The sequence below is a fragment of the Pieris rapae genome, chromosome 1, assembly GCF_905147795.1.
Source record: "Pieris rapae chromosome 1, ilPieRapa1.1, whole genome shotgun sequence".
Classification (NCBI taxonomy): domain Eukaryota; kingdom Metazoa; phylum Arthropoda; class Insecta; order Lepidoptera; family Pieridae; genus Pieris; species Pieris rapae.
In genome coordinates this window covers 3970579-4025293 of record NC_059509.1, presented here as the reverse complement: position 1 = coordinate 4025293, position 54715 = coordinate 3970579, and the positions used below count along the sequence as shown (strand labels likewise).

The 54715-nt window shown below is 32.2% G+C and overlaps 10 protein-coding genes across 20 annotated transcripts; 3 read left to right on the top strand and 7 right to left on the bottom strand.

The window, feature by feature from the left end:
* The first annotated feature begins 1400 nt into the window (after positions 1 to 1400).
* Positions 1401 to 14431, top strand: LOC110994915 (adenylate cyclase type 2). 4 transcript variants are annotated; one of them, XM_022261837.2, is made up of 20 exons: positions 1401 to 1531; positions 2442 to 2624; positions 3349 to 3495; positions 4739 to 4904; positions 5969 to 6165; positions 7275 to 7424; positions 7767 to 7885; positions 8406 to 8550; positions 9089 to 9225; positions 9369 to 9518; positions 9967 to 10111; positions 10184 to 10261; positions 10611 to 10738; positions 11380 to 11550; positions 11867 to 12176; positions 12231 to 12612; positions 12690 to 12868; positions 12938 to 13205; positions 13383 to 13507; positions 13868 to 14431. In XM_022261837.2, exons 1-20 carry the CDS (start codon positions 1529 to 1531, stop codon positions 14297 to 14299), a joined length of 3615 nt encoding a protein of 1204 aa, XP_022117529.2. In that variant the 5' UTR covers positions 1401 to 1528; the 3' UTR covers positions 14300 to 14431. The 4 variants fall into 4 exon arrangements, with proteins under 4 accessions (XP_022117529.2, XP_022117530.2, XP_022117528.2 ...); XM_022261838.2 differs by having other exon boundaries at positions 5969 to 6171; positions 12249 to 12612; XM_022261836.2 differs by having other exon boundaries at positions 5969 to 6171.
* Positions 14432 to 14533: 102 nt separating this feature from the next.
* LOC110994916 (general odorant-binding protein 56d) lies at positions 14534 to 15448 on the bottom strand. The gene is made up of 2 exons (XM_022261839.2): positions 15319 to 15448; positions 14534 to 15084 (listed from the first exon to the last, which is right to left on the bottom strand). Exons 1-2 carry the CDS (start codon positions 15373 to 15375, stop codon positions 14725 to 14727), a joined length of 417 nt encoding a protein of 138 aa, XP_022117531.2. The 5' UTR covers positions 15376 to 15448; the 3' UTR covers positions 14534 to 14724.
* Positions 15449 to 15621: 173 nt separating this feature from the next.
* LOC110994876 lies at positions 15622 to 20691 on the top strand. Of its 4 annotated transcripts, none has more exons than XM_045628348.1 (5): positions 15622 to 15712; positions 18937 to 19172; positions 19655 to 19805; positions 20168 to 20230; positions 20361 to 20691. In XM_045628348.1, the coding sequence occupies exons 2-5, from the start codon at positions 18960 to 18962 to the stop codon at positions 20453 to 20455; spliced, it is 522 nt and encodes a 173-aa protein (XP_045484304.1). In that variant the 5' UTR covers positions 15622 to 15712; positions 18937 to 18959; the 3' UTR covers positions 20456 to 20691. The 4 variants fall into 4 exon arrangements, with proteins under 4 accessions (XP_045484304.1, XP_022117462.2, XP_022117461.2 ...); XM_022261770.2 differs by lacking the exon at positions 15622 to 15712 and adding an exon at positions 18518 to 18636; XM_022261769.2 differs by lacking the exon at positions 15622 to 15712 and adding an exon at positions 18523 to 18656 and having other exon boundaries at positions 20361 to 20689.
* A 688-nt stretch (positions 20692 to 21379) lies between these two features.
* On the bottom strand, positions 21380 to 30079 carry LOC110994861 (N-alpha-acetyltransferase 35, NatC auxiliary subunit). Of its 3 annotated transcripts, XM_022261750.2 has the most exons (15): positions 29898 to 30079; positions 29769 to 29815; positions 29306 to 29388; positions 28951 to 29102; positions 28544 to 28767; positions 28117 to 28294; positions 27555 to 27744; positions 26990 to 27171; positions 25684 to 25893; positions 24441 to 24581; positions 23887 to 24050; positions 23286 to 23472; positions 22765 to 22922; positions 21797 to 21890; positions 21380 to 21577 (listed from the first exon to the last, which is right to left on the bottom strand). In XM_022261750.2, exons 2-15 carry the CDS (start codon positions 29801 to 29803, stop codon positions 21437 to 21439), a joined length of 2139 nt encoding a protein of 712 aa, XP_022117442.2. In that variant the 5' UTR covers positions 29804 to 29815; positions 29898 to 30079; the 3' UTR covers positions 21380 to 21436. The 3 variants fall into 3 exon arrangements, with proteins under 3 accessions (XP_022117442.2, XP_022117443.2, XP_022117441.2); XM_022261751.2 differs by lacking the exon at positions 29769 to 29815; XM_022261749.2 differs by lacking the exon at positions 29898 to 30079 and having other exon boundaries at positions 29769 to 29891.
* A 385-nt stretch (positions 30080 to 30464) lies between these two features.
* Positions 30465 to 33761, bottom strand: LOC110994862. 3 transcript variants are annotated; one of them, XM_045628483.1, is made up of 6 exons: positions 33424 to 33761; positions 33242 to 33354; positions 32630 to 32777; positions 32146 to 32238; positions 31393 to 31550; positions 30465 to 30671 (listed from the first exon to the last, which is right to left on the bottom strand). In XM_045628483.1, the coding sequence occupies exons 1-6, from the start codon at positions 33476 to 33478 to the stop codon at positions 30465 to 30467; spliced, it is 774 nt and encodes a 257-aa protein (XP_045484439.1). In that variant the 5' UTR covers positions 33479 to 33761. The 3 variants fall into 3 exon arrangements, with proteins under 3 accessions (XP_045484439.1, XP_022117444.2, XP_022117445.2); XM_022261752.2 differs by having other exon boundaries at positions 33242 to 33348; XM_022261753.2 differs by having other exon boundaries at positions 33242 to 33345.
* A 77-nt stretch (positions 33762 to 33838) lies between these two features.
* On the bottom strand, positions 33839 to 36837 carry LOC110994793. The gene is made up of 7 exons (XM_022261644.2): positions 36620 to 36837; positions 36007 to 36519; positions 35607 to 35775; positions 35249 to 35484; positions 34497 to 34826; positions 34254 to 34422; positions 33839 to 34076 (listed from the first exon to the last, which is right to left on the bottom strand). The coding sequence occupies exons 1-7, from the start codon at positions 36684 to 36686 to the stop codon at positions 33908 to 33910; spliced, it is 1653 nt and encodes a 550-aa protein (XP_022117336.2). The 5' UTR covers positions 36687 to 36837; the 3' UTR covers positions 33839 to 33907.
* A 585-nt stretch (positions 36838 to 37422) lies between these two features.
* On the bottom strand, positions 37423 to 40417 carry LOC110994924 (eisosome protein SEG2). The gene is made up of 6 exons (XM_022261855.2): positions 40241 to 40417; positions 39876 to 39966; positions 39435 to 39590; positions 39265 to 39354; positions 38841 to 39188; positions 37423 to 38705 (listed from the first exon to the last, which is right to left on the bottom strand). The coding sequence occupies exons 2-6, from the start codon at positions 39946 to 39948 to the stop codon at positions 37552 to 37554; spliced, it is 1821 nt and encodes a 606-aa protein (XP_022117547.2). The 5' UTR covers positions 39949 to 39966; positions 40241 to 40417; the 3' UTR covers positions 37423 to 37551.
* Positions 40418 to 42145: 1728 nt separating this feature from the next.
* Positions 42146 to 45314, top strand: LOC110994825. The gene is made up of 5 exons (XM_022261693.2): positions 42146 to 42339; positions 43144 to 43290; positions 44009 to 44101; positions 44511 to 44733; positions 44918 to 45314. Exons 1-5 carry the CDS (start codon positions 42276 to 42278, stop codon positions 45132 to 45134), a joined length of 744 nt encoding a protein of 247 aa, XP_022117385.1. The 5' UTR covers positions 42146 to 42275; the 3' UTR covers positions 45135 to 45314.
* Positions 45306 to 48164, bottom strand: LOC110994824 (pancreatic triacylglycerol lipase). Its single transcript, XM_022261692.2, has 6 exons — positions 48011 to 48164; positions 47671 to 47794; positions 47157 to 47305; positions 46638 to 46886; positions 45488 to 45818; positions 45306 to 45417 (listed from the first exon to the last, which is right to left on the bottom strand). The coding sequence occupies exons 1-6, from the start codon at positions 48060 to 48062 to the stop codon at positions 45360 to 45362; spliced, it is 963 nt and encodes a 320-aa protein (XP_022117384.2). The 5' UTR covers positions 48063 to 48164; the 3' UTR covers positions 45306 to 45359.
* A 1215-nt stretch (positions 48165 to 49379) lies between these two features.
* On the bottom strand, positions 49380 to 54179 carry LOC110994835 (pancreatic triacylglycerol lipase). Its single transcript, XM_022261709.2, has 6 exons — positions 54054 to 54179; positions 52644 to 52695; positions 52248 to 52396; positions 50810 to 51052; positions 50052 to 50400; positions 49380 to 49483 (listed from the first exon to the last, which is right to left on the bottom strand). The coding sequence occupies exons 1-6, from the start codon at positions 54175 to 54177 to the stop codon at positions 49426 to 49428; spliced, it is 975 nt and encodes a 324-aa protein (XP_022117401.2). The 5' UTR covers positions 54178 to 54179; the 3' UTR covers positions 49380 to 49425.
* Between the last annotated feature and the right edge of the window lie 536 nt (positions 54180 to 54715).

Genomic DNA, 54715 nt, shown 5'->3' with positions numbered 1-54715 from the left:
AGCGTCTATTTGGGTCCGATGTTCTGAATAAATAATAAAAGTAGAACATTTTAGCACATAACGATGACAACACAATCAGATAGTTTGTACAACTTGTATGGTTACAGTAAATAGCCATGAACAAACTGTGAAAAATATTACCTGCGGACTACGTTACATGTTAACTCACATAACAATAAAGCCTTTGTTTTCAGCTATTAGGCTAAAGTCTTTTTTAGTATAATGAACCCCTTTCCATGACATCTGCCACTTGCTAATTGAACCTTAAACATTTTCGCTGTTTATTTAGATTTACAGGCAATTGGCCAGCTTGACTTTTTAACGCAGTAACAAATAATTTGATATCTATTAGTACTCAGCCAATCAATGAGAATTACTCACTTATTTGCTAAGCTAATTTAATAGTTACTTTAATTGCACACTACCAAAACCCTCTACTACTATTGTGAGTCAGTCGAATTTATTAACTGATAAATTATAAAGCAAATAATCTCATTTAGTTATTATTATTATCATAATTGCATAGAAATATAATTTCTTAACACTACACTCTCGATTATAAATAACATGTACATACATAAAATTACTAAGATATGTCTATTTTATTACCACAGAGACTACCGCTTTTATATTTTGAATTAAGTTACCTATTTTTACCCAACCTATAACATGAAATCCTTGTTTATTAATTGACACCTTTTACAAAACGAGGCCACTGGTAAATATCTATTCAAACATCTTTAAACGTTACTTAGATCCAGTCGTGACTTTACAGTAAGTTTTTTTTCATGTTAAAATTATCAAAATGTATTTTGTACGTATGTACTTAGTAATATAACAAGTATAGTAATTTAATATTCAATCCACAAAATTTCAATTAAAATAATACATTGCAATTAAATACATCTAATTAATTTTTTTATCTGGAAAATTGTTCCAGCCAAGGCTGAACATTTCTGAACGCTAAGGTTTTCTTAATTTTAAAAGCACGGTGTTTACTCAAATAATCGAAATTATGGTTCGCCGGCATTCTCTTAAGCATTTTAATATAACTTCAGGATTAAATTCTTTTGTTATAAAGTGGGATGAGAAATAATGAAACTATTCCTTGGTTTCGAGTAGACATTTTAATTTCTTAATTATCCTTGTAGTGATCCTAATAGTATCCTCATTTTTGTATTCAGTAATAACGTGATTATATTTATTAAATTGAAATATGCGGTAGGACTAAGCTTACTTAATAAACTGGTTATAAATATATGAAACAAAAATGTTTAAAAGTAAATAAGGCTCTGATTGTTGTAAATATAAAAACAATCCCGAAAATCTAATTTAATATTTTCCCCTACTGATTGTAATGAAAGGTGATACATTATCGTAATCTATTAATTCCTTAGTCAGACAAGTGGCGCTTATCAAATTATTATCAGAAGCGGTATTCGGTCCCTAGTACCAAGCTTCTTGACCAGTTACTGCTGAGTGGTAGAAACGTGTTGTTTTCTTCGATGTTGTGTCGATAGAGTAAGTCATGGTAAGTTGGAGTTTTAATTTATACATACGCCTATCTATGTAGAAGCAATCATTTGGTTATTAATTATTGAATTTACTTTATATATAATAATCAATATTGGTAATTAAAATGCTTGTGTAACCATGCGTTTTTATACATTTTGTGGAATACAACAATAAACTAAGGTTTTTTGAATGAATGTTGTAGACGACGTTTCTGTATTCTATTATTTTCCTTTTTATTTTGTTTCAAAATATTCGTTTGAAAAAGCTACCATGCTGTACCTTAATAATTAGTGGATTAATAATGTCAAATCATCTGTTTTATTAATTTTTTCTTTGAATAAGCAAATTTTTATCATCAACTATCATTAGAGGCCGAGAATTTTAACTTGCCTATCAATTAGTAGCAAATTGTCATTCCTAACAAGCATTCCTATAGATAATGCTATCAGAACTGCCATTGAATAAATGGTTGAAGTGTCCTTATCTTAGTAATGAATCATCAGTTATCATGCTTTGTCCAGTATTATTGTTTGTTTGTATAGGTAATTACCCGTTCACAATTCAACTAATTTAGCATATTACCATACCAATATTAAAATAGACATTTTCATGTGTGTATATAATCTAACAGAAGAACAAAATGAAAAATACAGTTATTAATAAGTCAAGGATATGGCAAAATAAATATGTATGTAAATGTAAAAGAAACTAAATTTTGTATAACAACTTTATAACTTTAAATAATCTTATTATGATTTTGAATGCGTTAAGATGTCAATAAAAAATAAACCACAATAATTTCCGCCGCATTCCTTTTGATTAATGTTTATGTAATATTTAAGTTAAAATTTCCGAATTTATTTCACTTCTGGCATAGGGTTTAGGTGACAGGTCTTTATATAATATTTTAATTATTTACACATCAGCAGGATGACAGTCTATCGCGGACCACCGGCTCTGTGGTATTACAAGTTGGAGCTTTGGAGCTATTGGCGAGATACTCCATGAACTCTGGCCGCGCTACAAGTATGCTTTCTTCTATACACGAGTTCCGAAGCCAAGAGGTGGAACAGGCGGGTGGAAAACAATGGAACTGGAAATATTTAAGGGTACGATTTTTTTCATGTGAGAGAGAATAATATGAGATGGACCTAGTGAGTGATTCCTAGCAAAACAATAACTTTGGGTTGGCAGGTTAGGTTCGGCTGATCACCTACGTACCTTTAAAGTCAATGAATCAGAAATAAATGCACATTTTGTTGCATATATCGAACAAAATGAAAAGCACACTGAAAGGAATTCTGTATTTACACATGACTTATAAAATAAATATTATTCTAAAATTATTTATATAATGTGTATGTCGAAGTTAGTTGTCACGTTTCGAGGGCATACAGTTTAAGAAGTTTTAGAAGTTAGTTGATGGCCCAAAACATCATATAAATCTTAATCTAATCCATACTTAATCAAAAACAAAATCTAGGAAAACAATTGTCATTGTATTGTGAAATTTTTGTTATGAAATTTCGGTATTTTTTTTATAAAACAGGGGGCAAATGGGCAGGAGGCTCACTTGATGTTAAGTATATATATATAGCTCCGCCCATGGACACTCTCAATGCCAGAGGGCTCGCGAAAAGGACCCTAAGTTGATTTGGTATATAATTAATTTAATAATTTATCAATTTAAATAATAAAAAAATAATTGGTTATAATAATATATTTTGTAATAAAATAAATTTTAGATTTGGGGATTATTTGTGACTGATAAATAAATAAATTAATTATAAATAATATTTTTAGACACGTTAACATTGATAAATTTTATCACAGGATCAGTTCTATCAAAAGGATTTGGAAGGATTATACAGAAAGTACGACAACAAATTAAGGGAGACATTGATTTATATATATGTATCTCTTCTTGTATTCTTTTCTACCATCCACATAACTTTGGTGATAGTAAGCACTTATTATAAGGTTAGTATATTATTGTCTTTTAAAATTACTTATTGATACGATGATCCAAGTTAATTGATAGTAAACATTTTTAATTAACGTATAAATAAAATAAAGTAAAATAAAGCATGAAATAATATAAATAGACTTTATTCAAGTACTACTAAATGGAATAACCCCTTCTCCAAATTCTTCCACTTGTCTCTCTCATTTCTCACGACAACTTTCCAATTCTGCCCCGCTTTACCTTTTATCCTATCTTCCCAAGTTTCTGGTGGGCGTCCTGTTCCAAAAAAAGGTCTTCTTCATCCATCTGCCATCACAAATACGGACAAAAGACCGGCCCTATAAAATGATGTATACATACATAAAAAGCAAAGATTTATTCAAATATGTATATGGATTAGGAGATAGAGACGAACAGCCAACCTAGAGACTGTACTGATTCGTTCTACTGACTGTGTACGATGACGTATACGTAAAAACCTAAAAAATATACACGTATACGTGAATCATGTCCACAAGGCCTTGCCAATGAAAAATCTAACATATAATAGAAGTTCAAGCGTGAGGATGACTCTTATATTCTGAGCCGAGAGTTAACGCTAAGTGCGTGGATGTCAAAAGAGTAATTGATTTTGACATACGGGAGTCATAACATGGTGATGCATTGTGGGATTGAAGCATTTGGGTATTTGTGCAAACACTTGTGTACTATATTAACCTGCGTTCATTCCCAATTTCAATGTAAGCTATTTGGACGTGGAATTGAAGGTTAAACCTGCCTAGAGAATGTTATAGACTGTCATATAATATATAGTCTACTATGGTAGACAAACGATCTCCGTTACATTTAAACTTTCAGATAAATTTCGAAACCACAAACCGTAACAGAATCTGATATGTGGTTTGAAAGTGGAAAAGTAATAACATTTTATTTATTTGAAAACAGTAAGATATACTGCATCCGGTTGCCTTGGCTTAAGCTCGCAACTCTCAATCATAATGGTCACGCATTCAAATCACGGCTTTGGCAAAACATACACAAATAGATGTGTATGGAGAACTTGACCAAAACTCCGTTGGCGTATTAGAAAAAAAAAAACTAAACGGAAGCACGAATATGCCTGTCAAATAAGGTTGTATAAGGCTTAACATTTTGATTCAAGCCTATTAAATCAAAATTCAATTATGAAGTATATAATTTACAGATTACATAATTGAAATAATATTTTTATGACTAAGATTTAATTAAAATTTTCAGAGTTTAGAATGGAAATCGACGTACCTATCAGTTGCGATGTACCTATTGCGTGTTGGAATTCCTTTAATACTGTTATGTAAAAATATTTACATACCTCTAAAGAAGCAGTGGTGTTTAGTACCGATAGTTACGACTGTCATTCTTACGGTGGATTTGGTTCTCTCAGGTATTTTTCTCATTTAGTCTCAAGCTCTAGTCCGGCTAAAATTATTTACATTCGTGAATATACTTACCTGATTTTATAGTTGTATTTAACAAGGCTAAATAAGACGTAGTAGATATTAACCAGCATAATATGGAATATTTTGCCTTGCTACCCCACAGAGAATGTTCTCGTTTAAAATTACTTTATCTGTAATTTTTAAGGATTTTTATATTTTTCTGTGAAATTTTACAGTTTAAGTCTCCATTAAAACCTCGTATTGGTCCAGCCATCTTTGACTTCTGCGTTTAACAACATAATTTTCTATTCATGTTTATTTATCGAATTATATTTATTTATTCATAAGCAAAAGTTTTCTACGTAAAATATTTGATGCAATCTTTCACGTAGGTACTAAATTAAAAGAAACATAAAATGAATAATCTTACATATTTTGTTGTGTGTGTTGTTGTGTTTTTACAATGTTAACATAAATCTTATCGACTTAATTTCCGATTACTATATAAAGATAATTTCGTAAAATGAAAATTGGTTTTTCACAATAATAGGTAATATTTATATATTTAGTTATAGGTTTATTAATAATAACAACCGTTATGAGCCTTACATAAAGAATACGATGGAATAGTAAGGAAACATTACTATATCTTCGCATTCCAGACAGGCCTTGTTAATATTTAAAATTCCCAATCTGTGCATTTTTTTATCATAATATATTATTAATTAGTATCATAATTAATCATATTTTCAGACATGTAAATAACAATTAAAAGTGCTACATGTCCAGTGTTCATTATTAATAATAGATCAAACTAACACCCCGTTTTTTTTAGAATTTTATTAAAGTAGCAGTAGTTTAAATAATGCCTATATTACCAATGATATTTTGTTTTACTTGATTAAAAACTAACATATAATATACGAGGTATACAATAAATTCAAAAGTAATATAAATACTTTGCGATTACTGTTATGTATGTCCATACTTTAAACTTATCTTACACGATTTTTTTTACCTGCGATTGTAATCATGTTTTTTTTCATTTTCAATTCATTTAATTTTTCAGATATAACAGTGTCAATTGTCTCGGCATATGAAAATTCACACCTCCGACCTGCGTATGGCACCGTAGCCTTATTGGCTGTGTATGTTTTTCTACCAATGAGAAATAACTTTTTTGCTATAACTTTGGGGGCCATCGTTAGTGCGTCATACACCTTTGTTATAGCTTTCGTCTCTTATTATAATAACCCACAAAAAGAGGTAATGGTAAGAGTATGCGTATTATTTAATTACTAAAATGTGTATCAAATTAGCGTAGCCGATATTACATTAATGCCCGTTTGCCCCCTGTTCTATAAAAAAAAACATTGTTATACCATTTACTGCCGGAAAATTAGAGATGTAATTGAGGCAATTTTAATGAACCTATTTCGTCTATAATTCTTAGTCTATGAAATACCATTTTTCTAAAGTTTTATTGTCTAGACGCATAATAGCCAATAAACAGTCAAAAATAAAGAGCTATTCTTTAGAAGTATCATGCCGTGTGTTCATTGTGTTCGTTAGTCGAAATGCACAGTTTTGCTTTTCGTCGTACCCAACCACTCATTTACTCACCCCAGAGCGTTTTTATTCGTAAATTATGACGCACCATCAAGAGTACTATCCGTAGCAAAACTACTCGCAATTTAGAGTGTTTGTGAATATTAAAACTAATTATCACTATGACGTTTGTATTTGCTTTCGTAATCGATCTTCCAAACGAAAAGAAAATATCAATCACTCTTGATTACTTTAAGCAGATTATAAAGATATTTTCTAACTGGATAAATATAATTGAATAGGATTATTGATTTTCCAAAATATTTTTGTATTAAATACAACGAAGTAAATCTATGCTCTTACAACTACAACACTTTAAACAAACTGTATGCAGTTCTTCCGTTTGTGTTTATGAACAAAAGGACTAGTAGTGCCAAAAGTTTATGAAAATATTACTAGAGTTGCTCTGCGAAACGTATGTAAGAACTAAATGTACCTACATAAAAATCCGAAAAACGACATTCAATGACTAATAGTAATCTCCTCATAGCGTATTCAACTGTTTTTGAACTGTTTTATTGAACGTCTTTCTAGTCTGATAGCTCGTGTACCTATAGCGGCAGAAAATATTAAACAGGAATCGGACCCAGGTATTAGATGCCCTTTTAAGCCAAGGTATGTAGGTAGGGGCTATTTATTTATAAAAATATGCCACTTTTTTACATATAATATGCCTTAATGGGCTCAAATTTTTAAAGAACTAAAACATATTTATTTATATTTTATTAAGGCAATATCTCACCTCAGAAGTCATTTTCTTTTTCCAGATAACATCTTTCATAATATACCTCATCGGAGTCAATCTCATGGGAATTTACTTCCGGTTGATGAATGAAATTATAACAAGGAGATCTTTTTTGGACAGACGAGCTTGCGTTGAAAGCACTTTGAGGTTAAAATTCGTTAAGGAACAAGAGGTAAGATAAAAAAGTTTTAAAAATACTAATCACAAAAGCCGAAGCCTTTCGAAAAGTAATGGAGGCTAAGCGAACATGTTTGCTTTGAAATCTCAAAGCTCAAATAAAAATTCCAACACATCCAGTATTTACTTATTTAATTAATATTACAAAAATAATATGTTTTGAGGACATATAATATCGTGTCTAGCCATTAATAGAAGCGAAGGCCGTCCCCATCCCAGGATATCAGGTTACGGATTTGATATTGTAGACACAAAAGAAAAAAATCAGAACCAGTTTCAATTCGTTGTATTTCTACACAATGATTAATTATTTAATTTGATTAAATTATGCTTTTAGGAGCGTCTCATGCTTAGCATTCTGCCAGAACACATCATGTCCAAAGTACGGCAGGATATAAGAAACATGTTTCTGAATATTCGCTCACACAGTTATAGCCACAATATGAGATCCTTTAGGTGAGTGTGGCCCATTTTTAACATTTTTGGATCAGTGATAATGCATTATAAGGTAGTAATCATATTAAGTTATATTATGCTCAGACCTATTCATAATAGTAACCTCGTTAGATAGTTTTAAGTATAAAAACTGATAAATTACGTATAATAAGATAAGTAACTAATAGTTAGATAGATATTTGATAGCGTGTCTATGCAAAATCTATAAAACCATTGTATAATGGGCTAACTCAAGTACTGGAGCGATGTGGGTTCGGTTTAAATCGTTTTAAGCGAAAAACAAAAATGATTGATGATTCTGCGAGTTACATTATAATTTTTTGTTAATATTTTACTCATTGCCGACGCATTGCTCTTAAAACATATAATACTATATTATATACCATGCTTCACTATATCAACATGAGTATTTTTTTTACTTTTAGCATTTAAAATATTCATACAATCTATATAATTATGATAAGTAACGCTTGCCGATTTTGTCGCTATTGATTAAAAAATAAAAATGCTTTTTTTTTAGCCAATTATACGTCGAAGAGCATGACAACGTGAGTATATTGTACGCTGACGTTGTGAACTATACAAAAATATCTACCACATTATCTCCTATGAGGATGGTTGAGTTATTAAATGAGCTTTTTGGAAGATTTGACGAAGCCTCTGAAGTAAGTGATGTGAAAAATAATTTTCAAATATTTCATGAACGTACTTACATACGCTCAAATAGCTATTGACTCTCGAGTCCGGTTGATCAGTCGATAAATAGGAAACTTTACACATTATGCTTTAAGGATTTTTTATGGAATGGAATTTTAACAATTTAACAGTTATCAACTGGAAAATCAGTGTAGGCCTAGTGGCTTTGCGTGTGACTCACCATCCTGAGATCGTCGGTTCTATCGCCGACTCTGCACCAATTGATGTTTTGTCTTTATGCATATCTAACACAAGCTCGTACGGCGATGGAAAACAACTATTATGTTATTGTACATAGTAGACTTGGCTTGACATTACACATATACTCAATGAGCAGAAGCAGAGACAGACTATTTATTTAAGTTTTACTTTCTTCGTTAATACATAACATTACTGGTATATACACGCGAGTTATTTTTATACAGAAAAACAATATAATATATTTGTTTAACTTTTGTAAACCATCAAATTTCTCTTTAAGATTTTATGGAAACTTATTCATTACAGGAACATGATGTTCTAAGAATCAAGTTCTTGGGGGATTGCTATTATTGCGTCAGTGGTATACCCAAGCCGACATCGCAACATGCGAAGAACTGCGTTGATTTGGGGCTTGAAATGATCCATATAATTAAGGACGTCAGGTTAATATGAATTAATTAATTGGTTTAATTACCAACTTGATCGTAAGTAGCGTGCGATTCACAATACACCCTAAACCTGAGGACAAGACCTACTTATCTACTTATAAGGAAAGTTATCAATGATACTTCTTTTTTATTACTAGAGAAAAACGTTCACTAAACATTGACATGAGAATCGGTGTACACTCAGGAAAGATTTTGTGTGGCCTCATTGGAATAAGGAAATGGCAGTTTGATATTTGGTCAAAAGATGTCACTATTGCTAATAAAATGGAATCGACAGGAAAAGCTGGGTAACATAAAACATATAAATTTCTAATGAAATTTATTATTATTATATTTTAGCATGTAATCTAAATACATATTATTTTAAAGTTTATTTTAAAGTTATATAGTTTTTTTGACGTATATCATGCAATGAATCGATATATGTATTTTTTAATATTTAGCAATCATTTTTTTAGCATTAAAATAATACAAACAATATTGTTTAGGGTTTTAGTTAAATTTTTATCGACCTTCTATTCAAGCAATTCATACGAGTTTGCAATTTGAATATCGCGACGTAAACAGAGATTGATTATCTGCACGGATCAGATGAACGAACTTGATTTGTAGCGAGTTTCACAGTAATTGAATAAATAAATCTATTTTTTAGAAGCACAATTTGAATTGCATCGCAGTAATTTAAAGCTTGCGTTTTAACCGTTTTTATTTCCATATAAATCTTTAATGTTTTAGAAAAGTACACATCACAAAACAAACTCTGGAATTGCTATTGGACTACGCACGGGAATACATAATTGAACCAAATTTTGAATCTCAAAATGATCAATTTATTATGAATAATAGAATAGAAACGTATTTAATTTCCAGACCACCGCGGGTAAGTATCTAGTTAGGAGATAGGAGGTAATTATTAATTATAATGGAGTTACTAACGAGATTAAAATTTTAGCCAATGGCTGACTATAAACCATTTCGACGTCCATCTGTGGGCCTCAATAAAATAATTAACCCACGCTCGAGACATAGAGTAAGTTATTTGTATACTTTTATAATTTTTTGATAATAATATAACTAATTTATCTGTTCACTGAATTAATCACTGTTTAACTTTGTGACCGGTGGACTATGACCTAAACACAACTTGAGATGAGAAGATGAGGCATTTAAAACTCTAATTGAATTATTATTTATTTATTAATGCAATTAAATATATAACAACGTCTTAGAACACGTCTTGTCAGTTACAGGTCAACTTATAAAGATCGTTTTTGGAATTGTCTTAAAAACTTATTAAAGGCTTATTACTTATAGACTCAATAAGTTATATGAAATAAAAACTCTTAACAATTTATTTCTAATCTTCATACTTCTAGTAGCGATCGGAAAATAGAAACTATCGCAGAACGACCGCTTTTATGGATGAAAATTTGGTGGAGTATCAGCAAATGTTGAAGGCGGCTGATGCGCAAATGGCTAAGGAAATCGAAGACATGACAAGCGGAAAGTATGTATGACTGACTCTAGGTGATCAGCTGTTAATGTCTGACAGTCGCGTCGCGAGGGTTTTGCTGGTTAGGTGTTAGGTTTGAGAACCCATGTTACGTTAACTTACCTAATACTAATGCGGAAAGTAAATACCTATCTTAAACGTATAAAATCAGTGGCGCTACAACCTTTTTAGGTCTGGGCCTCAGATTTCTGTATCTGTTTCGTGATCATCCTTCTGTGCCTGACGCATGCCGTCGACTTTTTACCTCTAAGCCAGGCCAGTTTCCTCAAGATGATTTCCTTCAACATTCGAGCAAATGTTAAATGCGCACATATAATGAAAGTCCAGAAAAGTGGACGAGCCGAGGATCAAAGCTACGACATCAGAGATGAGAGTCGCACGCTGAAGCTACTCGGCAAACACTGCTCTAAAAACTTATTACTATTTAGAGTAAGGTGTTGTATGTTTGTCTCTATATATTAAACGCTTGATAAGGTTTACTGACTTTATAAAGTTTATAATTGAAATTCTCTGAATGATTAAAAAAAATTACTATATTATTCATAAGACAGTATAAGTAATAAGTTATACCTATTACCACTAAGCCATATACACCTAAGATTTTGGTAATGTATCGTGATCTTATAATTTTACAGAGAACACTTCAAGCAGGAATCAAAATTAAATAGTTTCACACTTATGTATAAAAGTATCAAACTCGAGAAATCTTACCTCCTATTGCCAGATCCTCTATTCAAATATTACATAACATGCTGCCTAGTTATATTTTTATTAATCACAACTGTCAACATACTAACAACGAGTTGGTGAGAAAATTATTATTTATATATTATTTTGCTAATAGCGAAGATTATAATATATCTATAGAATAGGATAGAATAATAAATATCAAAGTTAGTTTCGGTTTATTTACGTGATACGTATTTAATAATTACGATTAAGAAAGTATTTTCCGAATTACAATAATATTTTTTTTTTTTAATTATTTAACTGTTCTTGTTCGTGTTCTTTGTATGTTTTACAATTGGTTAGACGTAGTTAAAAAAGATAAATTAACAGGTTAAAATTTTTTTGTTTGAATGTGTGAACTACATATACTTTATGATAATGCGTATATTCTAGGGCACAGGAGTTTGAGTGGTACGTCTGGATTCCCGTTGCAATTTTAATACTAATCCTAATTATACTACAACCCCTGACATGGTTTCAATTTTTTTGGACGAAATACAAAGGAGTGAACGAGCCCAAAGGGCGGTTTCTACGCTACATCTACGATTTATCGGTGACGATAATTAAATCTACAAAAGTTAGAACTGCTATTTACATGATGATCAGCTTAGGCTTGGCGATCACGTCCATTCTAGAGGTCCTTGGGTGTAACGTAAAAGAGGAAGAACCAGCCGAATTGCAAACATATTGCGTTTCTTCGTGGGTAATAACTTTTACTTTCAAACACTACTATGATTCTCTCTTATACCTTATTTAGCATCCTTATCTTCCACAGCACGTGACACAATGTTGGAGTTTGGCTCTTCTCCTGAACTTCATCTTCAGCCGTGTCTTCTTTATGTTCAAATGGGTCGTAGCTAGTGGCATGACAATTTTTTACTTGTTTGTAATATGGGAGATGAAAGGTGCCTTCTTTTCCACTGGAATTACATGGAACATTGGCCTAGATCCTCGTATCTCTCAAAGTCTATCTGTGTTTTTTATCACAATAACCTTGTATTGGATCGACAGAAGCACTGAATACAGACACCGTTTAGACCACTTATGGCAGAAACAATTAACCGAAGAACAAGAAGAAGCAGAGACAATGTTAAAAGTTAATAGTATGCTGTTGGAAAATATTTTACCCGCCCACGTTGGTTAGTAGTCTGAGACTACGTTTTATACAATAATTAGCATAGCGAAGTCTAATAATTTTGAATTTGTTTTCTTTTAGTGCAAGTTTATTTAGATTTAAACAGACCCATAGATGAATTATACTATGAAAAATACGACAACGTCGCTGTTATGTTTGCGTCCCTTACTGATTACAAATTGGGCATTGAGAGTGATACGGAGCTAAGTGATAAGCTCATTTTAAGTATACTTGATGAAGTTATATCAGACTTTGATCGGGTAAGTAATCAAGGCACTAGAAATGCCCACTTTTAGGCATGTAAACTTACATATACTCTTTGATTTCAGCTTTTATTAATGGGATCGTCGCTGTATAAAGTAGAAAAAATAAAGGTCGCCGGCTGGACGTATATGGCGGCGTGTGGACTGGACCCAAATAGACGGGGATCGTTCGACACATCATCTTACTGCTCAGTTGGAGATAGGAACCAAAATAACCTATACAATAGAGCAATCGTCGTTACAATGGTTGAATTCGCAGCTGCGATGATGATGCAATTGCAGAACTTTAATCGCGGCTCATTTCAAAGTTTTGAAGGGCTTAATCTTCGTATTGGTAATGATTATAAAATGCTCAATTACATCATAAGACAGATTTTTATTAATTGCTTATGCTTATGTGACCGATATTTTGGAAATATTATTAAACAAAAATGCTATTAGTTGAATAGTCATAAAAGAACCATTATACATTTGTGTGTGTGTGATGTTTTTTTTATATTTAATTTTATAGGTATTTCAAATGGCGAGGTCGCAGCGGGCGTAGTAGGTTCCCTAAAACCACTCTATGATATCTGGGGAAATGCCGTAAACTTAGCATCACGAATGGATTCAACTGGTGAAACAGGACGAATACAGGTAAGAATCAAATGATAAATAGTGATGCCACAACCTCAGATCTTGGCCTCAGATTTCTGAATCTGTTTCGCGATCAATTGTTTTTTTTCTAATATGCACGGTGAATCAGATCAACCTTATGTGCCTGAAAAATAAATTTTTGGGTCTAACAGTGAATGGTTTCGTTAATAATGTGGTGTAATGGCTATGGTGTACTACTCTTATCCCTGAGGTCGTAGGGTTGAGTCCCGGCTTTGCAACAATGGACTTTCTGGCTATATTAGTTAGTTAGATAGAGCACATAGCCAGAAAGTCAATTGTTGCACAGCCATTACACGAATGTGTGTAAAATTCTATTCAACTGTTTAACTTAATTCTCAGGTTACTGAAAACACTGCATTTATTTTGGACGAATGTGGAATTCTTACTACGTACCGAGGAGAAACGTTTGTCAAAGGAGCGGGTTATATTAAAACATATTATGTCCCTTTGGATGAAAATTTCCACCTCGTCAAGAAAGAACAAAGTCAAAGCTTTTTTAAAAATCAACGTGCTAACTATTACTATAGTGCTAGAAACTCCAAACTTTCGGATACTTCTATAGATTCATTTGACACGGAATCACATCATTCTTTGAACATTGGTGAACTTTCAACAGACTATAGTGACCATACTGAAGACGATACAGCTGATGTCTATGAAAATCATCGTATTGATAATATCAAAGGCATGGGAACACACACTCCGCGTGACCATTTGAGCGACACATCGTCAGATTTTGATAATAATAGCATAATAGAGACACCATGTTAAAATCTTAAATCAGGACAACAGGAATAAATTGTTCCAAGGGATGAGTGCTTTGTTAATCTGTTTGACGTTAACCTATTGACACCGAGAAAAACATATATTTTAAAAATAAAAGATATTGTATAGATTTTTTTATCAGCGTTTTATTAACTGTAAAGAAATCCTGTGGTACAAAAAAGTATGAAAGTATTAGATTAAGTGTAGTATACGATAACTGAATCACTGCGTTTTAGGTCTTCTAAATATATCTTGTTTATTGTTATTTAATTTCTTTTTGGAGATTTGCAATCTTTGTTAACACTTGCCATTCGACTATAACAATTACAAAAATGCTTAAGAAGTTGTCTCTTATAACGCTTTTGTTGATATAATGAATATGTTTATAATTAAAGTATTTATTTCATAAAAAATATTCTTCTAAAATAAACCTAAGCAAAAATTACGTGTTGTTTTGTACCACCATAATAACATTTAAAGATTTCATATGCTGTGTCTGCGCTGTCTTTGCCCTTCTTCGCTTTACATTCATCGAGCAATTTTGAAGCTGCAGCTTTGTCTATTCCTGGTGGGAGCTTTGATAAAGCTACTTCCGTATTAAGTTTTGCATCAGATGTGAGCATTCCGGTTTTTTGAAAGAAGCAGAATAGGAATTTTTTGAAGCCCCCATCATCGCTCAATTGGCCCTTTTTCGCTTCTTCTATGAGCTCAGTCTTAACTCCAGTTTCTTTGATACATTCTACGGTGTACTGTTGTACTTTTTCTTTTTGTTCTTTTGATAAGTGCACGTTCTGGAAACATTTCCTACATTAATTAGTAAAACGTCTTTACATAATGATACGTTAGAATTTAAACCCCTTAATTATTCATAACTTAATCGGTATAATTGAACTCTTTTAATGACATTACTTTTACTCTCTTTTGAAAAATCTATGGTTATGCTGTCATATAAGGAGATAGATTAGTATTTTAGTTGAATCTTTTTAATATGGTACAAATGAAACATATCCAGAGACAATACTTACATGAGCTTCAAGACTACAAGCCAGGAGTACGACACATAAAAATACGAATTTATCCATAATGCGATGTTATCCTTACTAATCCTTTTCCGAAAGTATTTCGTAATGTCTCAGTGTTGGCTTTTATATTCAATTCGGAAGGACAACCAGCATTAATACACATTGCAGCTCGTTTAATTACCGCCTGACCGATATTTACGTTATACAAACTTATTTTACAATGGCAAATCTCTATATTTTTTCGCTCTATACTACGTTCTGATTGTACCTGTGGTTTTGTAGGTAACCAAAATAAATAAAAAATTGTCTTTTACGTGCAAATGTTAAATAATTAACGAAGATGTTTACTTCATTCTTTTTTGGAGGGTGTCAGAAAATCTCGAGATTCGTCCTTATGGTATGTATTGTATACATAATATTATTTAGGGTCTGTTTCACAATGGCCGGATAAGTGCCAAATAAGCTATTATTTACTTATTGGTAAGATAAACAGTATTTTTGCGTTTCACGACTGTAAGATAGCGCTATTTGTCATGAAATGCGAAGTATCTTATTCGGAACTTTTATCTTTCGAATAATTTATGTGTTGCATAGCTATTTGGTACTTTATCCATACATTGTGAAACAGGCCCTTAGTCATTTAATTCAGTTCACCAGTTAAGATAACTTAATTTAACAGAAAATTGATAAAATTCAAGTTTTAAAACTTCACATTCACTATAGCTATTTTTAAATAAATCTGTTATTTAATAAAACACCTGCAGTAATATGAATTTCAAATAAAGCTAGCACACGAAGAAGCATGTTAATGTAACTACTGTTCTAATAAGTTGCAAGCTTACACCAAAATGCAATGCCAAAATAATGCACAATTATGAACCTTACTGTGGCGATACGTTGTCGGCCTTAAATAAGTGGGTCGACCGCTTGTAATCTGGCCAAGTGACCGTATGGTATAAATAATTGCTCATTATTTATAAACTAAGGTTCTTGTTTTGGAAACTCATAATTATTTTTTTTCGCCTTCGTCATATATACTTATATGATATGAGGTCGATATGAGGTCATTAGTAACGTGAGCAGACGTCCATCCGTCGTTTTGGACGGGACTGTCCCTTTTTTCATTTACGCGTCCCGGTGTCCCCGAAATGACCTGTGGGACGCATAATTGTACCGTTTTCAGAAACCGCGCGAAAATTCGAGGAGAAGAATATAAAAAAATGTGCCAAGATTTATTCTCATTTGAAATAGTCACCATCTCTATAAAAAAAATGTTCTTCTGATAAATATAAATATAACTAAACACTTTGGGTAACTTTTTCTAAAAAGTTAAAAAGTGTTTTTCTTTCATTGAATATTGATTGATTGACCAAAATTAAATGACCCGTTGTGGGTCAAAAAATAAATGCTCACTTTAGTCATGAGTCATTCTTGTTGACATTTCGCATACAGGAGAAAATGTTTGCGTATTATTTTAATGTAAATACGGCGCCCAGTTGAGGAGTTATATGACTGTATAGTTCGATAGGTGACGCAGTAAATTAAATATAAGGCAACGAAGTTAAATAACAATATTAACTGACATTGTTGTTAAAATAACAAATGTGGAGATTCCCAATTACGCCGGCCAAGGAGATGGAATCACAACATTTTAATATTAAGTGGAATGTCAGATGAGGCCGCATGTGAAGAGGCGGAACTACGCGACAATAAAGTATAATGTGCAATTATGAACCCTCTTATTTAAAGTATTCGCATGAAAAGATTACTTTGTATGTCAAATTATTTTTAATAGACGATTTACATTACTTGTTATTTATATTAACTTCAAACATTCATTCCTACCAGTAAAGATTACCTATGCCTTCAAGAAAAGAGCGTACCAATTCTTGAAAGGCCGTCAACGCACTCGCGAGCCCTCTGGCATTGAGAGTGTCCACGGGCGGCGGTATCACTTAACATCAGGTGAGCCTCCTGCCCCCCTGTTCTTAAAAAAAAAGATTGTCTTCAATCTGCTTACGTGCCCAAATTATATGCAACTATCCAAGTTATTGTTATGTCTGTTTTTTTTAATTATAGCAAGTGCTTTAATTGAATAAACACTTTTTTAATTTAATAATGAAAAATTATATTTTTTTACAATAAAATATCGATATAATAAATAAATTGAAACCTTATGGCCAACTAAACCAATAAAATATTACGAGTTACCCCAAGTTATCCATTTAAACACAATAATCATACAACCCCAAATAAAAAATGAATGAATTATATGTGGTAAAAATGCGATAATCTGTTATGTACTAAATAAGTATAATTAGGCATTAGCGTTTAAGTGGGCGGGGAAAACCTGCAAGTGTCGGGGATTGGAAACATTTTCTTCGATCTCTATGAAATTATTAATATACTACATTATGACGAAATCCTTAAAAAATTGAGTAAATCTAATGCTCTGAATATTTTTCCAATTGCAATATATTTTTAAGATACGAATTTTAAATTTATAATTGGTTCTAGTGGAACTACAGTTCTACAGAAACATACAATGATATGTCGATGATTCAATTATAATTTAGCTTAATATGTAGCAGTTACTTGTGGCATTTCGACTTTTCAGCATGAGGTAGCTTTAGTAAATTAGTTGGAATAAATACGTATTAAGTTTTTATCCTTTGAAAATATATTAGTTTAGCGCTATCTATCTCGTTAGTTGAACAACAAAGAAAATGTGAAATTACCTATAATCTCCCTATAGTTCATTTTCATCCATAGTTCTATTATAAACGATTTCATAATTTGAGTTATTTTCGCTCTAATACTTTCTATATACAGGCATAATAAGACTTTACGTCTATACATTCGTAGTGTATTACGATGCCCGAAACACAACGTAAATACTATTTCATTAAAACTAGAAAACTAAATTAAGGTTCCTTATCCTGTATAAATATGTATAACGCATGTATACTTCAAATTTTCTAACATTCTTTTTGTTTTACATTCTTTAACTTGTAAAATATATTTCATTGTTTCAGTTGTTTCAGTTGTTAAATGAAATAAGTTGATGATTAACTAACCGATGAGCATAATATAATAGTATTAATATTGTTAAGCAAATTCTAACAGAGTAACGTCCTAAAATGGCGTAAAGCCACGGGTGGCAGTTATATATAACAACCTCGTCAAAAGGTTTCATAGTGCACGGATTAAATCATAAGGCTTCTTTGGAGCTAGAGTTCGAGTCCTTGGTCTAGTAGACCGATGTAGGTCGAACGGAGAAAGTTTCTTGTGGTGCTGTTGTGACTACGTGTTTGATTGTTTGTAAGGAAATTGTGTAAAAAGTAATATATATTTTATCAGTGAAAATTTCTATGTTTATAATCGATTTTGAACATTTATTACTTTTGTAGTGAACAGTAGCAGACTCAGTGGCTGCGAATCATGATTGTAGGATAAATCAGCGAAGCAGTCATTCAACAGTGCTAATATAAATTTGGATCTATAATTCCATGTCTAATCAAATTATGTCAACTTCCTGCTGATTTTTGTTCAAAAGGGATTTGTAGCAAAAGGAATTACGACTATAAAGTGGTCTTTTGATAATTTATACTTCTCTTACAGGAATACAATAAGCAAACATCACAATGGTCGACGAAGAATCAGGCTGTCATCTGCGTAAGCGGCGTTTCGCTGGTACCCCGAACTTGGCCTTGAACCTTGAAGTTGGGTATCAGGTTAATGAAGGGTCTAGTGGACTCGGTACCCCTTCACCAGGTTACAGTAAAGCAGCACCAACACCAACGTCAGCGCAGCTACGTCGGGAGTTTAGGAATAAGCAACAATCCCTCGATATCCCAGTAGGTACAACAATAATATACGTTAAGTATTCTATGATAATTTATCGGCAGGTCAATCATTTTTGTATAAAGCTACGTCATAACTCTATCACTCGGAAAACAATTCACTTCATTCCCTATAAGTGTGTGTCTCACACTAAACTTGGTTTTCTATATTTGTTTCGTAAGCATTACTTATACATATCTATAAATATTTTTATCTGCTATCAATTTAATTTAGTAACGGAATCCTTCTTTGTTACGTATATATTCTAAATTTTGTAAAATGTTAAATAGTATCGCACTTACAATTTGTTCCCGTCTGATCTAATGAGCTTTAAGGCCATCAATTACCGACCTAGTTTTAATAGTTTTGTACTCAGTTATATGTAACGAAGTGATACAAAAAAAACGCTTCGTATCGTCTTAATATTTGAAATAATCAGAAATTATCTACCATAAACCTTGCAATAGATCATAACAGTCTTTTCATTAATTTTTAGATAGAAGACTGTGAAGAGATAGAAATAGTTATAGAGAGTGACGAAGATGGTGATAAAGAAGAGGAAAACGCATCTGCCGTCATCAAAGTTGATCGTCCTGTTACACCAACACCTGTACAGGACTTTGGGGCTAGTGTTGTATACACCGAAGGTATATTAGCTTACAGTAATATTTCTGCTGTCGAAATTGGATTAACATTGGAAACCGTGCATAGATTAAAACAAATATAACTTAGTTAGAAACTGTCATTTCAACAGCATGGGTAAAATGCTTACGAGTTGCCTTCACATACTTTGTTTTCTGTGGAATGTATTTAATAATCTAGACAACGATTACTTAGACTTATTTCCCACAAGACGAAGTGGCATTTGCTAGTAAAAAAGTGCTAGGCGTTCAAAGATTCATATAAGAAAGAACATTCCGATTTTAATTCAATTTTTACTTCGTTCTAAATACTTTAGTCAAAATAGGCGAGGCGGCAACGTTAAGCTAACGCAGGTGTTCGCATACAGGTAAAATGCACAAAAGGAGTTCACTGGATAATGAGTGCTATTCACGGACGGTTATAACAAAAGGTGAGCTTCATGTGAGGAAATTTTTATCATAAAATATAGGATTTCGCTGAGGCTCACTTTGTCGTTAATAAGGTTGTATTAAGCCATTGGAGGTATTCAGACAGAATCGAACTTGTTTTGTGTTTTCCAGGACCACAACCGATGGACTTCCTCAACGTAAATGCGATAGAACACGATTGCTACACTGATGTATCGGATGCTGACTCAGATGAAGAAGAGAACTAGATATGATAAAATATTTAGAATTATAATATATCAAAGATTTATAAGATTGTTTTAAAAATGTGTATTAAAACACCTTATTCGCTTAAATTCTATTTTGCTTCTGTTTATAGCAATTTATTATAAATGAAGACTATGCATAAAATATTTTAAAAACATTTAGTATTAGGAAAACATATATAACAAAATAATCAGAAATGTATTTGTAGTGTGTATGAATTGAGTAACATAATCATTGTAAGTTAATTAAGTTATAATAATAAACAATACAAGAACTCCCACTTTTCTTTAAGACACTGGCTGGAAAATATTTTTATAATTATTTTATTTGTTTATGTTAATTTATTATATTAAGCATATAACTCTTTCGAATTGAAATTTATATGAACCAGTTCATTTAAAATTATTTTTCAAAACACCACAGCCTGGAGTTGTGCCAATGAACAGATGCAACAATCAGTAATATTAATAATGATCCGACGATCAACGAAATAAAACTTTACTGACTGTGGTTAAGTTTGCGGCCCGACCAGAATTATATGATTTAAATTTAAAAAAATCAAAAACAAAATATCTTTATTCATATACGTAAACAAGTACACTTATGAACATCAAAAAATTATATTAATTGTTTTTTATAGAACAGGGGGCAAACGGGCAGGAGGCTCACCTGATGTTAAGTGATACCGCCGCCCATGGACACTCGATGCTAAAGGGCTCGCGAGTGCGTTGCCGGCCTTTTAAGAATTTACATTTACTACCAGTTTGCAAGTCAGGGGCGTTGAGCGGGCTTGGGAGTAATTATGTTTTATCAAAGATTTCTTATACCATTTAACATATAAAGACTGCGAATTTCAAATTCCTAATAATGTATAATTCAACACATAAAATACAACGTATAAGCGGTAAAAATAAAACCATTTTAAATTAAACCGAATATATTTATAACATTTACAAGTTTTACATTAGAAATACAAAATCTTATTAAACTAATTTAATTATAGGAAAATGTCTATGTACGGAAAAATCAAAGTCTGGTGGAGTACTGGAATCGCTCTTGTGGCCATCAGCCAGCAACTTCAATACTATGAAATTCGTTTTTGCCACCTTCAGTAGATCTAGTACCTGAAATTGTTTTAATATTCGCTGAATTATTTTCGTTGAAATTTAACTTTTTTGGTAATTATTTTGAAACGTTTACTTATTCATATATGTATTTTAATGTACACATGAACTTCAAAAAATACATTATAAATTTACTCCCAGTTCTAAAATCAAGGGCGTAGAACGGACGAGAAGAAGAATAGTATAAATATACTGATGAAAGGTTTAGAGTCAGGGTACCTCTTGGTCTGGTGTTGTGATGGTCTCCAATAGATTTCTAGCTTGTTGAAAATGTTTGCAGCCGCCCAGGTATAATATTATTGGGTTTTCGTATCTGAAAATTTCAAAGTATAGTTATATAATATTTATAGTATAGTACAGTAATCAGTATACAGTTATAAAAGTTTTCTTATCAAGATCTCCCCTCCTTTGTAAGGAATGATGCAGTTATTGAATATTTTAAGGTTTTTAAATATTATGCATCCTTAGTGTACAAGTTTACAAAACATTGATTAGTACAGATTAACAATAGATTTTTGCCTGAACTACTATATGGAGCCAGCTACCCACTGAAGTATTGCCCAACCAATACGACTTAGGGTCCTTCAAGAAAAGAGCGAACCAATTATTAAAGACCGGCAACACACTCGTGATCCCTATGGTATCGAGTGTTCATGGGGGTCGATATTAATTAAAGACTCCCAACCGCTGAAAGAATCCTGCAAAGCATTCCACTATGGTCTATTTGAGAACATATTTTCTATTTATGGTAATCAATTAATCAATACCCTTCCGATTGTCTAGAACATATGTGTATATAAAATACTCCTCCGAAACGGCTCGACCGATTCTTATGAAATTTATTATGCATATTCAGTAGGTCTGAGAATCGGCTACAATATATGTTTCAAACCCCTAAACGATAAGGAATGCCCAGCCCAATCTTTTTATAGAATTTTTTTGTTTTTATTTTTTTATGATACGGCATAAAAAAATACATACAACCTTTCATTTTCACCCCTCTACAATTAAACCCAATTATATGTTAATTAAAAGCTTATGACATGAACTCTCAGGTTCAACAAAAATTCAGAGAGCAACCTATAAAGTTTCAGTCTGGGGTAGCATAGCAAAATGTTCCATGTTGGTATATACTAAAAAAGTAGGCTAGGCATTATATACACATTATATAAATGAAATATACTTACTGCAAAGGCCGTGTCATTTCGCAAAACTCATGATAATGAACTTGCGGCGGCGTCAGTACTGCAAGAGGCGCGAAGCGGTGCTTGTACCGCACTGCCTCGTTGTCGAACTCGCACTGCGGCTGACGAATCTTGCCTTGGAGCTTGAAGGCTACCAACGCCTGCGCATTAAAGTCATTGCAATTCAAACAAATCTTTAATTTACACACACATCTCTGTCTCATTATTGTTTGGCAGCGTTCAAGTATAATGTAACTAATTTTGGGATCATTTTAAATAAAATAAAATAACAAGATTCTATTTGACCCTAGCAAAATTGCGTTTACGCTTAAAGTTACGCCTAATTATGACGTATATGTATGACTCGTGAGTCAAAAATTAATGAATTATTTATTATTATTATTGAATTTAACATGAACAAAAAATACCTATTACCATTATTTATACATGTCCCTTTAATAAATGAACAGATTTAAATATATAAAAAAAGAATTATCAATTGTACGAGTATTTTCTGTATATACCTTATAGTATCCCCCACACATACTCTGTAGTACTTGACACATAAGTCCCTCTCTTGCTGAGGGTCGAGCTCTCTTCTTCAGCTTCCGTGAACCACTTTTTTTCTCCGAACGCTTTGCTTCCCCGTTAAGGGCTTCCGCCCGCCCCAAAGCAGAGACAAGCCAACCATACAGAAACTCATATAAATACCTGAAAACAAAAAATAGTAAATTTCAGAATTTTCTCTAATGTTACGGATTTATTTAATTTGTTTCAAAAATATTTAAATGGCTATGAATGTACTACTATAAAAACAATCCTAGCCCCTTTTTAAAACAAAGTAAATCAGTCTAATAACATTAGTTCAACTAAAGAACTTATGTCCAATTTTGTTAACGCTGTGGTGATGAATGAATACTTTTTAAAATAGCGCCATCTATATTTAGAATTTAATAATTAATTATTATTAAGAAAAAAGACCCCCTCCCCTTTAATGCTTAAGTAACAATGAAACCCTAATATTAAAAAAAATCTCTGAATTCTACCAATTGACTTAATTATTCGTTCCATCATTGGAGTCGCTATTGATAGTCAGAATACGTATATATAAAAATATGCACTTACCAAAATATATAATGGTACTCGTGTACACTGTACAATTCCAATTCCAGTCCGGATAGCAGATATGCGATCATAACTCGTAGTACGTGGTATAGCACCCACGTACCAAAACACGCTCGCGCCGGCGTACCCATAGTCGCGCTTATTACTGCGTCCACGCTTTCCGCCTATTACAATATAGATGTTTATTACAGTATTGTGGTTGTCGATGAGTACCGGAACAAATTTGTGTCTGAAGGCGAAACTCTACTACTCGGAGTCTCGGACTAGGGGGAAAATAAACTGGGGTACTTTAACTCCCAAGAAGACACAAGTTTGGGCGTTTTTCACTAAAAAAAACACCCTTTGTAGCTACTCCTCTTTTCGAAGACACTCTTCTTGTTTTACATAGATAGATAGGTTTGAGAAGCCTGGTCAAATTACATACAATAACTTCGCAATTTAAGTCTTAAAAATCTGTAGTATGAAATATGTTTCATATTGATACTTGCTGCACGCTTGCGGTGACTACAATCTCGTCATACTCTTATTTAGTATGAAATCTAAATAATTAGTACCTCTTCTTCCAAACCAGCGAATTCATCAAGCAGCATCGCTAGTTTATCCCGCTGCCTCGCCCGGTTGTGCCCGCAAACCTGAAGAAACGCCGCGAACGGACGGACACAACGAGAAAGGAATTTGTCTATGAATTCACGAGCCTGAAAAATTAAAAAAAAAATATTTTTTTGGTCGCAAATACTACATTCCTTTAACAAATATAACAAAACATCCTACAGCCGTGTCTATGGCCATCTGACGTTTATACAGATAGCATAAAATAATTAGGAGTAATAATCTATTAATGCTAAAATTAAACATGCGATAAACAAATTGAAACATTTTCGATAATTAAAAAGTTAATATATATTCAAAAATTCGTGATTGGTGATTATTTCTTTTACATATATATCTTGTTTATATAAAATTATTAATCATTTTATACATTAGTTTTGTATTGTTCCACGTATATATGTAACACAATGCCAAATATATGGAAGTTAAAAAAAATATAACTGAGCCAATGGAAATGAAAAAAATGGGTCCGTTTATAAATTGAAACTAATTACTGATTAACCATTTAAGATACTTTACAGGCAATTGGAATAAGATAATTGGAAGATGGATGGCAATAGAAATGTTACAAAACATTTTCATATGGAGAACGCTATGAGTACATTAGTTTACTTCACTATCAAGCAGAGTTCGAATCGGAGTACAAAGAACACATAATATTGTTTTTTTTTTGTTTATGTTACAGGGGGCAGACGGACAAGAGGCTCACCTGTTGCTAAGTGATACGGCCGCCCATGGACATTCGCACTGCCAGAAGGCTCGCAAGAGCGCTGCCGGCCTATTAAGAATTGGTACGATCCTTTCTTGAAGGACCCTAAGTTTTTTTTTATAGAACAGGGGGGCAAACGGACAGGAGTCTCACCTGATGTTAAGTGATACCGCCGCCCATGGACACTCTCAATGCCAGAGGGTTCGAGTGTGTTGCCGGCCTTTCAAGAATTGGTGCGCTCTTTTCTTGAAGGACTTTAAATCAGATTAAATCGGAAATACTTCTGTGGGCAGCTGGTTCCACATAATTGCGGTGACCGGCAGAAATTGCCTTAAGAATCGCTTAGTTGTGGAACGACGGACGTCAAGGTTATATTTACGGTATTTGTAATTCTAGTCTTTCTAATGTACGTATACGTTCGAGAATTTAAATACTAAAATTATAGTATAGGAATATTATCGTAATTACAAATTCCTTACAGGAGGAGTAGTTCCTGGAGGCAGTTTGGCCAACGCCGGTGGATTGACAAAGCTCTTGATAGAATCTCTGAGGATGTCCATGAAGACACGGTGAGCTGGACCGGGGCCCATAGTGGTCATAGCGACAGGGGACGGGCTTATGTACAGAAGCTGTAACGCCGACCGGGACAGGATACAGGCGCGCTGTCTGCTGAACTCCATAAAGAAATCCTGAAACGTTTTACTGTCATAAAACTATACTGTTATTTGTACAGTTGCAATTACAGTAAACTCTTTATAACGCATTTCAAAGGACTTTTTTGTCGTTATAGAGAGATGTTGTTATAGGAATAGAAAAAAACAAATTATATAACCAATTACAATAACTTCTAATTTTATTACAAAATTGCTTGGTCTATGTCGTCCAATTTTGCCTTACTCAATTTTTTTGAAGACATTCTCTGCAGTAGCAACAGTAGATGGACTGAGTCCTAAACCTATTCCAACATCACTGATTTTTCTTCTTCTATCGCAAGCAACAAACAAACTGCTTCGTTAAATGATAACGCTTTTCTTTAACTGGCCATCTTGACAGTTTCAAAGTCTGTTTACGACTGATAGTACTCGATAGGTGACGATGGTGTGATAGTAACTGAGACCAAAATTTCCTACAGGCAATGATTTCTAATAATGCACACGCATTAATGCAATTAACAATAACAAAGGCGAGACGGCTTTTAATGACCTCAGGTGTCTTTCTTAGAAATTTCGTCATCTCAAACTTAGTTTTGCAAGCTGATTATAAAAACAATTACACTTAAGTATGTTATTAATATCTAAATATGAAAATATTTCTTCATAATAGAGAATGGCGGTTGCGTTATAAAGAATGAATTAATGTATGGGATTTGTGATTAACCAAACAAACTAAATCATTGTTACGCAATAGAGAGTTTGTCGTTATGACGAATGAGAAAAGGCTTACTGTAATAACAAAATCAATAATCCGTAAAGGTATCCGTTTGATAATTAATATAATTTAAAGCTGAAAACGACAATAGTGCCACGTTTTAACCGCGAAGATGATATATTAAACAATGATTTTTAAACGCTCGTACACAAAGGCAAATGTCTCGGTTATTGAAAAAAATTACTCCAAACCCAAAGCAGGGCAAGAAACTTTTTTTTGTGTTATATAAAGAAGAGCGTGAACTTAGCTGTTAAGCGTCCGTCTCAACCCGGAGACAAATTTTATAGTCAAGCAAAATCTGCATGGAATTTATCATACAAAGGTTGTAAAGTAATATACATGGAATAATAGACGAACCAGTGCTGTGTGAAAATTGGTGCATGATGTAATCTTCCAGGCATGTCTTAGACGAGTAACCATCTCATCGAAGTACTGCAGGGCTTCTGGCCTAGCCTTTATACGTGTGTACCGCGGAAATGTCGGGGGTAATAGACGCTGATTCATCATTGGCTCGAAGCCCATTGGGTTTGGTGCATCAGCTGAAATTTAAAAAAAAATATTAAAGAAAATATTTTTTATTAATATTTATATAATATATATATATATAATTAAAATATTAAAGTAATATTTGTGCAAATTTATTTCTTTGTTTGGTGCATCGGAATTAATACAAACCAAATATATAAAAATGGTAACTGTATATTATCATATATCTAGGTTTCAAGAGGAATAATAATAATAATAAAAAAGGAATAAATTATATTTTTATATTACACTGACAACATTTTTATATGAAAAAATCATATTATGCAAGTCAATGAACATAAATGGTATGAACTTATAATATAATTATATCCAACTCCCAAATCCCATAATTTATATTATTCATTTATCTATCATGTAAATATTATATAAACCTCACAGTTCTCAACAGGCTGTGTCCCCTTCCCAGAAGTTCTGATGATGACCTTCATCATCTCAGAGCAACCATTTAGCAGTGCTACACAATCAGCTCCAGATACTCCATCTCTCTTTGTGATAAGTTGCAATGCTTGATAAAACATTCGAGTAAATCTTATCCGAGCTGCTAAACCCGCCCAGGCTTCTGCCATCTGAAATAATTTATATTTCAAGATAGCTTTGTCAGCATAGAAACAATTAACAAAATTAAGGTTGTTAGAAAAAAAATTCAGATCAGTTGGAGAAAAAACAACCTGTCCTAATTTGTTAAGGTACACCTCAAAAAATACAGCTCTGCTTGAATGTTACACTTATTCTGAGATTATGTCTAGAGATGAATTGTCGACACCCTCCTACAGAAATTCTAACAATATACTGATGATTTCAATTGTTTAACTGTTGTTGTCTATTCTTTTACTTCAATACATTTAAAGAAATTTATTTTACTGGGCTGTTAATATTATACTTTTTGTATAAAAGATTTTGGGTTTTACACTGAAAATAATATAGAGTTTAGAGATTACCTCACTATCTGAAATCTTAGCCTTTTTATTCAGCTCCTCTTCTTGTTCCCTTAACATGGCAATAAATTTTTGTTCAGACAGATCTAGACTTGTGTCATAATTACCATATTGAGGGCTGGAGCCTAGTCTATATCCGTAGCTCATTGGCAGAAAATCTTCTTCTTCAAAAACTTGTGCTCTGTAATTATAATATAAATGTATGTTTTACTAAAATTTGATGACACTAATAATTTTTTGTATTGGCCATCCATTGATGCAAATAAAATTTGAATAATGGCCTGCATATCAATGTGACTAAAAAAAATTTAACACAATAAATGTGAAGATAATTGTAATGAATTACAGAATAGAAAAGGACATTAAGATTTTATTAATATAAAGAAGTTGCTTATATATTCAGATTATTTTTTACTTGCATGAAACTTACTTATTAATACAATCCCTTATACAATCCAGCAATTTATACACAGCAATGCAGTAAGCCTTCAAAGGTTTATTTTTTATTAAATGAGGCTGGTGTAAGTAGAGATTTGTGAATACAGTCTGAGCTAATGAATGTCCTTCAAGCCAGGACACTACACATGCCATTGTAGCATCTATTATGCCAATCAGTTCACTTGGTTCTAAATCATCTATTTTTAATTTTCCACTCTGAAAAGAAAGATAAATCTATGAAATTGATTATTATTAAACATACATAAAAATTATATATAGTTTCAAGCTAAATTTTAACAATGAAGTTCAATCAGGTTCATTTGTACCATTTTTATGCACAAGGCCAACTTCATTTTGCCTTGAGATATTTGAAAACATACTTCAATATATTCATATTACCTCAACAGCCCGTTGAAAATTGAGGGGTTTTGGATTGCCTCTATTGCATGCCATCCCTGCATCCATTTTAGGATCCATCATCTCAATGGCAGACATAGCTTCAAACAAGCCAAACAAATGTCCATCATGCAACAGTTCTCCTAGCTCTAGATCTAAAAAGCATAGTCATATATTGAAATGTTTTAACCTATTAAACCTGCTGAAATATTGTTTTCTTTCTTTATATTTAACAAAAAAAAACATAAAAACTAGTAAAATACTTTGATTTTAAACTGTATACAACATGAATATTAATATGGTTCATAAAAAATTTTGTTCTATTTTATTAAGTAATGTTAACAATAAAATTATTTACCTTTAATATTTTCAAAAAAATCTTTAGTTATATCAACCCAATTATAGGTTACCTCCGGGGCTGCTCCCAGTGGATCCATAATCCTACAACATATTTAGTTTATATAAAATTAAGTACCCTCATTAAAACTGTAAGCCACAAAACCACAACAATGTTTTAAATTGGCAAGAAATTGTAAAAATACTTAGACCCATTAATTAATGTAACTAACTAAGGATAACATTAGTAAATGCAGAATGGGTGATTATAAGCAAACTAGCCATAAGTTAGTTTATTATACAAATTTTAGAGAATGACACACCACCTAACATTAATAAAAACAAAATATATTTGTAGTGTACTTGGAAATATTAATTAAATTCATACAGAAACAATCAATGTGCAAATTCAATGACACCCACATACACAATTTATAAGAAGAAAAAGCTTTTTATACAACACCGTTCAAGCATAATTTACTAACCCTTCACCGTAATAATAATCATCATTATCTGCCATTTAAACTACCTACTGCAAAATCGTGTATCGCCTTATAGAAAACTGATATAAATTAAAATTTATAGTTATATTTGTGTAGTATTATAGTAATCACCTTCGCTAAAAACCTTAGAATTGGAAATTTATAACACAACTTTTAGTAAGGTAATAGATATTTACGTAACATGAATTTAATTTTTACTAAATTTATGTATTACTTATTAGTAAAATTTCCAAAATAGAAATCTTAATTTTTCGCCGCGCGGCCGGGGCCTGAAGTCTGAACTAATCCATATATTCAAAACGTCAGGTGTCAAAGCTAAAAATTAAACTAAAAGTTATTAACTATCGACCGTAGATAGAGTATACCATAGTCCGTCTACGCTATTGACTTACTATACTGTATACATTTTCATTTTTTGTGTTGACTATTGACTTTTGAGTATTGAATTTTTTATATACATATTATATTCATTTTTATTATTCGTCCTCAATTGACAATTCACGATTATTTTTAAGTAATGTTTAATGATTTAATCCTAAAGGTTAATTATTAGTGATGGGTGTTTCGCGCTAAGTTTGAATTTTACCCTAAAATTTAAGGTAAGATTTGATATTTTTTGCGAGGTAAATTTATTACTACAATATCAAATAAGGTTTAAATTCAAACAAATTATTTCATTTAAATATATTTAATACTATTTTTAAACAGGTCATTTGTTGTCGTTCCTCGGTCTTGCACCACCGGGTCATAGACATCGCTGTCTACTTGCGTAGGCTCTGGAGTGGTAGAGATTCCAACCGATGTCGTTGATGGGGATCCACTGCCTCCAGGCTTAGATAAAGCCACCCCACCCGTTCCAACATCCATGCAATCCCAGTGAAGAATCTACAAAGCAAGTATCTATTAATTATTCATCTCTACATATATACAAAGGAACCCGATCAATACAATTTACTTATATGTTTTATCTATTTATTTGAGGTTAACTACATTAAATATTTACAAAAAGAATAAATATTTTTTACAGTGAAGGAACTGACATGAAGCAGACATTATTTATTATATATTGTGTGCCTTTTCGTTTTTGCTGAGGGTCCGAATATTAACGGCGGTCGATGTTGCTATCAGGCACCCTGAGGCCTAGGCACTGCAGCACTGCTGGATCATTTTCCTTTCCGTAACATGTTTATCAGATACATGATAAGCGAGAATTCTCGGCACACTCTGAGTTCGTCTTAGTATAGTAGGTACTATAGTCGGAGAGAATAATTGTCAAGTCTCTCGCCTGCCTTATGAGTAATCCAAGATTTCTAAATGCCTTCTTACGTATTTCAGTAATGTGATTCCCAATTGTCAGTTCTTAGTTAGTTAGTTTCTTGACTTCCATGTCCCTAACTTGTTCACGTCCCTTAACTAAACCGTTCACAATGAAGTGGTTTTTATAAACATTAAAGTTATTTTATGGTTTTATAAGTGACCATCAAACTTTTTTATGACTAGCAGAAAGCATTAGTATATGGAATGGATTATATCGGAGAAAAATAGTACATATGGTATGTATATCGTTATTTACACAATCAGCAAAATATTTCTTAATTATACCAACCAGCACAGGAGCCTTGTCTATTCGCGTGTCCATATCCATACATACATGAAACTTTTGGTCAATAACTGATACATCGTACAGACGTATACACATATCGACAAGTGTTGGTGGTAAGTACGGGACCGGCACAGGTACGCAGAAGGGTGGGGCATTGCGAGCTGCAAAAACCATATTTTCATAGTTTATTAGACTTTGTCACCTAGTTTATTTGAAGAAATTTAAATTGCATAATGTCTAGCGTCAATTATGTTTATGGAAACAAACGTAGCAACCTGAGGCCAAGTTGATAACCAACTACACAACCATATTAACAGTTGTTACCACCAATGCAATAGTTTTGTATCCTTACAAGTTACGAGACCGAAATAACTATTATTTTCCGACACCATAAAAGCAGTTTGGCTCAATTGAACAGAGTTTCTGCAGAACATAATAGGTTTCACGACACAGCATCCAGTTCCGTCTGATTTCAAGCTTGTTGCATCCATTCTTATACATTGAAGGAAAAGTACCAAAATGCTATTGTAATAAATAAGACTGTTGAATGTTACTCAAGCATGTATCTGATCAATGCATTGGACAGGCCTGATATAGCTTTGATATCAGTCATCGTGAATGTTCATGCCCCTTGTATGACAATGGAAAGGCTAATAAATAGAGGTTAATCGATTCCTAACGGCTTAAAGCAATATAATAGAACCGTACCTAATTATGTAACCCTAATGTGTTACTTAATTATCGTAACATACATACCTGAGTATATTCTTTGAAAGATACTTGCGTTGTTCATTCTTACTTCCATAGAAAATATAGAGTCCTCTGGTTGGTACTCGATTATTGCACAGGCTAAACAAAACATTAAATAATAAATACGTAATAATACAAGTAAATGTGCACATTGCCCGCTTAATTAGTGCAATAACGTTCTTAGCTGTTTTATTAACTACAAACAAAGTAAGAACCTTGTTCGATATTTATTACGAATTTTATTATTTCGATCTGCGATGCTCTTTTGTTATTCAGCATTAATTTGTAATGGTATTGAAGTTTTTGGGCAGGTTTTCTTTCATTAAATTTTATTATTGTAATCTGTATCTCGAATATTGGGGCTGTACTATGATCTGATGTTTTGAATGCTGCACTAGAAGAATTTGCAGATTTATGTATAGCGCGTGCAAATTTAAAATGGAAATTGGCATTGAAGGTAAATGATCACATTGTATGTGACTGAACTTACTTCGTCTATCATAATTGAATGCTTGTATCCTAATTCCGGTGCAACATGAGCATTTTAATTCCTCACACTCACAAGGACCCCCTCTGAACGGCAGTCGTATAAACCACCCAGGTTTGTACCAAGGCCTTGGTAACATTTTTCGTATAGTCTGAAATCGATTTCATTGACATTAGTTAAAATTTTACGCGTTAGTCAATATAAACTAATTTTTAGGACTGGTTTCACAATATTCGACTTAGGTTCCTTCAAGAAAAGAGCGTACCAATTCTTAAAAGGCCGGCAGATGATTCGCGAGCCCTCTGGCATTGAGTGTCCATGGGCAGCGGTATTACTTAACATCAGGTGAGCCTCCTGCCCGTTTGCCCCGTGCTATAAAAAAAAATATTCCTACTGTATTCATCAGTTTAAAACTCGCGTTTTAATGTTTCATTTTTTACGGATAAATTAGTGGTCTGCTTTATATACTTCAAACTCGTAGAAATTATTGTTTTACCATTGATCCATCCAAAAATTCTTCGCATAAACGCGGTAATAATATTAAATTCCTTGATGATTTTTTCACATTATTCTACTAACTTAACATAATATATGTAATACATTATATTAGATTACCTCATTAGTATTTAAATCGTAATAAACAGAAAAATCTGAGACGTCCATTGCATTATCCTCTTTGTTACCCCAAAGAGCGAAGTGTCTTCCCTTACTCGACGCATCTGCTGTAACCGAAATCGCAAGTATTAGGGTTTCAATGATCCTATATAAAATTAGGCGTACATTTCAAGATTACTTACCAGCAGAGAAGCTGACACACAACGTCAGTAGTAAAAAGGGTAGTAATTCTTTCATTTTCTTAGCAACCTTTCAAATTCAAAATTTACAGTTGCTTTCTCAAGATCCACTTAACAAATGAAGCACATTTGTATGTTACGTCAACACAAACAAATAAAGGCCGAATCTATTTGTATGCGAGATGCGGTGCGCACGCGGACTGCGGGACTTTCTAGAGAAACTCCTGCGCATATGGACGCACCACCACTGGCTATCATTAAATACTCATTTTCAATATCATGCTCGAGTTTTCATCGTAAACAAGAAGATAACGAGAAATAAATTATATAGTTATGTATCTACACCATTCGTGCAGGTTTTCACAAATTCACCACGCGATTTTTTTGTAATAAACATAATTACCAAGTAAAAAGTGAATTGTTTTGAATAAATAATTTATTGTACGTAATTAAATTCTTAACACTCGTGATGTTATTGTATAGGGGGTTATCTGTCGAATATTTCTAGAAGCGATCGAACTATGTTTTGTTCGTCGTATTCTTCTATATCATCTTCACCAGTATCTATTACGGCATCCACACCACCATGCGGGTTCGGAATATGAAGGCCACCGTTTTCTTCTGGCTTTATCATTGCTAATCCATTTGCTCCCATTCTGAAAACATAAATGAAATAAAGATAGAAAAGATATAAAACTTTAATTAAAAATAACTATTTTCAAAAATAAGCCAAAAGTAGATGCTTGAGATGGAAAATTTTACTAAAATATTGACTAAGATGAAATTTGATATAAAAGAAAAAGACAATGGCTTTTGACATAGGTGCCCTTTACCTTAAACAATCGAATGTGAGATTAAATAATTCCAAGGCCCTCCATCTTCCAGTCATCCCTAAGCAGAAATGAAAGTTTCTTCCAGGAAAAAATACGTTATAAAATCGTGCGCATACTTTTAAATTGGGCATTCTTGGTGGATTAATACAAATAGGACGTGGATTTTTACCTACAAAGAAACACTCTATAAAACTTGTATAAAATAACAAATTAGTTTGATTATTCACATCTCGCTTTGTTTACCTGACATTGAGTTTTCGTAAAGTGTTCGGTCGTTTAGGGACATTGCCACATCGAATGCAAAATCTCCTGGATGATATGTAACTTTCATACATGCTTTTTGCTTGAAAAGGTCCAACACAGGCCCAGTACAACATTTGCACACACCTAAAGCGCATGTACACCTCCTATTTTGTGTTGGTTCATCTTCTTCTTCACTACTTTCTTGCCTTGCGTTCGGTGAAAATATAGAAAAATTTCCCATCTTAATTCTATCGATTAATAATTGCGATGAAGTGTCATTTTGCTCATTATCTTCCAGGTTTATTACATCTGTGATAGTTGTATAACTGTCTAATAAAATAAAAAAATTGTACATACTGTAAACTTGCACATGAAAGAAAGTGAATATTATAAATAATATTAAAACATTGCACATACTTGTAACATCCGTTGCGTTTCCGTTTACAATTTCACAGAACAAGGTCACTATAATGAATACGAAACTTATTTGAGGCATTGTTAGACCTCAACAAGTCTCGAAGTGTTGAGAGCGTTGTGTGAATAAGACTCGACACTGCGCTTTAGATATTTAAACAGGTTGTATGGTGGAAGCGAATTTATTTATCAAGTCTTAACTACTTTCACTACATGACTTATCCTGTGTTTCACTACGAAAGGAAAATTAAAACCCCAAACATGTGTAATTAGTGTTTAATTCCTAGAATTAATAATAAATAAAATAAATAGCTTCTCTTAATATATCTAATCAAAATATCGTCCCTCAAAAATATCACCGATAGCATCACCGATTGCGTCCAGGGGACCATCATTACCACCCCCAAAAAGTCCCCCATTCGGTCGACTGCCTTCCCCTCCTAAAAGTGCGCCTGCAGCATCCAAAATAGTCCCTTCATTGTTATTGTTGCTGTTTCCAAACAAATTTACAGGTTTCGGCCCAGAAGACACAGGTTTAGGTTTTAAGCCGGTTTGGACACCAGCCGATCCCAATCTAGAAAAAAAATTAGTTTTTTTAAATAACCAAAAAAATGAAAGCAATTGTTTTTTTTAATGGAGAAAGCAAGCAAAGCAGAATGTGAAGAGAAGCAATGGTTTAATCTCAAACATACATACCCAAAACATCTAAACGAAGCTGAGTAAATAGTGAATCCAGCGATATCTGCATTAATATCCAAGCAGGCGAAAGCATTTCCATTTCGTACACGAATGTTACTTATTTCAGCACAAACACGAATAAAAGGTGCTCTTCTTGGATTGATACATATTGGTGGAGGATCACTCGCTGTAACAAGTATACATAATCATGTACCCTTCTTATTATGTATATTAAAAATACGTAAAATATTGTTGAAACCCTTTTTAGCGGTAATATAATGATGCTATTTAGTTTTTAGGATACATATTATATAGTGTATTCTTTATAACAAACCGTATTCGAGTGTTAAATTGATCGGTTGTTACGGAAATGTCTCAAATAATGCCACAATATATAGTTATATTTTAAAACTTATACCTGAAACACGCCGGCGAATTACTGTATTGTTGTTAATGCTTAATCTGACATCAAAAACGAAATCTTCAGGAATGAAAGATATATTTCCACATGCCTTCGTTCTAAATCGTTCTAATACAGCTCCCGTACAACAGCCGCATTGGCCAGATCTACAATTGCATGGGAATCTTATCACTGTTCCGTTTACATTGCCAACAGGGCCTGCAACCTCATCTTGTATTGTAGGCTTTTGGGTTACATCAGACACTGTTATTGCAGCTGTCACAGGTGCATTGCTTACCGGCTCATCGCTTACTGGTACATTTTCAATAGGGGCATCATTAATTGGATCAATTTCATTCTCGTCCTCATATACGGTTTCATTTTCCTCGTTTTCTGCTACATGTATTGGAACTACAATAGTCACTGGAGACTTGAGCACGGGAGTTGGATTAAAAGCTTGCTGCCAAATACTTTCAGGCACTTTAAAATTTATAATATCATACCTCCAATCTTCTTTTGTTATAAATTCACCTGAAATGTATTCTTATTATTATAATGTTTTTTTTATTTTTGCAATATTGGGATCCAATATTAAATTATAAAATGAGCCAGAAAAAATTTAATTACATACCATGTCTCCCATGGCACAATGAAAAACTTCCAAGTAGGAAGATAAAAAAATATTTAAAACTAAACATAGCAAAAAAATCCTTTAATTACAACAGGTGCGCCTGCCTTGCTGATTGAATTTGTTCTGTAGCATGACCAATCCACCTATTTAAATATCTACTAACTGAGTTTCAATGCAGAGTTTCTGTTCTACGGTCATTGAACATAAACAAGTTTTAAATTTTAATGTACAGTCAGGAGAAAGTCGTGACTTCAAATGACAGTATTGATTCCTACTTTCTGAAACGGGGACGCAAACTGAATATGATTATGATGACTTATAAGGTGTTGTATTCAGTCTTGCTTAGATATTTTCATTATTTTTAGATAATACAAAACAAAAATAAAATAATACAAAACCATTATTGTATGAGAAGGTAGTAGGCTTTTATAAATTAATTATGCTATTTTAATGTGTATTACTTTGTATATTGACTATAAAAAATAAAATACGTTTATTTTGGAACATAAGATCATCAAGGTAAGTATCACGTCATTAAATTCGAACCTGGAGGCATCCTCTTCGGCAAAGAAGCAATATGCTGATTGAGTTTTGAATTATTGATAATATTGGGATAATATTTACCGATTGTTGTTTTAGCAAAATAATCTTATGTATATTATAGTTAATATCCTATCTTTACCTTTCTTTCTTCTTTAACATACCGGTTAATTTAAATGGGTTAATTTACATATATATTAAAATGATTATTATTGTAATATTTTTAGTGTCTTACTATCAAATATGTAAATAAAACAAAGAAATAATTGTAAAACGCTTTTAATATAGACATTTAATAGGTAATAAATAATTTAAAATTAACTATTTACAGAGTTGAATAAATAAAATAAATAATATTTTTGCTAAAATTAAGTACTAAGAGTCTCGTAGGATTATTTTCTTGACCAATCGCGCATCATTTTATTTTGTCTCCTGTTGGTTCTTCTACGAGCGACTTCAATATCCGGTAATCCAAGACTTTCATTGATTGCATCCAGCCCACTTACAATATCATAATCAGTATTATCGTTTCTATGCTTTTTATGTTTATTTTGGTTTTGGCGTTTATGACGTCCAAATATTCCCAATTGATGTCCTACACTTTCCCCAATCTTAGTCAGATCTAATACATCCAAATCTTCTAATTCAAACTGTTCACCTCTACGCTTTTTCCTAGGCATCACTAAATCTTCGTAATGATAGTCGTGTTTATGTGCGCGACTTTCATCTACGGTAACGGCTTTATCGGATTCATGCTCTTCTGATTGAGAATCAAGGCTCTGAACAATTTGAACCGTTTCTTCGTTGGCGTCGTCATCATCAACAACTGTTGCATAAGGAATGGTTGAATGAGGTTTAGGGGTTATTGTTTGCACTTTTTCGTATGATATTTGCTCTTCACTCGACTTTGTTTCCGAGTCCTTTGATAGTGTTGGAATGATCTGAGTTGCTGGCATAACTGAAAGTTGTCCAGTAATATGAGCCAAAGACATTTCTAGACCTGAATCTTCAAAACTAGTCGCAGTAACTGGAGTTGTTGCAGATATTGATGGTATTTTGTTGTTCCCGGATACTATTTTTTCATTCGAATCAGTAATTTCTGAACTTTCGGGAATTTTTTGCATTTCAACCATTGTTGATTGACTTAATAAGTGCGATTCTGTACTAGCGGATGTTAAACCAGATGACATTTCTGATACATTTGAAATAGGGAAACTTTCAGCACTTGAAGTCGTTGGACGTCGTGTTGGTCTTCTGTTGGATGGTCTTTTAGTTGGGCGACGATTAATAGGTCTTACTTTAACTGTAGTGCTTCTGGTTATTGGTCTTGGTGTTGTTCTCGTATTTGGTCTCCTTGTTGTTCTGCGATTTGGTCTTGGTCGGCGTGTAGTTGTAGAACTGGATGTAGGTTGAGCTTGTTTATTTCGATTTTTGTTTGGCTTTTTCCCATCGCTAGATCCGAACAGGCCTCCTAATAAGTCTTCACCTAAAAGACTGAATCCTGTATAATCGGCACTATCTACGTCGTTAACGGCATCGATCTCACCTAAAAAGTAAATGTTATTTTACTAACTTACATAATGATATAAAAGACTTATTATTTATTTTATATATTTATGTAAACTCTATATTTCTTTTTATGTTGAAATGTGGTGTCTTGACGAAATTATCAAAGAATTACCGTCGTCATCATCATCATCATCTTCCTCTTCATCAACGTCATCCTCATCATCATCATCAGCATCCAAGCCGAAGTCGTCTTCTTCCTCATCATCATCGTCATCATCCTCAGTTTCTGTTTCATCCTGAGGTACAAGTGGCAGTGGGTCAGCTGGCTCTGACGTCACGCCTTTGGGTCCAAATTTAAAGCAGGATACTCTTACTGCAGCTTCAACAGTGCTTTTAGATTGTAACTCTAATCCAAGGCAAGCACGAAAGTCTTCACCAGCTTTTGCAATATTATAAACCCGTCCGCAGAATTTAGATATACCTCCTGGAAGAGGCATGCATACTGGACTTGGTTTACGACCTGTAAGTAAAATAATTGTTAATAAATAACAAAATACAGAAATTATTGATTATTAAATCTAAAAAAAATAACTTACTAGCAACTGTCTTGTTTGTAATGACTTTTTTCCCAAAACTCAACGATATAGACATTTTATCTCCGTTTATATACCTCAGAGATGCACATCCTGTGAAATAAAATTATTATGTTGTAATTCCCTATGACAAACAAATATTTAATTGGTACTGAAACCTTCTTCATTTTTACCTGGACCGTTTAAATTTACAACTGGTACAGAAAAATCTCTGCAACAATTGCACAGTGATTCCGAACATTTGCAGTATCTATTTAAGCTATTGTCTTCAATTTTAATATTGTCATCTTCCTTATTCCGAAGTCCTTTTATATTGTTCCTATTTTTATCTATAAACAGAATAGTAATTAAAATTTATACAGTCATCATATTTATTCTATTCTAATCTATTTTTTTTTAAATTGAACTGAAAAAGCAATTAATTTATTAATCAATACACTTTCACAATTAGCCAGACATTGTAACTCATTATTCAAATAATTATTAATTAACATTTAATCGATAACTATCGATCCTAGGTCATATAACTATATGACCTAGGTTGCAAGACATATTTGAGTGAAGATATATTCAATTAAATAGCGTATTTAACAATACATAATTTAAATACTCACTGATATTTTTTGACGCAGCAAATGCAAGAAGCACAAATATCATCAGAAGTTCAAAAATCAGGGAGAGCTTCATCTTGGAGCTCAACCATGCCTGAAATTAATGTAAAAACACTTAATATAAAACAGTATAATATTTATAAAAATTAAATTGACGTTTTCGTTTTTGCTTATACCTACTCATTTATTCAGTTTATTATGAAGGAAAATTTTGAATTGATAAAAAGAAAAGCGTGCAGCAAGCGCGTTGAACTCTTTATGAGGAACTTGCTATTATACATTTTCATTTAACAAAATAAAAACATTTATATAATGAAACATCAAAACTTATTAATAAACTACATCATATGAATACAAAAAAAACTTACGATGCTTGTAAACTTCTATTTATAGCCCAAATTGAAACGAATAAAAATATCTCAACCGTAGTCACACCCGTCTGGCGGTTCACGTCCAATTAATGTAATTATTAGAAATAACTATCCAGCCCTAAAACGGAGGCGTCGCCAACGTATGCAGCACTGATTCCATATAACAACTCCGACGAAAGAAATGTGAAGTGACGTGCGAGAAAGGAAAACAAGAAAACAAGGAACAACTATCTCTATCTATCGTACAGACATCGTGAGGGAGGGGTTGACTCACTTGGCCGCTTATGTAGAATTCAGTGTCAAGCACACGGACTAATTTACAATGTAATGATCAAGGATAGGGAAATGCATTTATTTTACGATTAGTTTATTCAGAATATTTGAGCTAATATTTCTTTTAGATATAAATTCTTTTTTGTAAAAACGCCATCGGGAAATTCTAAGCACAAAACTAAATATAGTAAAATATTATGAATTTTTTTTAACATTGATAAATCACAGTTTATCAATAGGGATTCGAATCTTATCCTCCTCCTCCATATTTTTAGCTAATGCACTAAGAAAAATATAATTAAAACATATTTACAAATCTAATACCTAAGATTACATTTACACATATTTTGTTAAGGTTAGTCAGTAATGTCACTCAGTGTATTAAAAGTTGAAAAGAATATGTGTATAATCATAAACACAGCGCCTATCAAGTCAGCCACAACTACTAGGGTCACTTTCTACTGAGAGAAAGTTTGTTCCGTCTGACTACAGTCTTGTTTTTGTTATTCATATTTGCTTTGATGAAATACGTCGGAAATTCTAGAAGCTTTATTAGCATATACGCGTATTTTTTTTATTTCAACAAACAGAACATTTTTAACTATTTACATTAATCACTGTGGAAGCACCTCACATACAAAAACAGGTAGGTCACGCAAGTAATGTGATCTCATCCATATAAAATTAATATACAAGGGAAATTTGAACATATGCAACGGGAGATAAAAATATATGTTGTAACTGTATTCTATGTCTTCATCATAATTAATCACCCTCCTTAAAGATGTAACGGTATAAAAAATTGGTTAACATTTCGTGAATAAATATATTATATCATTATTACGACAATACCGCATTGTATAAAAAAACTAACGCATTTCAATCAAACTTCCGAATTATAAGCCTATACATATTTATAACATGCATTAAGCGTGCATGAAAACATACATTCGAACAAATTTTCTTTTTTATTTGTTAGCTCAATAGGTTTACTGATCACTTATACTTACTGAGTTTACTAGATAGGCGTATTTAAATAAGAAAGACAGAAAGAAAGAAAATTGAGACAGTTTACCCTTTTCCCTGGTCGTTAGGCCGCATATCTAATTTTAAATCTAAAACATACAAAAGTATGTCCATCATTATTGACTTATTCTATTGGTTAATCAAATCTCTGTTTTGTTCTATTGTTGATACTAATGGTATGAATTAATTTCCTTCAAGTGCAATGACCTCTTAATAGAGCAGTGGATCACTGTCTGCTAGAATCCGTGTACAATCAAATACAGAGCAAATGAAATAAATACAACTCCAGAATAAAACTATCTACACGAAGCTGTATTCTTATATATTATATGCCTACAACTATCTCAGTTTAAAAAGCTGCTAGTAACTTAAATAGTTTTTAATAAAAAAAAATATTTTATACATAATATAAATTTTTGTTTATTTTTTTCGGATGTTTCAAACTAAAGGAATAAAAAATTGGTTGCCTTAATAATAATCTAAAGTCCTTGGTACGTCGTTGTAATAATAAAGTTGGAAAATTTAAAGCGCAGCTTTCTCGGTGCATCTCAGTGCATGATCATATTGCTTTATTTTGAATTTCACCGTCTATTGTGATAGTAAGCGAGGTGAAACGGCCGCAGATCGGAGGCAAGGAGCAGTGTTAGCTGAGCTCTGGCAACGTCGCCTCATTCGAGACGTAACCGCGCATTTATTATTCGTATTTCGTGTTAATATAACGGCCTATCACGAGATGTTTAAATTAACATTTTCGTTCCTCGCAATTATTGCATTAGCACATGGCTCTAGTATTTTAGGTGAGTTTTAAATTTTAAATTATGTTTTGAAACTTTGTTTCACTTTAATTTTATACATCATTTTAACGTTAAAAAATCTCTTAAATTTAAAGTAATCTTGATTCAAAACTTTTTGACTGATTCCTATATTCATAATAATATTATAACAACAACATACTAAATGAATAAAAATGTCATTTACGCGTTTAATTGAAGCATTACTAAGTACAGAAGCTCTGAATTTTTTTTTGTTACGCTCTAACCAAGTTGAATACAAACTAATGTAGTTTCATAATACGAATAAGCATAACAAAAGTTGAGCGTTACGTAACGAACTCTCGGTCCTTCGCAGCGAACAATGACCGCTAGTTATCGTGGTTGCACGCAGTGAAAGTGTATGTGAAAGTATTAAGAGACTACCTAAAACGGAGTTCCAAATTAGGTATTAATATGTATTATGCGTCATAATCGGTATTGATTGTGAAATTTTCTTTAGGAATATTTATGACAGAGACGTGACAAGTATAATGTAAGGGAAAGTTTTATTGAAGACTGTTTAAATATAACATTTTTACGTCTACAAACTGATTAATAATATGTATTAATTGTTTTATTTTTGGAGGATTTTAAGCTTGACTTTAAAATTTATTTTTAAAATATTTATTATCACCACTTTTTTTACCGTATTTATTTCATTGAAATTTAAAATTTTTTTTACAAACTGTTTACTTACGCATAAACTTATAGAAAAAGCACTCGTCTAAAGCCTGTGATTCTGTTTTTATTACAATTGAAGTATTATATAATAATAATTATATTCTATAGATTTCCTAGACTGGGAAGATGGTAAGAAGTTGATAGAAGTACCAGAGCTCAGGAATGACCAGCCTAATAGAAACTGCCTTTGCAAGGGCCCAGCTTGTGTCTGCTGTGTGGATTTCAACATAACATTTGTTGATCTGGGAGGACCAGGTAAAGCCATATCTTAATATATATATTTCTTGTGTGCGTGTGTATGTGACTGAACTCCTCCTAAACGATTGGACCGATTTAGACGAAATTTTTTGTGTGTGTTCAAGGGGATCTGGGAATGGTTTAGATTCACAATTTTGTCCGCTGGACAATGTTTTTTTAATTAATTTTCAATTTATTAGTTGTTGTTGATTTTCGAATGTTTTACATTGGATCCGACAGACGGCGCTACCATCGCAGTGTCAAATTTTAAATAATATTCGAATTTTAATTTTAGTCTGTCCCGAAATTTAAAAAAAGTTTTGTTATCATTGTGTTATATCGTGTGTGACCATGTGCTGGATCGTTAGATATTGTCATAACATTTGAATAATAATTTTCATCAAAATGGCTTATTAAAAATTGAAATTTTGAAATTAAAGACGTGTAGACAGGACAACGTCTATCGGATCCGCTAGTGTATATATACATTTTGAAATCAAGTCTCATGTAATTCTTGTGTGTAGTCGCTTAATGCTCCATAATATATTATTTCTTTTATTTTATATGATACTTTTATTGAATTCAGAGATCAGAATCATCTCACCAACTCACGAACTTATTGTGAAAAAATAAATATAATCAAGAAACAATTTTTTATTGTAATAAATTTAACTACCTCGTTTTTTATTTAAATTATTGATGCATTTTTTAAGATAATTTTTATTCTGTATTTAAGGGTGTGTTCACATGAAATACTTATCTCCTGAAGATGGATTTTCAGTCAACGTGTCATACGGAAAAAATTTACTGCATAGTTCAAAAATACAAGGTAAATCAGCGAAAAAAATATTTATTCAGGTTTATTAGTAGAAAGTTGACTTTCCGGTATCAACGTATTATTTAGAAAGCTTTTAAGCACATTAATAATGCCTCTGTTTTTTAATAATAACAGAGTAGCTAATAAGCACTTAGTTTTATATATTAAAAGACTATATACTATGATATCAATCAGATAAATGACAAAATGTTAAATATAAATAATAAATGTGTTTTTAAATAAATAAAAAACGCAACGCAACGCGAAGTGTAAGTTCTCTAGGATCTCCCATTTACAATAGCTGTACTTGTAACTTGTACTTCTAAAAGTTAATAAAACTAATTAAAGAAAAGAAAGATGATAATTCATTTCAGTATTCATAAATTTTACGATTTTGTTTCTAAAGTTATTCCGTTTATAGGTACCAATCCGGCACCAATATGCCTGCAAGTGTTCGGGAAGTTTGCTCAGGTGTGTGCTAAATTCAGTGATTTGGCACCTACCGCCGACGGTCTTAGAGGATGCCTTGAGTTGGAACCTAGACTTTTAGGAGAGGGACAGTTAGAATTTCCCATCGGCTGTTTCAAGTCCACTCCTGGTGGAATGGAAATGGAAGATCCACCTGCCCAACCTGAAGGGGAATCGTAAGTAGCTGGCCTATTACCAAAGATATTATCATGAGTTTTTTTCCAAGTTTCTAGTTCTTTCAAGTTTGTGGTTCTAATGCACATTTTTATAGGATGTTTTATAACCAATTCTATAGATATGAATTTTAAATTAATAGATTAAGGGATCGCTAAAATATTTTCAAAAATTCATTTCCTACAGGACTACTGAGGAATCTACAACGGAAGACAACACATTCGATGCCGAATCCTTCTTAGCCAGTGTCTACCAAACTGCAGAACAAGGTGTAGCCTTTCTCAGCAGCCTTCTAGATATACCAGCTAAACGTAACTCCACAACAACTGTGGCCCCACCCACATCCTCTGAAGCACCTCAAAGACGAGGGCCCAAATATTTAAAACATCCTAATCATCTGTGATATAATCATTCAAAAAAGTACAAAAGAAGCATTTTGTAGTATTAAGCTTTGCTTGCCAAGCTCTCTAGCTTTCAAGACTTATGATAATTCTAGAATGATGATCTTAAGCTGAAGTAACACTTCTTGTCCTATTTATTGCTTTAATGTTAACTAGGTATATAAATAAAAGTGTTAAATGTTTATTTTTTTATTTTTTCATCGTCATCCCGTGCTTGACTTAACTTATTATCCCTGTGAGTATGGTGAGGAGGGGTTGGTTTCCAAGTAGAAGACACCAGATTTCCTAGAATGTATTATTAATAAAAAATAAATAAATATTTACTTAGCTAGTACTAAAAAGTAGAATAACTTACCCATATTTGGGATTTAAACCGCCCATTTGTAGACGACCGGGGTGAAAATCGCACATCGCTAAAACAGCTGCATAATAGTTCAAACATTCCCTTCCTGTAAAGCCTCCTGATACTATCGACTCAGCAAAGTATAAGAAGCTTCTGTCATGATCACATTCGTTCGAGTCACACCCGGGCATTGATATTCCTCCATTGAAATAGAAATCAACGTGTCCCAAATCGCCTATATAACCATGTACATAGTTTGTATGAAGAACTTCTGTGTATAATGCATCATTGGGAGAAAGCCGATCAATGTTGGTAACCCAGCCAATTAATGAGGGATTTAAACCTGAAATAATAAAATATATTGTCGGACTATTAACATAACTTGTGAGTTAATTAATTAAAACTATGTTTTTATTACGATGCATAACTTAATTAGTGTTATACACACAACGGACCAAGTGAGAGTCTAAGAGAACGGCTCGGCCAAAGCCATCCGTGTCTCGAAGTGGACTGCGATGCACAATGGAAAGCTGGAGTACTGAGGCGCCGGGCCGTTAACCAATTAGTTATGTAAAACATTAATTTAATGTAATTTTATCAATTTTTCTTTTGAAAAAGAGTTGGCTTGCGATAAAATATATCATGTAAATTTAAATATTATGTTCTATAGATATTTTCGTCATAAAATGAATTGAAAGTGTCAAAATTTGACTATGTTTAGATTTTTTCTATCGAGCGAAGTAATTTAAATCGTGTATCGATCTTTCAAAATGGATACTCAATTATACACAATATATACTCAACTCCACCATATATTTTCCATTTGCCCTACTCTAAGAAATATATAGATAGAATCAATACTTTTTTGGAACTTGGCGACCAGATAGGTCCTTAAGACTTGCTATTCATGCGCAGACAAATGTATACCTAATAATTTTATAACCACCATAACTTATCTGCTCTTTAGACCAGAGTTAGGGCACATAAATGACAGCTTTACATCTATACTAAACTATTATAGAAAATGTTATTGTCAATATAATTTGGAACTTCTCGAGGATTTAAATTCATGACCTAATGATTTCTAGACAAACGTACTAGTCACTACAGCAGTATAAGTTACTGGGCATCATCTTGGAGGGCAACAAACATATAATCATACCTGTAATATAACCGATTCTTCCTTGAAAAGCTCTCCCTGCAACACCAGCTTGATGACCTCCAAGTCCATGACCAATGAGATGAATTTGTTCCAAACTTATCCCACTTTGTTGGCTCAACCAGCCAATGAATCTTGCTACAGCTTTTCCTGACTGCACAGCGTTTGCATTTAGGATTCTATAGTTTAGTGAATTTGCTCCTATAGACCAGTCCACTACAATAACGTTTAGGTCATCGGCAGTAAGTAACACTAAAACAATAGCAGATTAATATAACTCGGAACTATAATTTGTAGGGAGAGGATTAATAAAACGACGTCGTATTCCGTTTGATTGTGATTAGTTAGACAATGGGGTCTTTAATCCTATCACATGCACGCGATACGATCTGTGACTGCGTTTGCCAAATCATAATCAAACGTTACATTCTTACCATCTAAGAAATAATTTTATACAAAAAAGATACACTATATGTATAGTGATTAGTAATGATTGAATTGCAACTAATTATATTTCTTTACCTGGGACAAGTTCTCTATTGAAATCTGAGGTAGCAGAGTTCAACCATCCGTGAATAAGGAACACAGTTCTCTTGTTATTATTAAAGTTGGACTGTGATAGGCTATTACTATGTCCAAACACCAAAGGCTGACTTATCCATGGATTTGACCTAAAATTAGGAAAAAAACAGTATCCTCAGGTATATTTCAGTAAGTACAAGCTCAGTATATTTGATCATCCAGCTAATGTCTTCTATATTTGCTTCTATATTAGCTCCTCAGTAATAGATAAAAATCGTTAAACTCCGTAATGTTAAGAAAATGTTAATCTTTACATCGTAATTGTATTACCAGTACTAACAACTGTAATTATCATCTTCGATTTATTATAAGTCTAATAGGAATGTATGTGCGTTATAATTCTATTTTGTTCAATAAATATAATGTTAATGCAATACTACAATGCCAAGCGGCAAGCCTCTATTTTCAACGGCCCGTTATAATAAACTTTAAAAATATGGAACAAACAATTTACCTTGTAAATAGATGGTACTGATTGGTAACATCGGGATTAAAATCATAACTATCTATGTGGATATTATCACCATCTAATAGATATTTAGGTAAATCCAATTCACTAATAAGGTTTGTTGGTAGCGCTGAAAGGTTTTAATTGATTTCATGAAATAGGTGGTGCTTAATAAATACAATGCGATACATTCTCCTTTGAAAGTGGAAAATAACTACTGGACCTTACATAAAATAATGATTAAAAAAGTAGAAAACATTGTCGTGGTAGAACGTTACCTTTTTTTTGCAATTTCGCAATTTTTTCTTCAATCAATTACTTCTAAATAAAAATAAATTTAACTCACCCCAACTTAAAACAGATGACACCCCTAATACTATTAAAACAATTTTAATCATTTTGAAGCTAAACCGTACGTCGTATAATGAATCAGGTATCCAAAATACCTTTGATTTCAAATTAATTATAAGAATGTCAGATAAATATGCTTATCTTATATGATTGATGTATGTAATCCATAAAAAGAAGTATTTAACTGATATCGTTGTTATTGTAAAAGTACACTAATTTATTCTTCAATTGGACTATGATTTTGACAATCATAAAGAATTTTAGATTTTGATTATAATAATTGATTTATACACAAGTCATAAAAAATTGTGCCTGATAAAAAACTTGAGCAATAATTTTAATAGAAACTTTGTTTAATTTCAGAGGACATTTGGTGAAATGAATCACTATATTGAAGAAATAATTTAAAGCAAATTTTAAACATTTTCCGGAAAAATGTTTTAATTTTCAGATTAACGATTCGAGTAGCTTAATCATTGAAAAAATAATTTGATAAAACATTATATTTCGTTTTGTCCTACACAGAAAAGATCGTTATATTAAAATTCAAAAAAAATATTAAAAGCAGAGTAAATTGTAATTTAGAAATAGAAAAGGCATCGAATGCCTTTTGTTTTGCTTACTTTGAAAACTTTTGTTTAAAATTTGATAGTTTTGTTTACTGAACATATAGAACGAACAAATTACTCTCAACACTAAAAACAATGCAAAGGCATCCTTTTAGGCCATCAATGTCATTATCCATTACTTCTATTGTTATCATTAAGCTGGGATACCTACTAGATACATTTACCTAGATAACATTTAGAAGATACTCGTAGCTGTCTGCATAGCAAATTAAAGCAAAAGGTAAACAATTATCATATTTGTGTAAAGATTTTTCAATATAATTCCAATAAAAGCGATCGGACAAGTTTACTATCAATAAAAGATTACCAATTATGTTGATATCAAATTAACTAACTATAGTTTCGTACCGTATTTGGGGACGTACTTATTAAGAAAAACTACTCAGACTTATGAAAAACACATAGTTTTTATTTTTAAATTAAATATTTAAAAAAACATCAGTGGCTCTACAACCTTTTTAGCTCTGGGTCTCAGAATTTTTGTATCTGTTTCATGATTTTATAAAACTTATAGGCAAGTAGGTGAGTCTCCTGCGCCTGATGTTCTCAAAAACAAAGAAACTCCATTGGTGCACAGCTGGGTATTGAACCTGCGACTATGACCACAGGGATATGAGTCACGCGCCAAACCCACTTGACCAATACTAATTAAACTTTTGTGAAATTGTAACTTTCAAACGTTTTTAATAGCCAAAACCTCAGTCAATTTCATACATATAAATAAAAACTAGTCAATCAATTTTTAATTGTAAAACTCTTTATTACATTACACAATCCTTCTTTATCCTTGCGCAAAAGGACTCCGCAAATTGGTCTCGAATGTGTAAATCCCAGAAGGTCTGAAAAACAAATGTTCTTACTTAGCTAACCTTTCATTTTTTTCATCAACCTCACACACTGTTTTATTGTTTGTTTATTACTCTTTAATGTATAATATTCTACGGTTTTGATATTTGTAAATATGTAAGGAACATGTATACTAACAAAACAATAATAGAGCAATAGTACTTTTTTTGTGGGAGTGCATTGTTTTCACCTATAATTATTAACTAAAGTATACAAATGTTGTAAATTCTATTTTAAAAGAGTAAGTGGAGTATCTTGCCCATGGAGAACCACACAAAACTACCTTTCGGAAGGGGCAACTAGAATCATCTTTATATTATATTTAAGGTTCAAAAGTGCTATTTTAGGTGGTCTAATTGGAATAAATGATTTTATTTGATTTGTTTCATATTTGATATAGATTTGCCGTAATAACAGTAATAAGATTGATATATTATAGATCGGACAGATTTAATAGATTTGTACCATCAAGGGCTCGTGGGCCTAGTGTCAGAACATATAATTATTTCACAGTAAAAAAGTGTAAGTTAAGTAAGTTTAACTAAGAATATTCTAACTTACGAAGTTTTGCCGGCTATTCCTCCGAAAGTGGCATCTTTACTGCCAGTACATTGAAGTGATTTAGCTTGTTCATAAGAAGTACACTTGGTACCGACGAATTTTGCACCAGTCCCTGATTCAGCGGTGATCGACTCCGCGTAGTATACGTAGGAATAGATGTGAGAACATGAGGATTGGTCACCACACATAGGCTGGTTGACGCCGCCATTTGCATAGAAATCTAAATGACCCAGAGGCAGATCATAGCCGTAGTTTCCGGCGGTGGTGTGTAGCACCTCCACGAATGTGGCATCACGGGTACTCAACTTATCCGGATTGTGAGTCCAACCAATTAGTGATGGGTCCAGGGCTGAAAGGTATTGGTTTTAACAAGTTATTCCTTTTAATTTATGTGACTAATTTGTAATAAAATTTTATTAAAAATTTACATCTGTTTCTGTTGCTTCATTAATAAAATTAAAAATAAAATTAGAATCAATGACGCTACAAACTTTTTAGGTCTGGGCCTCAGATTTCTGTATGTTTCATGATCATTTGATGAGATATTCGGGTGCCTTAATTCAAGTATCTTATTTTTTATATACTTTTCTTTTGTTTCTTTTAATTGTCGTATCCATGGATCATGACCATAGAATAAAAATAAACAGTGATTCATACTTTTATTTTCTTCTAAACTACTATTTGATATATTTGTTTAAGTAAATTATAATGTTTACAAATAATTTTAAAATCTATAATTAATATTTGATAATACCTACCGAAAATATGAGGAATGTCCGCATTCATCTTTCTAGCAGCAACACCAGCGGCATGAGCTCCAAGGCCTACACCAACGATGCGAACATTGTTGGAGTTATATCCAAAGTAGGTGAAAAGTAAATTGCCGAAGCTAGCGACTATGGTACCAAGCTGGGGAACATTTGCGAGGCCAGCGACGTATCCGTACGAACCAGTGCGCCAGTCTACTGCGACGACGTTAACATCCTCAGCGGCAAGAAGGGCTATGAATAGAATATTTTTCTTTGAAAATACTCAAAAATGTAGCCATAGACATTAAAACTGCTATGAACACATATTTATAAAAGTTATATATGCTATGAACAAATATTTATTTATAACACTTCGTTCAAAAATTGTCACTTCTATAAATTCCAGAATGCGTTTACATCCTTTATTCAAAGCTTCGTATTATTTATAGTATTTGTAAATGTGGAGAAGATATTGGTGACCTCGACCATATTTTCCTTTTTTTGTTTCCAATATGACATTTCTAAATTCCTTACAATTACTACATTTTCCGTTTACGACTAAAATATCCTGCATTTTGCTTTAAACTTTATTGTACTATCTTCTTTCACAATCAAGATTTAATATTTATGTGTATATTACGTTGTTAACTAGCTTTTTTAAAAGGTTATCCTTTTTTTTCGTTTGATGTGATTCTTTATTTTTTCAAGCGTATACTTTCCCTACCTTTGACTTGGAACTGCCATAAAGTTATAACTATTGCCACAGAATAAAAAAACATTATATATATTTATAAATTGAAAATAATTAAATGAAAAGGAGGGCAACTGGCCTTATCGCTTTCGAGCGATCTCTTCCAGGCAACCACTGTGAGTAAAGAAAAAAAACGTTTTAAGTTACATAAGGTAGGCAAGAAGTGCAAAAATACATATTACTTATAGTTATTAAGAATAAAAAAACTAAACAGGGTCAAAAAATAAGCTAAATTGATATATAAACAGCAAAAGTAAAAAATGTACATGAATCATGATAATTTAATTATATTTAATGAATAAATAATAAAAAAGCGTTTCTGTATTTTTCTCAACCATTAGTCTGAATTACTTCTTTCAAATTCTACATTATTATAATTTCTACCTTAAAAATGTTATGTTACGATAGCTATTATTAGCATGCTCTTTCTTGGCTTGCCATGTTAAGTGTTAATTAGACCTGAACGAAATAATATAACGAGATAATTTTGATAGTCAGGACTTTGTTCTTAATATTACTTCTGTGTGTCATTTAGAAAACCATGCTGAGTATTTACTTTGAATCTTATCCTAAAAAGCTAACGAAACATGACAAATATTGCCTATTGTCAGGCTCTAAATGTCAAATCATTTTGCAAGAGTTATCAAATTTGTTACTGCTAATCAAAGGTTTACAAAAAATTATTAATATAGATACCTGGTCCTATGAAAGCTATGAAGTTTCCAGAAACGTTATCGCCATAATTGTGGATTGCGAAGATTGTTTTACGGCTGTTGGAGAAATGACGAGACTGGGATATTGAAGCTATCGACGCCAGAAGCGGCTCGCTTGTTGTCGGGTTTGCCCTACAATGCAAATGAAGTGAATTATATTATTGGAAGGTTCAACATTCTTTTTTGACAAAAGCCAGCCAAACCACACCCTTGACTTGACTTACATGACGGTTTTTTGACCTACATGAATTTTTACTTTTTTGAAGTTTATATATTTTCTTTAGTTAACCACATATTTAAGAACGTACTTCCATGAAATTAACTTTAACAAACAATACGAAGTACTAGACAAATTTATCTTATTAAAAAAAAAACAAACCTAGTGTACAAGTGAAAAACGACATCATTCACCGACATGGGAAATCCAAGCGCTGAAAAAATAATACAAATTAAAAATTAAAATTAAAAGATGTTTAATTTTATATTATCACTAAGAGAACAAAATAATTTGAAAGTGTCGCATGAATAATATAATAAGCAATTATAACCCATCGGACTAATTACGCTCTTTTACAGGTTCAGCGATATTTATTTATTAGGCTCTATTCTAAGATATTAATAATAATTAGAATTGCTGTTTTAATATAAATAAATAACGAACTGTTAATTTCTAATAAACTTGTAAACATTATTTGTATTACAGCATTCTTCCATAATAATAATATACATAAAATGTACATTTTTGTAACATTTATGGAAAAACATTATTGAATTGTTTTGGCATTTTTCATTATTACTAACGAATTAAACAATTATTGTTAATTATTTATTATTAAACAATTATGGTTATTAATTAATCTACAAGATTTTATGAAACTTTTCCGAGAAACATGTTTTTATTGATGGAATAGTTTGTTTGATTGAAATGTGATTTATAGCATTAAAATATGACGTAATTTTTATTTTACAAAGTAATGATTTAAATAAATGACACAGGAAACACGGATAATGTTCATTTTTAGATAGCATTATCAAAATTGGATAAACGGATTACTATGAATGATTGTTTCTCGAACCTTGAGAGTTATTAAATGTTCTAAGAATATTTTTCGTAATTAAGTTCCTTTTTACTATATACAATCAATTAAAGCATTTCATTATTGTATTCAACGAAGAAAGATCGCTTAGATTTTTTTTATTGTCAAAGAAACATGCAATATGTTATCTGTGTCATTTGACCAACTGTTGTTTTTTCATAAATCATAACACCACTTCAAACAAAAAAAAGCAGAGTATCAATATTAAAAAGATAGACCATATTTATGATGTTTGTAGTAATTAACCGTTATAAGAAACCTTTTTAGGAGCAAATTATACAATATACATGTTATAAGTCATGTTAGAATTAAATTTAATAAGACTTGAAGTTGATAGAGCTTCCTATTGCAGTGCGTGGATGTAAACTGGGAAATGTGAACTGTTTCTATGGGAAAAATAGTGAGGGAGATCCAACATCAAGCTGGCGCAGATATAAGGGAAATAGAATTGGTTATACATAAGAAACCTTGTTTATGCAAGTAGTTTGTTGCATTGGTATAAATGAGGTGATTACAACTGACATGTACTTAATTAACTGCAGTTATTTAATCATTAACATATATACTACGTGATCTGAAAATGTATAATTAAATAAATTATTATTATTTTGGCCTAAGTTAAAACACTCCAATAACACTACACACGCAGAATCTCAGTGTATACTTTATCAATATATAGTAAAACAACTAACCTGGCAGAGCCACGCAAAGAACGATGGCACATTTAACTACCGCGTACATTGTCAACCGAAAACAATACGTATAAAGTAACGATCTATTATATACAAAAAACTTATCGTGCACATTATAAATCATACAATAATTATAGGGTATCAGATAAATACTAAAAAAATGTTATGCATATCTAGTAAACGGCTTAATTTTAAACATACGCTTGAAGATTTGTTAAGTCTGAATATTATCAATGTGGATTTTATATATGAAACGAGTCACTAATACGTTATTTTTACCGATAGATAAAATATGTATTATTTTCGAATCCGTTTTAGATTTGGTATCCGTTTAATTTGTTATCATATCTTTCATAAAAGAATACTGTAAAATAAAAATAAAATACGTTTATTTTGGAACATATGATCATCATGGTTTATTCCACGTCATTAAATTCGAGCCTGTACTCTTTTTTTCTGTACTTGAAATATAGTATATACAAATAGAATTCAAAGATTAAACTGATGGTGCTAAAAAGTTTCTCTCACAAGTGATTTTGTTCGATATGAGTAATTGTTACATTAACCAAACAGATTCGGTGAACTGAAACCCAATAATTCACATTATATTATTTACCTGTTACATATTACATTCTACAATCAGTTTTATTTTAAATCCATTT

Bases quoted from the DNA above. Each gene is read 5' to 3' on its own strand.
- LOC110994924 (XM_022261855.2), bottom strand. From the start codon at position 39,948: ATGAAGCTCTCCCTGATTTTTGAACTTCTGATGATATTTGTGCTTCTT. The intron at 39,591-39,875 runs GTGAGTATTTAA...TTCTGTTTATAG, and splicing joins TGCTGCGTCAAAAAATATCA to ATAAAAATAGGAACAATATA. The intron at 39,355-39,434 runs GTAAAAATGAAG...TTTATTTCACAG, and splicing joins TGTAAATTTAAACGGTCCAG to GATGTGCATCTCTGAGGTAT.
- LOC110994915 (XM_022261836.2), top strand. The intron at 9,519-9,966 runs GTAACATAAAAC...TTAATGTTTTAG, and splicing joins GAATCGACAGGAAAAGCTGG to AAAAGTACACATCACAAAAC. The intron at 13,508-13,867 runs GTAAGAATCAAA...CTTAATTCTCAG, and splicing joins GTGAAACAGGACGAATACAG to GTTACTGAAAACACTGCATT.
- LOC110994835 (XM_022261709.2), bottom strand. From the start codon at position 54,177: ATGATTTATAATGTGCACGATAAGTTTTTTGTATATAATAGATCGTTA. The intron at 52,397-52,643 runs GTTTGTTTTTTT...TTTGCATTGTAG, and splicing joins GTTTTTCACTTGTACACTAG to GGCAAACCCGACAACAAGCG. The intron at 51,053-52,247 runs GTATCTATATTA...TTCTATTCATAG, and splicing joins CATAGCTTTCATAGGACCAG to CCCTTCTTGCCGCTGAGGAT.
- LOC110994824 (XM_022261692.2), bottom strand. From the start codon at position 48,062: ATGATTAAAATTGTTTTAATAGTATTAGGGGTGTCATCTGTTTTAAGT. The intron at 45,819-46,637 runs GTATGATTATAT...TTATTATTTCAG, and splicing joins AAGAATCGGTTATATTACAG to GTTTAAATCCCTCATTAATT. The intron at 45,418-45,487 runs GTAAGTTATTCT...AATACATTCTAG, and splicing joins GGTTTAAATCCCAAATATGG to GAAATCTGGTGTCTTCTACT.
- LOC110994861 (XM_022261750.2), bottom strand. From the start codon at position 29,803: ATGGCAGATAATGATGATTATTATTACGGTGAAGG. The intron at 27,172-27,554 runs GTGAGGTTTATA...TTTAAATTTCAG, and splicing joins GACACAGCCTGTTGAGAACT to CTGATGCACCAAACCCAATG. The intron at 24,051-24,440 runs GTACTAATTATT...ATATTGTAATAG, and splicing joins TCGCTGGTTTGGAAGAAGAG to GCGGAAAGCGTGGACGCAGT.
- LOC110994876 (XM_045628348.1), top strand. From the start codon at position 18,960: ATGGTCGACGAAGAATCAGGCTGTCATCTGCGTAAGCGGCGTTTCGCT. The intron at 19,806-20,167 runs GTATATTAGCTT...GTTCGCATACAG, and splicing joins TAGTGTTGTATACACCGAAG to GTAAAATGCACAAAAGGAGT. The intron at 20,231-20,360 runs GTGAGCTTCATG...TGTGTTTTCCAG, and splicing joins ACGGACGGTTATAACAAAAG to GACCACAACCGATGGACTTC.
- LOC110994862 (XM_045628483.1), bottom strand. From the start codon at position 33,478: ATGAAAGAATTACTACCCTTTTTACTACTGACGTTGTGTGTCAGCTTC. The intron at 33,355-33,423 runs GTAAGTAATCTT...TTGCGATTTCGG, and splicing joins GTGTGTCAGCTTCTCTGCTG to TTACAGCAGATGCGTCGAGT. The intron at 32,778-33,241 runs GTAATCTAATAT...AATCGATTTCAG, and splicing joins ACGATTTAAATACTAATGAG to ACTATACGAAAAATGTTACC.
- LOC110994793 (XM_022261644.2), bottom strand. From the start codon at position 36,686: ATGTTTAGTTTTAAATATTTTTTTATCTTCCTACTTGGAAGTTTTTCA. The intron at 34,827-35,248 runs ATTTTGATTAGA...TTATTTTATTAG, and splicing joins TGATATTTTTGAGGGACGAT to ACAGTTATACAACTATCACA. The intron at 34,077-34,253 runs GTAAAGGGCACC...TTATGTTTTCAG, and splicing joins CTCACATTCGATTGTTTAAG to AATGGGAGCAAATGGATTAG.
- LOC110994916 (XM_022261839.2), bottom strand. From the start codon at position 15,375: ATGGATAAATTCGTATTTTTATGTGTCGTACTCCTGGCTTGTAGTCTT. The intron at 15,085-15,318 runs GTAAGTATTGTC...AAATGTTTCCAG, and splicing joins CTTGTAGTCTTGAAGCTCAT to AACGTGCACTTATCAAAAGA.
- LOC110994825 (XM_022261693.2), top strand. From the start codon at position 42,276: ATGTTTAAATTAACATTTTCGTTCCTCGCAATTATTGCATTAGCACAT. The intron at 44,102-44,510 runs GTAAATCAGCGA...TTCCGTTTATAG, and splicing joins GCATAGTTCAAAAATACAAG to GTACCAATCCGGCACCAATA. The intron at 44,734-44,917 runs GTAAGTAGCTGG...CATTTCCTACAG, and splicing joins GCCCAACCTGAAGGGGAATC to GACTACTGAGGAATCTACAA.